At 37.9% G+C, this 72,089-nt stretch overlaps 2 protein-coding genes across 2 annotated transcripts; one reads left to right on the forward strand and one right to left on the reverse strand.

Annotated features, from left to right (window-relative positions):
• Window positions 1-5,765: 5,765 nt before the first annotated feature.
• Window positions 5,766-15,291, forward strand: aagab (alpha and gamma adaptin binding protein). The gene is made up of 10 exons (XM_028448830.1): window positions 5,766-5,959; window positions 7,570-7,760; window positions 8,927-9,023; window positions 9,112-9,201; window positions 10,622-10,705; window positions 10,776-10,855; window positions 12,653-12,752; window positions 12,935-13,039; window positions 13,789-13,838; window positions 13,928-15,291. The coding sequence occupies exons 1-10, from the start codon at window positions 5,866-5,868 to the stop codon at window positions 14,003-14,005; spliced, it is 969 nt and encodes a 322-aa protein (XP_028304631.1). The 5' UTR covers window positions 5,766-5,865; the 3' UTR covers window positions 14,006-15,291.
• A 6,892-nt stretch (window positions 15,292-22,183) lies between these two features.
• On the reverse strand, window positions 22,184-38,699 carry smad3b (SMAD family member 3b). The gene is made up of 9 exons (XM_028448829.1): window positions 38,247-38,699; window positions 31,875-32,068; window positions 31,659-31,793; window positions 26,978-27,052; window positions 26,822-26,872; window positions 24,869-25,081; window positions 24,641-24,778; window positions 23,859-24,003; window positions 22,184-22,437 (listed from the first exon to the last, which is right to left on the reverse strand). The coding sequence occupies exons 1-9, from the start codon at window positions 38,447-38,449 to the stop codon at window positions 22,314-22,316; spliced, it is 1,278 nt and encodes a 425-aa protein (XP_028304630.1). The 5' UTR covers window positions 38,450-38,699; the 3' UTR covers window positions 22,184-22,313.
• Between the last annotated feature and the right edge of the window lie 33,390 nt (window positions 38,700-72,089).

Below are 72,089 nucleotides of genomic sequence, written 5' to 3' on the forward strand. Positions count from 1 at the left end.
TGCACACAGCATTAAGGGTTGCAACACTCAAATAATTCACCATTATTATCATTATTATAATTATTACCCTGTGACAAACAAGCGGGTCAGAAAATAAATGGATGGATTTATATTATTATACTTTATTTGATTGTATATAAATCGCTTATATACAACGTTATACTGTCAGCTAATTTCTTTGTTATAAATCTGTTTAAAGTTTTATATTATTATATTTTATATAGTGCTTTTCATAGACACTCAAGGGGCTTTGCAATATTATTTCACGCCACACACAGTGGTGGTAAACTACTGTTGTAGCCACAGCTCCCCAAAATTCTGACAACCCCAAACAATTTTTTCCAGAATTAGTTTTTGATCATGTTTTTTATACTTTCTTCTTGTCTTTATACTGCAAGTAGATTTATATTTGCGAAAGTGAAGGTATTTTGTGTTGAGATTGTGTGTTGTGCTTTGATTTGAAACTAATAATAATAATATTTATTCAATATTTATTCATGCAGTACCAACCCCAAGGTTGGAAAAACACTGCACTAGAGGAACTGCCACCCTTACATGTTTCTACGTAGTTCATGTGTGATAAAGTGGTTTTCTTTCTTTGTTATATTATTGTAAATATTGGTTGTATCATTGTTATATTTGATACTATGGGTAAATGACACTAGGTCTCTATCATTGGTGCATGCGTTACATACTGACTCAGAGGGCCAATTTAGAGAAATCTGGATGATCCTGTCCAAAAAATATCTCCACAAAACTCTGATATAGCAAATATATCCTGTATGCTACCCATCATAAAGCACTGTAACTGTATAAGAGTAAAAGGCAGAATGAAAAAGCAGATTCTCACCTGTGATTCTTCTGCTGCTGACTGAGATTCCTTCAGGGCCTTCCTGATCCAAAGTCTTTGAGCGTGGATCAGCCATATGAGATGCGATGATGCCTGCAGTAGTGGAAGGTAAAGGTAGGCTGTCCAGGACCAAGTGGTGCCTCCAGCAGAACTGGATCAGTGCCCCTCTCTCCCTCGTAGCGCTGACCTGGGCGTGACACCAAACCTAAAAACCTCCTCCTTGTCCTCAAGCACAGAAAGCTGAACAATGGCTCCCTAAGGTCCCCCACTACAACCACTGTCCCATCCCAACTGGAGCTGAATTCCACCAGTTTTCTGTTCACTTTTGCTAAAGGTGCTAAAGAGACATCAAGGTCCCTGGACCGTTTCTCCGAGGAGTTTAGAACATCAACTACACTCAGTGCTCCAGCAGGAGCTGACGTTTTGCTTAAAGCAGTGGGTCAATCTATCCATTAAGGTTTGCTAATGAATATCTGGTGATGTTTAAAGGAGGACGTAGGAGGACTGGACAGGAAACAAGTGAGAAAAATCAAGCCAAATAAATACGGTAGTATTTTTGAAGTCATTTTTCTATGAGGTGTATTGACTGCTTAATATGATATTCATTTATGCTATACACCTTTTCACTTAAAAGCTGAGTATAGGCCTTCAACAGGTGGCCTTAACACAATCCAAGCCAGTTATTTCTGTAGCTCTGCTGTTGGGATGTTTATTGCCTGTCAATCATGGAAGTTGCCTATTTTTGTGCTATTCTGCTGATGCAGGGGGTTTTAGTGTCAAAATTGGTCAAAATTTAGCCCCAGTATAGTCGTTGAAATTTAGCTGTCATTCGATCATCCAACTTGGTCCAATTTTAGCCCAATTATAGCTGGTGAAATTGGGTTGTTATTGGACCGCCCAACTTAGTCCAGATTTAGCACATTTGGTCCAAGTGCGGCACAAAAATAGTCATTTGGGGTAAGTAGCTCGACATTTTTAGCTCTTTTATTTATAAAATAAGAAGAAAATGTATTGAAACAACTTCAAACATAACAGCCCACAAACCAAAAATACAAATCTGATCCTGGTACAAGTTGACCACAAAGGTTCCCACAATTACGTATTACATTTTGGGAAGGTAAGATATAACCATTTTAATTCATTCATTAACTAACTCACATATTTCATATTGTGTGCGACCAGAAAAAGACGACTTTTCACCTTTCTACCAAATGTTGACGTGACAAAAAGTGTTCAAATGCAATTGTTTGGGTCCCAAATATTTTTTTTTTTTTGCATTTGAACACTTTTTCTTTGATTGAAAATATTTCTATTTGATTGAAGTAAACTTTTTGTTCAAATGAAAAGTCTTTTTTCGATTGATTAATAAAGACACAAATCTACTTCCATCGCAAACCAGCAAATAACAAGCAAAACACTAGCACATTCAGTCACATTTCGCGTTGCCAAATAAGAACCCAAAGACATCCACACACCATAGCCCCAAAAATGATCAATTCATCCTTAAAAGAAATTGCAAAATTCACGTTATCTTTATTATTATTTACATATCGTTTCATATTCAAAATAAAAGGACTGCAAAACTGAATAGAAATAACTGAGGTGACATATGATACAAATAAAAACTTTTACTGCTCAAATATAAAGTTAATGCTCCTCCAGATTTGTCGGCTAATGTCCTTCCTTCATTCTCCTCAGACCACTGAGTCTCTGACAGAGCAGCGCTACGAGCCAGGTGTTGGCACACACTCCCCTCAAAGGCACACATCTGTTTCCAATGGGGCTGTGAAAAGGTGGCACCTTTTGTAAAATTGCTAAAAATGCAAACACACACTTCCTGGCAAATGTACTGTATAGTGGCGAGGAGAGGCTAGTCGGAGTCTCAGCAGGCAGAGAGCCAGTGGTTAGCAGTTGGAGAAGCTACGGCTGTCTTATTGGCATGCTGGAGCAGGTATGGACTCCTGTCTGGAGACAGCTGTGAACCAGTAGCCCATAGCACAGCAATCAGGGGCCTGTTTCTTTAGAGGAATGCTGATGTGCTGCAATCTGCTGCTTTCTGCTTCCTGAAGCCAGCACTTCCATCTCCACTATACATCAGAGTGACAGGATTGGCCTCTATTTCTCATGTCAGATGCAGATTTAAAAAAAAAATAAAAAATAGAAATAAATGAAAGAAAAACATGCCGTAAAAAGAAGTGAGTAAAATATATCTAATGCCGACCTTTGCAGAGAATAATTTGTTTGCCATGACAAAGTGTTGAATGTCAACGTTAAGCCAAGTGACCTTTATGTTACAAAGACTTGGAACATCCATTAAAATAGACCATTGTCATCACTCTTCAGAATAAAGCGTCTGATACTGGAATTACATAAGTATCTATATACTGTAAAACTTTTCAATCCATCTCAGTTTGAGCAAAACTCAGTAATGTTTCATAGTCAAGACTTTCTTATAGTACAGGTTGTGTGCAGTGATACTTTATAGGTTACAAAAAAGTACGCACGCACACTCAGGGGTTGGGGTCAATTATAATTGTAATCGCGTAATTAGTCATTAATTACAATTATGATGTAATCATAATTGAAAATAATCTGTTGCCGTTAAAATCGTAATTGAATTGTAACTGAGTTCAGGTAATTGCCATGAAAATCCTATAAAAATTGTCAATTATGATTTAACGCAAAACTAACTAATCATGTTACAGTTCTATGCAGTTTTACACATGTGTAGTTAATTATTAAAATATGGTTCATATCAAGCTTTCCCACATTTTACCATTTAAAAAAAATACAAAATGGAGGGGTGTACTGACCAAAAAAAAGGCTCAGACACCCACATCAAAAATATTAAAACCTATATTTTAATTGATTAAGAAGCCTAATAAGGTAACCAATAGATAGGAAAGAAATTAGATGGTAGATATTTGTTTATGGTGTATTTTAAAGCTGATTTACAGACCGGTTAGCATTAGCGATGCTAACAGAAAGCTAACACAAGAGGAAGGTTACGTTTTATGAGGTAATTCATCAGTAATTGTGACTTTAGTAATCTCACACACACACACACACACACACACACACACACACACACACACACACACACACACACACACACACACACACACACACACACACACACACACACACACACACACACACACTAATAAAAATAAAAATATACTAAATGAGTAAAATAAAACAAAAAAAACTAAACAATATATATAAAATACTGTAATTAATTGATACGTTTTCATCACTCATTTATCAAATATAACAGAATAAAAATTAGGGTACCATTAAAAAAATATCTAAAATGATCAGAAAACACAGAAGTTAAGGTTGGCAATTAGATCACCCTAAAATGTCATTTTCATTACCGTTAAAATTGAGATTTTTTGATTTTCACAGAAATATAGCACAAATTGCGTACTCTATCAGTTCAAGATAGTACGGGATATAGTATATCATATACCATCAACATATAGTACAATACTATATTGTACATCATCCATAATCATGAAACCGAGCTCAAATCCCGCTCTATCCCAGCCACTGTTGCTGTTCCCTTGGGCAATGGGTATGAATGGGTATGAATTGTGCATGAATGCTGGTGGTGGTGGTAGTCAGAGAGACTATGGGTGCAAATTAGCAGCGACGCTTTTGTCTGTATAGCCCAGGGCAGCTGTGGCTACAATGTAGCTTACCACCACTGGTGTGAATGAATAATAATGGTTTCTGTAAAGAAAGTATTAAGAAAAGCACTTTAACTTTGTACACACATGGTTTCCTTCAGGGATTATTTTGCCATGAACCCAAAATGAAAATGTCCACCTTTGCCTTTGATAAATTTGCTGCTGTATTCCAATAATAATCCAGTGATTATAATATACAAAAGACTTGCCTAAAAGGTGAACACAGGCAACCCATCCAGACAGTCAAAAACTGTTTGCTTCTTAATCCAAATGAACAACACCTGTGCCACCACCATGGCAACCTAAATCACCTTCTTGCTCCGCCCACATCAGGTTCATAATAAATAAGTACAAAATAAAATACAAAAAGATACAAATAATGTTAGAATGTTGAAACATATCTTAAATCTGGGCTGTTGACTGTTCTAGTTGGATGTTAAAAAAAAACAAAAAACTTGTGATGCCATGTTGATGTACCGATTTTTTTGAGGAATCATGATGATGACATGATTTCATTTTAATTTTAGTCTGGTATGAATTGTCAGTCTCTGTTTCTCATTATTTTTGCAGAGTGGCACTTTTTGCACTTTAAGTAGGAGAACATTGTCTTATTTATGTTAATGCATTATGTGTGTGTATACATAGTGTATATTCATAATACATAATGTATACATATGCATTTTCAAACCAGCTGCATGGCTCTTTTTTCAGGGTCGTGGAAGTGTCGGTCTGTCTCCAGCTGTATTCAGGCGAGTTAAAGTCAAATAAACATGGTTATTTTTCAAATTGAAAATGTTTTAATTTCATTTTTTACCTTTCAGTTATATCGTGTGGTACCGATATTGTGAGCCCAGTATCGTATATTGTCTCACTTGCACTGGATGTCCGGAGTTTAATTTCTGTTGTTGGCAGTGGTTTTCTTTGCGCAGGGAAAAACATTGTTTTTATCAACAATGTTGATTAAAAACATCACTTTTCTTGCAACAAACGTTTTTATTAGTCCAACGCAAATTTTCAGCGAATATGATACAATAAAAAATTAAAACCATACATTTATTTATTTTACTTATTTATGAAACAATAATAATAATAATAATAATAATAATAATAATAATAATAATAATAATAATAATAATAAGACATTATTTTAGTTAGTTACTCGTACTTTCACGCTAAACGAAAAATATGTGTTTTCCGGTCGAACCGGAAGTTGTCACGCCTCCGTCAAGAGTGGAGCATAGACTGTAAAAAAGAGTGGAGAGGTTAGCATAGGTTGCTAAGCTAGTTTTTACCTGAGCAGAATCCTTTCCTGACATGTAAAAGATGTCAACAGCAGAGGGAAACACAGACATGGATGTTCCGTGTGTGCTGGTTACCAGCTGTGACGGAAGGTTTCCAGAAGAGGAGCTTATTAGAGGTGAACGAAGCGTTAATGTTCAGCATTTATGTTAACAGAGCTGGATGTTTTAATGTTGATCGGTATTAAACTGGTTTATTGATGTTGTCAGTCTATATATATATTCACAGTGTTGTGAAGATATAGTCTTTCCACTGCTGTAAACTGAAGATAACCTGGATCACACTAATAAACAAACATGATTTAAAAAAAAACAAAACAAAAAACATAACATTGTCATAGGAAATTTTAGCTTTAAAGTAATATTCTTACCTATTTGATGTATAATCTTAAGCAGACAGCTTGGCCCTATAGACATGTTTATGTGATGATTGACATGTTTATGTGATGATAGAAGTTGGTAGTGTTGGGCAATATATCGAGATTCAAGATATATCAAGTTTTCTATTTTGGCGATATTTAACATTACAGTATCGCCTGTATCAATATATATTTTACTTTGTAGCTTATTTTGTTTTAAAATACTAATTTTAGGAGTTGCTGCTTTCACTACTTCTCAGAACATGAAAATCACAGTTAAATAGATTTCTGAGTGCGTTCTAACTCAGACCTTCCCCTAAACAAGCCACACTACACATCTCACTCACACATGCTGTCCCTTATTGGACAAAAAGCCAAATGTGGCACATTGTTCAGCTGTTTGTTAATAAATGTCCCACTCTACATACACTGTGTATTTTTTTTTCTTCATTTTGTGTGTTTTTTGGTAATTTTGGATGTCTTTTTGAGTTGATTTGTGTATTTTATTGGTATGTATGATTTTTGTTGTCCCATGGTGCATTTGTTCTCTTTTTGTGTCCTTTTGTGTATTTCTGTTTATTTGTATGTTTTTGTATGTTGTTTTTTTTTTTTGGTGTATTTTTGTTCTTCTTTTGTGTATTTCTCTATTTGTATGTTTTTGTGTTTTTTTGTGTATTTTATTTTATTTTTTTAATGTATTTTTGTTGTCCTATTGTGCATTTTTTTCTCCTTTTTGTGTATTTTGTTGTCCTATGGTATTTGTGTTGTTTTTTTGTGTATTTCTCTGTTAATTTTTTGTTTGTGCTGTAATTTTTTGTATTTTTTGCTGTCATTTATCTTCTAGATTCCCATGTTTGTAATACACACACAAGTTATATCATTTTTTTTTTTTATCAGTCTTCCTGGTATGACTTTGTTTGAATTAAAATGATCATGATTCATATCATATTATTGTATCGGCATTTTGAAAAAAAAATTCAAAACATGAATTTTGGTCCATATCGCCCAGCCGTAGAAGGTGTGGTTTTTTGTTGCTTTGTTGTTGTTGTTTTACTTATTGCTTTTGTTCCATTACTGACTGATAACAAGGATCCAAATTAGGATTTTGATAAAAGCCTAAACCTGAAAATAAATATACTATTTTGCTACCTAACATTTGTTCCTAAATGTTGATGGATTCCCACCTAAAAAACAGAAATGCAGAATGATTTTATTGAGTTTAACTTGGCCCACATTGAGAATCGTAACATGTTAGTCAGATTAAGTTAGCCAAATAATCTGTCATTACTTTTTTTTGTTTGAACCAGTTTTGTTTGGAGAAAAAAAAACCTTTTCTTTTCAATCTTTTCCCTCTGTTGTTCTTTCCGTAGAGATCCTCGGCACCAAAACTGTACCCGAGCCAATCAGACAAGAAAACACAGTAGCCTGGTATCCATGGACTATCAACAACAAATACTACACAGCTGACGTCAGTCTGTGTGCTGTACCGAGTACCTTTCAAATGTCCTCAGAGATCGCTCAGTCCACGCAGGCTTTCATCGCTTACTTTGACAGCACTACGGTATGTGAGCAGACACGTGCACTCATTTAGCAACCGTGCGTACGTTCAGATCTGAGCGCACGACCATATTCACGCAAAGATTATTTTCTTGACTTTCGCATAACATATCCAACAAGTTTTTTTGTCTTCCTTTTGAATATTTCTTTAAGGTTGCATTATTCAGACTACTGTTTTTCACATCAAAGTGATCAGCCGATGACTCTGAAGAAGACTGGTAGTTGACAGTCGAAAAACATGTCAGGAGATCAAAGTAAATTTCCTGGAAAAACAACAGTTGTCTGAATAAATGAAACCATAACATATTAAAGGTAAGAAATGTTGAGGTTTCAACATGATAGACTTTATTTCTTCTATTTTATGCAATTGTTAGATTTTATAGAAAATCCACCTTGCATTTTTAAAAATATATCTTATGTATATATATATATATATATATATATATATGACCATACACCAGGTCTGCACCACATGAAAACATTTGTCACAAAGTTTCAGTGAAAAGAATACCATCAACTTTTACAATTGTACTACAGTATGTAATAAGTAATGTGATGAATTATATGTGAAATTGGCTGAAGGCATAATAAACACAGAAAAGGGACAACATTTAGTCTTTTTAAGGCTTTTTTTTTAATGGTTTTTGATCATTAGTTTCTTTTAATGTAATATTTATTGCCTAAAGCTTGCGAACTGAGGTCGATATAAGCATCCTATTTCTTTGTCTATCCAGGATTTCAGTTGTGTAGTTGCTCACAGCGCACACAGGGGGGCAGACGTCACCTGTTCCACACAGCGTTTAAATAAACTCCTTTAATTCCAGTTTTCATACGTTCAAAAAGCACATCCTTATTTTGCTCCTCCTCAAATATAGAGATGATGATTTTTATCTCAGAAAAGGTTCGTTTCTTGTTTGACCGCAGTGGGCGGGGCCTCTGAAACAGGAGGGCGTAACAAGCTAATGACTATTGAATTAAGTCGCCGCATCTATCAATTCAGCACCTGATCATTTGTACACTGGGATTGGTCAGATTGACCAATGTTTCATGAATCCCACGGTGGTCATGTCGTACGACACAATGTTCACTAAGATTTGCACCTGTTTTCACGCAAAGCTTGATAAATGAGGACCAATGACATCACTCACACCGTGTGCATCCTATCTGCAGAAGGACGGGCTGGAAAAGCTTCAACCTTGGATATCAGTGGTGGAGGATCTGGCTCCTGAGGTGCTAATCCTGGTTTGTGAAAGAGTGTGTGAAAACGGTAAGTTGTCCAGCACCAAAATGTGTGTGTGTGTGGTGATTTTAAGAAAAACTTTAGCCCCAGTTTTCTGCATGTTTTATTTTACAAGGCGTTACAAGACATGAGGCTCAACAGTGGTGTTTGGCTCACGCCTTTGAGCTGGTGGAGCTGAATCCACTAGAGCAACCAGATGAGGAGGGTGAGTGATGTGTTTTAGCAGATACAACAAAAACATTGGAGCACGGTGAACATTTTAGGACATCCTCAGTTCTCAGAGCGAGGCAGGGTTCTCGCCAGCGCTGTTGTTCTTAGGCACTCCCTACGCTCCGTTTTCAGCCACGTAGGGGTTTTTTTGTTGTTCTTTTTCTTTTTTTAATCGGTACCGTCGTAATAATTGTTGCACACTTGGAAACAAAAGAAACTTCCAGGTGTGCACGAGTTGTTTTAAGTCTCTTTTCTGTATAACTGAGAAACACATACATTAGCCGCACTGACTATTTAATACAGGCCATCTGCTCGGATGCTCCAGTTTATGCCCTAGGACCCCTGCAGCCACTTAGCTGCCCCCGATGCTGCCTGTGTGCACCTTCCAGTATAAAATGTGTGTGTGTGTGTGTGTGTGTGTGTGTGTGTGCTCACACGTCCTCCGTGTGTGTGTTCGTTCCGATATTACTGCAGGTCCCACATAATACTTCATTTAAATTTGGAAAGCGTGTCTTGGAATCTTTTTGATTAAATATTATTTCTTGTCTCTACAGTGTTATTAGTGGAATATATATATATATATATATATATATATATATATATATATATATATATATACACCAAGCATGAGTAACTCTAACTACATTCATCATCACCTTCACCAATTCAACTAATAACTTTTAGCTTTAAAGTAAGGCTGGAACAAAGATTAAAAAAAAACTACTTTAGCTTTACTTCACTAAATTTTGTCACCCTGAGTGTTAAAAATTTCAAAATGTTCCACGCCGGTGTTGCTCCCTCGTGCTCCACGCGATCCTCCTACGCTGTGAAAATATTTGGTTAGAACCCTGGTCATCAATATGTGTTGCTTTGGAAACAAGATTAAAGTTGAAAGCTGTTATTTCTTTTATTTATTTTTGAGGTGAAGATATATCAATGTTTCATTTAACTATGTATTTATTAATCAAACAATACGTTGATTTATCTTAACTTTTAGAAAATAAAAGGAAAGAACGGCTTTTCAACTTACTTCGTCATGTGTACTTTTGGTTCCTTCAAAATAAAATGCCATGTCGTATTGTAAGGCCTGAGGCCTTTGAGTCTGATTACTTTTATTTTGAAGCCTGAGGCTGTGCCATTTGACGGCGCCTGGTTTGATAAATTACATCATGCAATTTGATTGAGGTTTTGCTGAGTCATTATTCCGTTTGATCTGATAAATGACGGAGGTTTTGCTGAGTCATGAGTCCGTTTGGTGTGATAAATGACAGATGTTTTGCTGAGTCATGATTTCGTTTGTTCTGATAAATGACAGAGGTTTTCCTCACTCTGAGACCTGACGATGTCCTAAAACGTTACTTGACGTACGTACTTGAGATTTGTCCTTCATGGTGTTTCTTTGTGTTCTGTTATAGACGACTTCCCAGAATCCACTGGTGTAAAGCGTATCGTGCAGGCGCTCAATGCCAACGTGTGGTCGAGTGTGGAGATGAAAGATGGTGAGATGATGAAGTGATCAATAACATTGATTGTTTAGCTCTAAACACTGTTTGTTTGTGATGTTTCCAGGACACAATCAGGGCTTTGGTTTGATGAGTAGTTTAGTCGCCTCTCGACACAACAACCCTCGAAGCAGCCAAGATTCACCAGTTAGTAACAACTTCACTCACTTTATACCACTGTTTCTTCTTTTATCACGTTTAAATTAGGGCTGGGACTTTAACGCGTTTATCGCGATTAATTAATTACAGAAAAATAACGCACTCCAAACAGCGCGGAACATTTCTCATTGCATGAGTTCCCGGTATACCATAATCAGTGTTGGGGTGAATTACACTTTTCAATTACAATTACGTCTTCAATTATCAATGTTCATTTACAACTATGGTGACCATATTTTTTTCCAATTGCAATTAAAATTACAATTATTATTTTTCCCCTGAAAGTCAATTACAATTACGTTCACAATCAGGGTTGAGGTCAATTTTATTTTTCAATTACAATTGTCTTCAATTATCCATGTTCAACTACAAATCAATTATGATCACGATATGACCAGCATTTTTTCAAATTACTAATACACTATAGTTATTATTTTTCCCCTGAAAGTCAATTACAATTACGTTCTCAATTACTAAAGTTCAATTACAATTTTACTAACTTTTATTGATATAGCGTTGTGATGATTGTATGTGTTTTTTTTATGTGCACGATGTCGTTTTAGCATCTTTATATTTTAGTGCATTTTGTTATAATATCTAATGTAAGAGTTGGAATTTAGCAATAACTATAAACTATTAGTACAAAACATCAGTTACATTCACAGTATTGTATCATCTCTATTGAAAAAAAAAAAAAAAAAAAATCTTTTACATCCCTATTATACTCTAACGACTAACTTCTAACTCTTCTAACCATTACCACCAGTATGAGTGTGACGATTCACTGACAGGTGGTGGGAAAACATAATATGAAACATTATTTCATAATTGTTTAAGCCATAGACCTGTTTTGCATTTAATTAAATTGTAACTGACAGTTTTTAGTTAATTTCCATGGTAATTACAATTCCAAAGTAAATTATCTTACAGTTCAATTACAATTAATCACATTTACGGAGCCTTTAATAAACAACCCCATAAAATGTAACCATTCTCTTGTGTTAGCTTTCTGTTAGCATCTCCTATGATAACGGTTTTGACTCGTTATAAGAGATGTAACGTCTTAAATCAGCTGTAAAATAACACTAAAAAAAAAAAAATATATATCATCCAATTTGTTTTTCATCTCTCGGTTATCGTGTTAAGCTTCCAAATCAATTAAAATATTGGTTTTAATATTTTTGTTGTGGGTGTCTGATGCTTTATTTCTGTCAGTATAACCATAGATTTAATTTTTATTTTTTTAAATGGTAAAACAATGCTGAAGAGAAGTGACTGGTAGTGGGACAACGTGATATGAAAACACATTTTAATATTGATTAACTAATAATGCAATACATAGAACTGTAACACGGTTCCACAGGTTTGTGTCTAAATTGTAATTGCCGATTGACAATTATGTCTATTATCTGAACTCAATTACAATTCAATTACGATTACATCAGCAACATATTTTCTCCAATTATAATTATAATAGTGTGAAAATTGTAATTAATTATCAATTACCTAATGACCATATCATAATGTTCTTTATTCATAGTACACGTGATGGAAATAATAAACACTATTTTGTTGTTTAAGCTCATTTATTGTTTTCACTGATTCTGTCAGATACCAAAATACATTTAAATTGGAAAAACCTAGCTTCTCATGTCAAATATTGTTTTTTAATTAATTGGGATTAATTAAATATAAAGTCCCTAAATAATTAGATACATTTTTTTTAGTGGATTCCCACCACTTGTTTACCGTAAATAAGTGTACTCTACATCTTTCCTGTGGCAGTCCTCCAGTCTACCAGTAGAGGGAGCTCTGGTAAACGAGGAGTCCAACCACACAGAAGTACACAGCCCAGCAGCAGCAGCACAGGAGCAGTCAGTAGTAGGTACGAGTGAAAATACAGTTTATACTTTGAATTATATCATCACTTCATTTAACACAACTGTGTGTGTGTGTGTGTGTGTGTGTGCGTGTGTGTGCGTGTGTGTGCGTGTGTGTGCGTGTGTGTGCGTGTGTGCGTGTGTGCGTGTGTGTGTGTGTGCGTGTGTGTGTGTGTGTGTGTTGTAGATGCAATGACAGATTTAGACATTCAGGAGCTCGCCAACCTCACATCTGGGGATGTGGACGTGGATAACTTTGAACGTCTGTTTACAAAGTTGAAAGAAATGAAAGGTAAATATGTTTCAACTCTTTATTTCCAGAAAAAAAGGTGTATTACAAAGGTGCAATGAAAAATAATAATAAAAAAAAAAAATATATATATGTATATATATATAGGGAAAAATATCTAACATTTTCTCTGCCCCCACCCCCCAAACCCAATCAGTCCTCTTCAAAAACAAACCCTGTATACTAGCACCCAAAATATGTATACACGAGGGTATACAAGCAAAATAGTGAACATAGTGTAGCCACACATACACACGGCAACAGACATGCATGTGTGTCTGCCCAGCCAATAACAATAGTTAGAATAAGATTAAAAATGAATAAATAAGCACTACAAAAAAAGACAGTGGCTATCTGTATGGTTACCGTATCAACATACCAACATTCTATCCGTACGCAGCGCCCCTCATTGGCCAGTTTAGGTCACGTGACAAAGACTAAACCTAACCCTAAAAATTGTTGCGATATAGGGTTATAAACCTAACCCTTAGACGCTACGTACGTGTACTTGGTAAACGTACCAATAGCACCGGGGGTTGTCCGTACAGCAACCGTATGAATAGATACTTTCTTAAAAAAAAAAAATACAAGAAAAGTAAATGTTGACTTTTTTTTTTTATTCATGACTATGTTTTTGGATAGAGATTAGTGGATGGTGAGGAGTATGCTCACTGTTGGGAAAAGTTAGCAACCCTTCAAGATGTCTATCGATCAGTCCGTAATTTGAAGATGTTTTATGTTTCATTTTGCAGACAAAGCTTCTTCATTACCTCACGAGCAGAGAAAAGTTCATGCAGAGAAGGTGGGAAACGTCCTCAGAGCTGAACTATTTATGTCCCATCGTTGGTTTGTTCATAAATTAAAGGCGTACGTTTCCTTTGTGTTTTGTAGGTGGCTAAAGCGTTCTGGATGGCCATCGGTGGTGAAGAAGACGAGGTGGACGGGTTATCATCTGGTGAAGAAAGCTAAATAAAGCTTCCTGAGACCTGGCCTCGTCGCTCCCATCATTCCTTGACCTCCCAACAGATCCACGTTGTTGCTCTCCACAAATGAAAACGCTAAATTATGGGATTTATTATAATTATAAACTTTTGAAGTAAAATTTGAAATATCAGTGTATCATAAGAAAAGCCTTTTTCTGAGTCATAAATCATCAGGTGGATAAACACTGATAATCATTTTGTGGGGTTTTATTGATCCATTTTTTTTGGTACATCTAATTATTTCAAACATATTTTGTGCCTTATTCTTAGAGTTGTAAAAAACTAATGCATATAAATAGGTAACAAAAAAAAAGTTATTTGTATAGGACTTTTCAAAACACGTTACAAAAATCAGGGAAGGCTCTCCAATAAAAGTATGTTTTAAGAGGTTATTTATTAAGCTTCATTATTCAAAGCAAAACATTGTTTCCAGCAAAAAATGCTATATTAAACATAAAAATCACTCATAATGGGGCATATGAAAAAGTCAACCTTGAGGTGGACCCCATAAATAATTAGATTAGAGACAGATTGAATTTAAAACATCAGAACTATCAGGGTAAACATAAGGTTATATAAGTTCTTATTAAACTTTTTTTTTTTTTTTAAACCCAATTCATGAATTCAGACAAAATGTGAGAAATTGCTTCATGTGACTAATGTCCCCCTAAAAAAACTAAAGTTTCCTGCATGATTAAGGTTTTTGTCTCAAAATCCAATATTATAAGTGTACTATTTAAAAATACACATTTTCAACATGATTTTAAGGTATTTTACAGCCAAGTTAAGGCTTAAAACTGTTTCAAATATAGCAGGCATGTTTGAGCCCAAAATGTTACAACTGGTCAATAATGTAAGAAAATGCTAAGCCCCAAAATGGGAAAACTTTGTTTTATATATATATATGTGTAAAATTATATGAAGTTACCAAAAGTGTCATTGTTCTCCAAAAGGCGTTAATAATACACACATTTGTGTATGATACTACACTCTACTTTGAAGCACTACAGATAAATAATCCATAAATCATTGACTCACTATGATCAGAGTTCCTACAGCTTTAGTCAAATTAAATTCAAGACTTTTTATTGCCATTTGAAATTAAATTTAAGATCAACTTCACAGTACACATTATTGGGGGAAAAAAAAACACCACATTAATTACACAGAGTTAGGGTCAACTTTTTTTCTGGTGTTTAGTGCAGAGCTGCAACTGGTGCCCCCCCCCCAAAGTAAACACACAAAATGACAGTAATATACAAAAAAAAAAAAGAATGAAATAATCAAAATCACTCTGAAAATAGCCAGAAATCTATAAAACAACAAAAAAGACTTTGTTGGGCAGACAATTTTTGTTAAATTTACATTTTGTACATGTGTAAAGATTGTGTCCAAATGTAAGACTTTTGAAACATTGATTTAAGACATTACGATTAAGGCCTTTTAAGACTTTATAAGGATCTGCAGGAACCCCTGATGACGTAATAAAATTACACAATTGTGTGTCTGCCACATAATCTAACAACTTGTTACATTTTGGGCAAAATTTTTTTTTTTCCGTTTTGGGCTCAGTTGTAACATTTTGAGTTTTATCACATTTCTTTTTTCATGTGGGGCTCTAATAAGGCATTTCCTCTGAGTGGCATCATGAGCTGCAGCTGTTTTTATGTCGTTAATAAGCAAACATTGCAACATTTTGTAAAACCTCTTTGTAATGCTACAATAAACATCGTCACACAATGAAGTTCCAACACTCCAAGGAAGTCGTATTTCTGTTGCAATTTATTAAAATGTCACTGGTTGAACATTGGAGAACAAATATTAGGCTACATGTAAAATCATGTACGTAAGACTTGCGACAGAAAACACCAACGAAGAAAGGGACAGCAGTAGTGATACAGAGCTACTACCTAATGTACCGTAGCTTTAAACCATGTGACCACATCACATGGTTAACCTGGTGACTCAGTCTACAGTACTGTACACCAGGGATGGGGTCAATTATAATTGCATAAATGTAATTTGTAAATCTGTTGCTGCTGTTAATTGAATTTAGATAATGGACTGTAATTGCCATGGAAACTCTAAAAATTGTCAATTATAATTTAATGCAAAACTGGGGAACCATGTTACAGTTCTACATATATGTAGTTAATTATTAAAATGTGTTTCAAGCAAAAATGTCAATTTTATATCTAAATGTTAAATATTAAATCTAAAAGTCATGGGTGAAACTAAATATTTAGCTAATATGCAAATTCACTGGGAGTACCAAAATAAAAGCTCATTCTGGTAACTTTAGTAATTGAGAATTCTCAGGATAATATATATAGGAATTTAATTGTCATTGGAAAAAAAATGCTGGTCACTGTAATCGTAATTGAACATGGGTAATTGGAAACATAATTGTAACTGAAAAATGTACTTGACCCCAACCCTGCTGTACACGAGTGTGAGATTAACACGTTAACCCAAGGACAGTGAGCATATATTACACATGCCTAATAATACTGTCGCACTGTACATGTGCTTTAACATATTTATCAGACAAGGAAGTCACAGCTAAAGCAGAACAACAGTCACAATTACCCACAGAGACACTTTCACTGGATTAAATCATAATATAACCTACACATCAAAGTCAGGTGGTGCCTTTGATCCACTGCAGGTCAAATATCCCAGTTATTAAACTGGTATAACTGGTGCCAGGATTGAGGTCAATTAAAATTACGCTTTCAAATGTTCATGTTCAATTACAATTCACTTACGATTATGGCAACTGTCATTTTTTACAATTACAAATAAAATATAATTATTTTTTCCCTGAAAGTCAATTACAATTCCGTTCTCAGTTACAATTTCACACACTTGTATTAAATTAGAGGCAAAGTTTGAGATTCTTTTTTTAGTTGAGAACTTCCGTTTTCCTGATCTTTGACTTGTTCAGACATACCATATAGGGGATGGGCCCTCGAGTAATCGGATGGAGAGTCATTTTAATAATAATAATTTTGGATGGCGACCTACTCCGTAGTCCCTGCCAGACACATAGCCATCATTGCACTTCATTTAGGGACGCCTCTGGGTTTTTTTTTGGGAAGGACAGAGAACGATGGGGTGGCTATAAGGGGAGAACACGCAAAGGGAGAGGGCCTTTTATAAATGGGGATGTGATGTGATTTCAGGATATGGGATGCCCGCGGGGGGCTCCGGGGAACAACCCGGCTTGCTCGGGGGACCCACTGGGCCCATACAACAGCTGATCCGGGTGCAGCGATGCCTGGACAGGTTAGATATATACAGACAGGAGGACAACTCCCGACAATTGAGTACAGAGATAGAGATATGGTTGAGGGAAGCCTGTACGGACTGGTCGGTGGTCTGGAGGTGCTTCAACATAGGACCCCGTAATGACGTAAATTGGGAGGCACAGGGGTGGCTGTTGAGACACTACAAAAATAAAAAGAGGGAGTTAATACGAACAGTTAGGAGTCACTCAGACTCCAAGAGAAGGGAAGCATGGGGGGGGTGGTGGAACAATTCTTCCAGAGATTGGGAGGGGAGTGATACTGGGAATGGCAGCTGAAGAGGATAAAAAGGGAGTTACAGGAAACTGACCCGTTAGCTCAGGGGGTGGGTAAGCATCCGAGGCAACGGAGGGTGAGGAGAGGGGAGCTTGGACGGACATGCCCAGTTGAGGCTAGAGGAGGGGGAAGGGACCTTGGAACCAGGCCCCTCGGGAGCGCCACCGGAAGATCAAGGGGGGAACCCTTTGGCAGAGGGAACGAGGCAGGGTCAGCTGTACGGATACTAAAACATTGGGATGGTAGAATGGATTTAACCAGGAATCCAGGGGCGAAATGGGGGGGCCATGGGAGAGTCTTTAATTTGAGCACATCGCCCCAGATCAGGGAGGAACATGAGGATCTGCTCCAGAAGGGGTTTTCATTTGCTCCGACAACTAGACGGGACCGGATTCCCATAAAATGGGAAAAGGGGAGGTGGCAGAGTATCACCGCAAGCTAAAACTGGTGGCATATTTCGGGGGTAGAGCAGGTCCCTCAACCTTGTTCCACGTACGGTCTAGATGGGAACCTGATCCATCGAAATTGCCACCAAAGCTCTTGGAGCTAATAGAAAGGGATAGGGGAGAGGCGTCGGGGACTAGAAGTTCACCGGAAATCCCTAATCTCAAGCCAGAGGAAGATAACGCCTTGTAGGAGCTATTGCAGAATAGACCAATAATGATCAAACCAGCAGATAAGGGGGCAATGGTGGTCATTATGGACGAGGGGAAGCAGAAAGGCAACTGAAGAATAGGGAATACTACTTACCCCTACCACAACCCATAGTTTTGGGAACATCGAGATGGAGTATTCTTAAAGGTACCGACCCCCCTAGGCCCAGACAGTTTTATCTCTTACTGAAAATCCACAAGGACCAGGGCATATGGCTAAGGCCGGGGAAATTCCCACCTGGGAGACCCATTGTTTCGGACTGTGGCAGTGAATCCGCTAGGTCAGCACAGTTAGCAAAGTTTTACCTCAATCTCCTGTCAAAATTGCACCCCACATACATCAGGGATACGGGGGATTTCTTACCAAAGATCCAGGGGGTTTCCCCCTCAGTGAACGCCCTCCTGTTCACCCTGGACGTAGAAAGTTTGTAAACAAACATTGATACAGAGAGGAGGTTAGAGGCAGTGAGATCCGCCCACAGTAGGCACCCGATTGTCTGACGTCCGGATGAGCTACTGATGGAACTTCTGAGACTCAACCTTACTAGGAATGATTTCCAATTTGATACTAGGATGTACCTTCAGGTTAAATGGGTAAGTGATTTTTGCCGTCTTATGCAAACTTGTACATGGCAGAGTGGGAGTCCACGGTTTGGCCAAAATGTGAGAAAACCCCAAACATGATGTTCCGGTATCTGGGGGTATGGGAACACTCCAGGAGAGAGTTTGATCAGTTCCTAGAGACGCTCAATTCGCACCACCCCTCCATTAAATTAGTGCCAACGGCGTATTCACAAGAGTTGAGTTTTCTGGATACGGTCACGTTTAAGGGTCTGGATTTTGCCCATACTAACAGGAACAGAAGTGGAGCGGCTGTGGTTTAGTAATGTGGGTACAATGGCGCCCAGTGAGTTGAAGATGAGATAATAAAGGAAGGATTAATTGAACACGCATAAGTCTCTGTCGGTAAGAACTCGCTTGTCTTCAGGGAGCAGCTGGGCGAGGGACGCAGGGGTTTCCCAACCCTAGAAGCCATCCCTTATGGGAGAATTTAGACTTAATCCTAGGCACGGGTCCCACTCTGAGGCCCAGCCCCGACCCTAGTAATACTCTATAGAGTACTTTAAATTTGACCCTTATCCTAACCCGGTAGGTTGACCCTGACCTTAGGTCACTGGAGGTTTTTCAGGGAGTTGGACCCCTAATCCCAACCCAGCCCCTAGCTCTGCCCTGAACCCTAGGCACAAAAAGTGGGCCTGCTATCGAATCTTCCATCTGAACTCCAACCTTAACCGTAATCCTGGCCCTTGACCCCTCTATTCCATTCTTCAAGGTTGACCGCATCCCAAACCTATATTTACAACACTGCACTGACTGCATTATACAGATACAAATTCACAAAACCTTTTTGATGAGTGACACAAAGAAAAGAGGATCACGAATAACAAGCGTCATCCTGTGCCTACCTTTGATTCCCTATCCAACTGGGGGAGTCCCTGAACTCCCCGGGGTGTCTCATTGAGGAAACACATTCCCCTACCTAACCTTAACCCCATCCCCAACCCTAAACATTAACCCAAACCTTTTATCCGAACTGTTAACCTAACCCTAACCCTTTCCCAACCTCAGTTAGTAGAATCTTAGCCCTGTCCTTAACTCTAACCCCAACCCTGCTATCGGATTTTCCATCGGAGGTCCAACCAGTAAGGAGATTGTAACCATAATCCTAACCCCAGTCCCTTTGATCTCGATTCCTCAGGGTTGGCCCAATCCCTAAATCTAACCATAAACCTTAACCCAAAAACCTAAACACCTAATTTGAATACCCATCCACATTTATACACCTAGCACACACTCCAACCCTAACCCTAGGTCTATAAGATGGTTGGAAAGTCAGTCCTTTATGATGAGGGCTGACTCTGGTCCCACCCTCCTATCGTGTTGGGTACGTAGTTACAGTCACTTCAACCAAAAACCAGAAAATGTGTGGAGAATTTATGATTTTCACAGAATACCAAAAGTCAATAACGAGAGGTTGGTTTTGTCTCCACCTATGGGAGGGATAAAATGACCTGTGGCACTGAATGGGAGGATGTTGGTGGGATGGAACCATTATCCATCTGTCTGGGCTCCGGTACGAGCGAGTCAGCAGTATCACACGTGGGTCTCGGCGAGCTTCCGTTTAAAAGTTGGCAGTTTGTTAAATATCGAAAACTCAACGATATTTTGGGAACCGAACGGGCTAGGGACATCCAGGGGGCACCATCTAAAAGCTACATGAATTGCCACATTCCTGCACCGTGGCTCAAGTTACATCCTCTGATCGAGAGGTTGGGGGTTCGATCCTGGTCTATGTGTCGAAGTCTCCTTGGGCAAAACACTGAACCCAAGTGGTTGACTAGCGCCTTGCATTGCAGCTCTGTCCCATTGGTGTGTGAATGTGAGTGTGAACATGAGCGGATATGTAGAGCACTTTGTGACCTCTGTCTGTGAAAGGTGCTATAGAAATAAACATTACTTACAGTTACATTCACAGCATTGTTACTCTTTGTATCCGTCCCTATTAAAAAAATAAATAAATCTATTATATCCTAATTCTAGCCGCTAACCCTTCTCACCAGTATGAGTGCAGATTCAATCACAGGAAGTGTGAAAATGTGATATAAATACATATTTTAATAATTTTTAACTACATATAACACGTAAGCCATAGGACTGTTTTGAGTTTAATTAAATTGTAATTTCCATGTTACAATTACATTTACAAAGTCAATTATCTGAACGCAATCACAACAGCGAAAGGGTTTTTAAACTTACAATAACGATTATAATCATGCCATAATTGTAATTAATTATCAATTACAATTATAATTGACCCCAACCCTGGCTGGTGCATTGTCCCACGAAGGAACCAATTAACACAGGGTCATTAAAGCTAAACTATTCATGTGTTTAGTCTCGTGCCACAGATAAAGTCAGGTCCACTTTTTTAAGCAACACAAGTCAAATCACAAGCTATAAATACTTATGTACAATCATATTGGGCAATAACAAAAATATATTCCCATGCAAGACAATATGAAAAAATAACTTAGAAAATGTCTCTTTTTTTACTGAGTAAAATAGTTTTAATAAAAGGGCTTTTATAATAAGGGACAATAATGCTGAATATTTTTAAGTCCATCAGAACTTTCCATGGTATGAGCAAAGTAAAGTACCTTGTACTTAAAGCATTACTTAAATATAACTTTTTTTCTGTCAGTCAGCAGATGACTAGGATTCCCAATTCAATGGTGACAAACAATGGTAGAGAATCATCAAAGATGGAAATGTATTCTCAATTTTATCTAATTCACAGAATTAAAAAAGTAGTGAAATGTGTGGATAATGAAAGTGCTGGGGACAGGGGTGTCAAACTCATTTTAGTTCAGGGGCCAAATATGGACCAGTTGGATCATGTGGGGGCCACGGGTTTTAGATGAGAAAACAAACAGTTTCAACATTAATGTGCCAAAGTTTTCACTTCCAGTAACGAATTAGACACAAAGTATGGAACAATATCTAAGCAATAAGTGACAAATACTTAATGTCCTTTGATTTTTTTGACCTATTTTATTTTGGGGAGATTTTGTAGAATAATTTGAGGAAAAATTGCAGGAAGTTTTTTCAACAATAACTTCAAACTGAATTGTTTGGTAATTTAACCAATGATTCATTTTCAGTTTCTACTGTGGGCTGAATCGGATGCTCTGAAGGGCTGGATTTGGGCCCCCAGGCCTTGAGTTTGACGCAAGTGAGCTCGGAGAACAATGGAGATCTGAGAGGAGGTAAAAAAAAAAGATGAGATGGGATGAAGGTGTGCGAGTGTGTGTGTGTAGACCCTGATTAGGAGTGATCAGCGGTCCTAAAATCATGTTGATTGGAGGAAACAATGGGAAAGTGCTTTATACATGTCAGACATAATGAGAAAAAAAAAGATTTTTTTGTTTTGTTCCTGAAGTCTTGTTTTTTTCCTATGTGGTTGTGGTGAAAGAGGTGAAACATGTGGGTGGGGTCCCTAGGACACACTGGAGCAGTGGATGCTGGGAGAGCCCATCTGTGTGAGGACCTTATCCAGCCACTGTAGAGGACCGTTGAGATGAAGCTCTATCCAGCAGGGGGTGCTGGTCACGGTTTGACGCCTGTATACAACACAGAGTAAAGGTTTTATTACACGTAGCAAACCATGGTTCAAAGCATACATGGGCAATTGGTGGCCCAGGGCCCAGATGCGGTCTCCAGACATTTTTGCACCCCCCTGAAGTAAACACACAATGACTCCCAAAAGTACATAATTAAAACCAAAATACACAACATTTTACAAAATGATTTCAAATGCATACAAAATGACAATAAAATAAATAAAAAGACTACAAAAATACACAAAATGACCACAAAGATATGCAGAAATAACAGAAAATAAAAGTACATAAAAAATATACAAAACATTTACAAAATTATTTTGAATGCACTCGACCAGAGCGTGTGTGGAAATAAATAAACTATTGCGAGTGTCGCGATAGTGAGATAAAAGGATCGCTGACACTCGGCATGTCCGGGAGGAGGAAGAAGTTGCGTGTGTGGAGAATGACGGGGGAAAGACTTGGAGGAATGCCAAAATACAGTAAGAAATCCATTCAACTCTGACCCAGATAGCAACATAATGTTGCCATCAAAAGCCCGGTCTCAGTGTTGTTTTTGTAGTGTCATAGAAGGAAACAAATGTTGAGGTGTAACTAAAGCAAAAAAAAAAAATGCTTTTTGTCACAAACTGGCCATTCGTGTGAAACTTGCCTCTATTCAACTGCTGATTACGGAAGAACGAAACAAGCTATAAACCAAAAAAAAAAAAAAAAAAAAAAACCCTTTCTGATGAAAGTAGAGTCTAATCTTTCAGAATCTGATTTCAGATTGTCACAGTACAAAATATTCTGTGGGTCTTGAAAGATTAGTGAAAATCATCTAAAACACCTGGCAATATCGAATTGGCTGCTCTGAAAATTGCTGGCATTGAATGAGTTAACTTAAGAATATTTTTAAACAATTTAAGCCCATTTTTGATTATTTTTACCCTTTTTCTGCAACTACACCAAACTTGCCATATTTGAACCTATTTATCACTTTTTCTTGCCATATTCTTTCTCCTTTTAATGCATTTTGCTACATTACTCCCATTTCTGACACTTCTCCGTCAAATTTTCATGCATTTTCTGCACATTTTTTTCCCCTTTCAAGATATTTTTGGCACTTACTGTATAAACTCTTTCCACCTACTGTCACATATGTTGACCCATTATTGTCACTTTTAACCTAATTTCACCATATTTAAAGCTTATTTTTGGCAATTTAACCACATTTACGATTTGTCATGCCCATTATTTTGCCAAACAAAGACTATTTATTTGTCCGTTTTCATAAAATCTAAAAAAGTAAATATTTTTTTCTTGTGAATATGCAACTATAAGGTGCATAAAAGAGAGTGACGAGGGGGATGTCTTAAAACACGACCGACTGAATTTATAAAATTGTCGCTAACAGCTTGGTTTGCTCAAAGGTCATTTACCTGTACTCTGCTCCCCAACCCTTGACAAAGCTCATGCGTATGGTGCACATCCTGGTGAGCTGGTAGACGGCCTCAAAGCCCTGGTTCACCGACTGAGCCAGGAGAGCAGCAAACTCCTGGTTGTTGAAGATTTTCAGATTGCAGCCTAAAACAAACACACTGTCGATTAAAGAAAATCCCACAGCAGAACCAACATGAATTAAACAACATTTTTGGCCAATTCCATAAACAAAGACCAGCTGTATATTCATCTGTCATTTTCATGCATATAACACTCGAAGTAAAATGACAGAAAACACGGAGCACAATTCAGTTGTAGCCCATCCTATTTCACATATTCAATGATACGCAACAATATTTGCAGGGATCAGTTTTTTCACGCGAATACTGTATAAAATGATTGCAGTCATTTTTAAGCTCAAATTGTTGAAAGAACTCAATTTTTCAAAAAAATGCAATTTGTCCACAAAATTTCCCCAAATTTAATTTTCAAAATTGGTCACAAAATCAAGGACTTCTGGTGAAGATTCTGCAGTGAATGATATCTGTCACTTATTACTAGGATATTGTCAGTGCCTTACATACTTAATATTTGTTTGTGGAAGTGCAAACTAGAATACAATAATGTTAAAATGACTCATTTTCCTGCCTTTATTCTGTGGCCCACTTAATGTCAAACTACTTTGTATTTGAACCATGAACTAAAAAATTTGACACTCCTGCTCTAAAATATTTTTCTAACCTTTTTTTAAGTAGTGATCATGCATCAGCGTCCCACTGACCTGGAGGTATTTTGCACACGGTTGCGGGATGCCAGCCGTATCGCTGGTTGCAGTTGGGGCTTTGTACGAAGATGGCACTGTCGCTCAAACACTCTGCAAACACCTCCCCCCCGATGTAGTACAATCTCACACCTCGACCTGAAAAAGGAAAAGGAAGAACCAGGTGTCACCATGCACATTAAAACCAGCACACGTAGAAAACAGATGATTTGGTCGTTAAATACCAACCGATGTGTCTGCGTGTGAGCTCTACGGCTGAGTTGCGGTTGACGTTGGACAACAGGCCCAAACAGAAGCGCTCAGAGTTGGACGGGTCAGTGAATCCATCCACTGTGAGTGAAGGCTGGGACGCGTGGAACGTCTCTCCTACGCGCTGGTTCAGCTCGTAGTAGGAGATGGAACACCAGAACGCTGACTCACAGTACGTCACGGGCTGCAAGTCTGAGACGACAGCAGGGTTGGGGTCAATTACATTTCTCAGTCACAATTACGTTTTCAATTATGATTACAGTTACCAGTATTTTTTCCAATTACAATTATTTTTCATCCTCAGAAAGTCAATTACAATACGTTCTCAATTTCTAAAGTTCAATTACAAATAAATCACAATTACTGAGCCTGAAATAAATAACCTAATCAAAGTTAACCTCCCTCTTGTGTTAGCATCTCTCATGATAACGGGTCCTAAATCAGCTGTAAAATACACTAAAAACAAATATCTACCATCTAATTTATTTTCTATCTATTTGTTACCTTCTTAGGCTTCCTAATCAGTGAAAATATAGGTATTCATATTTTTGGCATGGGTTCCATACCATTTTTTGTGTCAGTATACCCCTCGATTTCAATTTTTTATTTTTATTTTTTAATGGCAAAATGTGGGAAAGCTTAATATGAAACATTTTAATATACATGTGTAGAACTGTACGTAAAATTGTAACATAGTTCTACAGTTTTGCGTTAAATTACAATTCAAAATGTTTTTGTCGAATTTCCATGGCAATTACAATTACAAAGTCAATTACAATTTAATTACGATTACGGCAGCAATAGATTTTTAAAAACTACAATTATAATTAATTATCTATTACACAATTACAATTGAACCCAATTCTGGACGACAGGAAGTTTACAAGTGGACTCAGGATTAAAGATCTACGACAAGCTGCTGTTATGGTTGCCTTTGATTCTTCTTCAAATGCTCTTTCCCATGACCCTCGTGGCCCCGCCCAGGAATGGCCAAGACGTCACGGACCCATTTACTTTCTTTAAATAATAACCTTCAGGAGTTTATTACATTATCTGGAACAGAAGAGGCCTTCATTCATATCACATTCCCACAATTACAGCCCTGTGGAAGGAGCGTATTTACAGCATATGATATGTAATCTACACAAAATATTACAAACTAAGTGTGGGATTTGTCACGACGATCATTACAAACAACTAAAAGCAATGCCTCTTATTTTCAATTTCAGACAATACTTTGTAAATAAATCTAAACACATTCCAATGCCCCTAAGTCCCCCTGCTTTGCTTTTGTTGGTTTAATGTTTACACCAGTGCTTCTCAAATGGGGGTACGTGTACCCCTCGTGGTACGCAGTGACACTATAGGGGGAACTTGAGAGAGCGAGAAAAATTGACAAATAAAATTTCTGAAAAATTAAAATAGAATTTTGAATATTATTTAAAAATTAATAATCTTAAGCAACTGTATTTCTATACTTTCAATTTGTAAAATATAAATCTAGTTCAACCAAAATGCAGTATATATATATATATACACAGTATATATATCTGAGCTCAAACGTGATAAAAAAAAAAAACTAATTCTAGAAAGAAAAAAAAATGTCTGGAGTCACCAGAAATTCTTGAAATCAAAATGGGGTCACGATCCAAAAAAGGTTGGCAACCACTGCACTAAATATTGTTTATTTCTGCTCATTTACATAATTAGATTCTTTAAAATGTGTGTTATCAATCGTTCAAAGGGGGTACTAGGATTCAGAAACAAAATAAAGAAAGTAAAAAAAAAAAAGTTTGAGAAACACTGGTTTACACAACGAAACAGCATTAGTTAAAAATAGATTGGATTACTTGAAATAAATAAACAACTTCCTGTCAAACTCAAAGAAAGATTATGACAGTGAGTGAAGCTGACCTCTTTGGTTTTACTTACCGAGGTTGCCGTTTGTGGGCGACACGGGATTGGGCGACAGGGAGGGTGACCCTGAAATAGAAATGGTAATAATAATAATAAAGGGCTGGTTCAGGCACATGGTGAGGTGTAATTACAGCAGTGTGGGCTTTGGTTACAGATACAGTTTTGACTCACCTGTGTCCATGCTGTGATTGAGCTGGTGCTCGTTTGCTTCGCCATCTTCACTCAAATAGCCCGGGGGCGGCGTCTCTGCAACACAGGAGTAGAAAGAAGAAGGAATGTTTGAGTGATGTAGGAACTGATTTATACACCATTAAACACACAATAATGCAGCGCTTCTCTATCATTTTTGGGGTATTTCCCACTTTGAACAAAGGTGAACTTTCAAGCCCCACATGCGCTCATTACCCCTCAAATAATCCTGACAAATAACACATTTTGAAATGTATTGAACTAACATGGAACAGGTTAGGGGTGTGTCATCTAAGGGACCTCACGATTCAGGGTGCTACGACTCCATAGATCAACAAATATTACGTGGAGTATCATGTTTTTTCAGGCACATAGTACCATTCTGAGTCATACTCAAATAACTATGCTACCCAATTTTTTTTGGAAAATACAAATACAGTATATAAAAAAAAGAAAACAAAATAAATTTCCCTCTGTAGCACACGGTTCATGACACCTCGATTTCGCCTCTGTCTCTTTAAGAAACTCCAAGCTTGTCTGACACGCCCATCAACACTCCCCCTTCAGTACTCATACAAACACGCATGGTTGTTGTTTACTTCTGTTTTTCTGTGCGCTGTATTTGGCTACTTTCTATATTTTGACATCGCTACAATACATTATAATGATTATCAAAGTGAGGAATGCTAACGTACGGACGGAGATCTCTGTCACCAACACACGCACATACCCGTGCTGCTGGTTCAGTAGTCCAGAATAGGGATCGCATTGTGTGTCTGTGTACTTAATCCACTTTCAAATAAGCTCTTGTTTTAAAGCAGTCATCTGAAAAGGCAGGCAGCTACTACGATGAACAGCGTAAACAGATTCACACACAGTTATCTCTCAGCTGTTTGCTGTGACTGCAGCTAATTTGACGAGGTTGAAAGCGGGGGGAGGGGTACGAGTGTTATTTACATTTTTATTTTATTGCGTACATTAATGAGTACAAACAACATAAGCCATGGGTTTCTTACAAAAGTATTTAAAATAAGTAAATGAAAAGCTAAATATGCGGAGGCGGGTGCTGAACTAAGGAAGAGAACATAGGAGGGGGAGGGGCTCTGCTGTGGAGCGGTAACTCGGCTGGTGACGAAAGGGTCGAGGCGTCTCCAGGAGGTGGGGGCGTTCCTAGGAGGACTCAGGTGTAGCTACACCTAAAATGGACGTTTTTAAAGATTCCTCAAACATAGATGAATGAGCCAAGGCAACACTCCAGGCATGTTTTTAATGAGGGAATGACATAGTAACATGATATAAATGTTGAAAGTCGATTTTACGTAATACCCTTTTTACGCATCTTTCTTTTTTTCCTCACTTTGTGGCTATTTCATACTCTTAAACAAGGTATATGTCAGTATCCGTTAATTAAAGTAACCAAACAAATATATCACTATTATCTTTATGTATATCAAAATACCAAATCGAATGGTAATCATATTACAAAAAAAATAAATATATATAAAAATAAATAAAATATTAGCTTGTTCAAATAATTCAATCTGATCTAACACAAAAGCTTATTTAGTAAAAATAAATAAAGACTTCCAAACAAAACTTAAATGAGCAGCATAAATCCCACAAAAAACTAAACATTTTGCTGTGCACAAACAAAGCAGTTTTTAAAAACACAAAACCTACATTATCAGCTCTCAAACATTTGTGGAATTAGGGTTTTTAAATAAAAGGTGGATGGATAAAAAAAAAATCACGATGAATTAATAATGCCAGGGACTGTAAATATGCAGATAATTAACAATAGTGCTGTTTTCACTTTCAAATTACTGTGTAAGAAAAGGAGCTGCTCAACATGCTCTGTTCTGCTCCACTTCACATGCCGACGTAAATGACTATTTTTGCACTTTAGTTCCACGGTACAGTTTGTTCTCGGTCGCATATCTAATTCAGTCTAATAACATAATGCTCTTAATTTCTGCTCCATTCTCATTATTACTTTGTGTGTGTGTAGGCGTTTTGTTTAGTGTTATTGATCTTTATTGTCAATGAAGAAAGGTTTTTAAGAAGATTAGCATTAAATTGAAAATTTCCTCCTGATTTGTCACTCCCAACCTGTCGTACCTCTGTTCCCCACCAGGGGGCGTGCCACACACTTTGAGAAGTGCAATAAAACTTCATTTTCTCAACGTTTCCACAATATTGCATACAGAGTTGGTATCAATTACATTTCAGTTCCAATTACCCATGTTCAATTACAATTCAATTATAATCGGCAGTGGCTATCCGTACAGTTGCCGTTATAAGTATACCGACATTCTATCCGTACGCAGCGTCCCTCATTGGCCAGTTTAGGTCACGTGACTTAAACCTAACCCTTGGTGTGTGGCGGACTGTGAGCAATCAGTTTTCAGTCCGTGCACAGTCTGACGCGAGTCAAAGAGAGAGTGATAACAGATGGAATAAATAGCTTATAAACCTATAAGAAACATTATCAAAAGTAGAAACAGAAAACAGACCCATTTCATTTGCAATGTGGAGTGTGTCTGCTCTGATCAGCTGGGACCAGGAGGTAGAGCAGAGGCTGTGAGCCTCTTACTGTCCCCACAGCAGTGAGTGTTACAAGTCGGGATGTAACGATTAATCGTAAGGCAGTTAAAAAATCTATTCATAGGTATCACGGTTGATATCGATTTTCTGAAAATTGAATCGCAGTACTTCTTTTAACCACAAGTGTAGGTGGCGGGCGGAGTCTGCTAATACTTTCTTTCTGGCTGCCTTCTACTCTTAAATATGTTAATAATTGATTCATTACCACTTTAGCACCGAAAGAATATCTGTAATATTACTTGAATATCTGTAAAAGTCACGTTTTTCTATTAGCTCTGTCTGCTAGCATAGCTTCTCTTCTTCACTGCAAGATATCTGCATGCCAACCGACCACTGGGTTACCAGCTCCCTCTGCTGGTCCAAACAAATATGATGTAAATTAGTGCAATGACAGTTTTTTTTTTTTTTAAAGTCCAATTGTTAAGGCACAAAATACATTTTCAGTTGCACTTTTAAAAGAAAAAGAACTATTATGCAGTTTTGCATTGTTTATTTTAGAACCAGAATTTAAATTAATAGGCTTCATTTTCATTTGTATTATTCCTTTATTTATTTCATTCAAGATTTATTTTTAGTTAAATTGCATTGTTTTGAATAGTTTATCAAGGAATTCTTTTGACAATGAAAAATAAAAGGAAAATAATACAGTATTTTCTAGTTTTTTTCCCAAAAAAAAAAAATTTGTCTACAGTCCCATTTTGTAAAATAAATCGTGAGAGAATTGTATCGTGAACCCAGTATCGTGAATCGAATCGTATCGGGAGTTGAGTGAATCGTTACATCCCTAGTTACAAGCTTTCAATTCATGCTAAAACATCAGAAAACTCTCCAATGGCACAAGGCAAAGTCCATACATTTGTTACTAGTCTCAATGGAGAAAACAGTGGCAAAGAGTTCCACAGTTGTGTGCGTGCACGCAAGCGTTCCCAAGAAGACCGGCGAGTTTTTCAGGAGGGGAGGGGAGAGTGTGGAGCGCCTCATGATCCTACATATTGCAGCTTTAAATTACAATTATTTTTTATCCTCAGAAAATCAATTACATTCTCAATTACTAAAGTTGAATTACAATTACTGAGCTTGAAATAAATAACCTGATAAAAAGTTAACCTTCCTCTTGCATTAGCATCTCTAATGATAAAAGGTCCTAAATCAGCTGTAAAATACATTAAAAACAAATATCTATCATCTAATTTATTTGCTATCGATTGGTTACCTTGTTAGACTTCCTAATCAATGAAAATATAGGTTTTAATATTTTTAGTGTGGACATCTGAGCCTTTTTTATGCCCAGTATACCCCTACATTTATTTATTTATTTATTTTTTCAATGGTAAAATGTGGGAAAGCTTGATATGAAACATATTTTAATAATTGTTAACTACATAAGTGTGGAACTGTACATAGAACTGTAACATGGTTCCCCAGTTTTGCGTTAAATTATAATAGATTTTATAGAATTTTCATGACAATTACAATTACAAAGTCAATTATCTAAACTCAATTACAACAGCAACAGATTTTTTAAATTACAGTAATAATTATAATTTCACCATCATTTTATTTAATCATCAATTATGAGATTACAATTATAATTGACCCCAACCTTGCTTGCATATTGGTTTTTTTCTTTAATTTTTAAACCATCTCTCCAAACACTCTTAGAAAAGGTTCACAAATCGCACTGCACCATCGATCCATCTATTTTCAAACCCACTTATTCCTGTTTTTACAGGGTCGCGGGGGTCTGCCGGTGCCAATCTCCGGCTCTCATTGGGCGCTGGGCGGGGGTACACCATGGACAGACAACCACTCACTCTCATTCACTCCTATGGGCGATTGTAGAGACTTCAATCAACCGTACAGTCATGTTTTTGGATTGTGAGAGGAAGCCGGAGTACCCGGAGGAAACCCACGCAGCACGGGGAGAACATGCAAACTCCACACAGAAAGGACCCAGGTCTTGAACCCAGAACCTTCTTGCTGTGAGGCGGACGTGCCACCGTGCGCCCTCGCACTGCACCAGCGCATCTTAATTCTTAAGCTTTTGGAATTTTCTTACCAGGAATATAGTTACTCTGGGGCTCGATGCCAGCAGGAAAGTTGGTGTTTTCCGGAACAGATGGACTGTAATCATCCAGTGGTGGGAATTCAGCAGGGATGTCGGTGTGACGCGGCACCAGCACAGGAGGTAAAACTGGGAAAGCACAATGATTAATGTCACTTTAATGAAGACATTCATATGAATGGTGGAGATAGCAGTACTTGCTGCACTGACTTGGAGTTTCCACCCTCTGGTAGTGGTATGGGTTCACACACACTTCATCCTTCTTGGTGTGAAAGGCAAATTCACAGTGGTCCACAGCCCTGAGCTCATGGTGGGACTGCAGGTCTGGCCAGCGCCACAAGCGGCAGTAGATGACGTGGGGCAAACCTTTTTTGTGGGAAACCTGCAGGCGCCCATCTAAAGACCTGGAAGTCAAGAAAAGAGGGCAGATACCCACAGGTTGATCAATTTTTCCCTGCACTGCTGTTTGAGGAGATTCCTTAGATCATTTTCCAACCAGGTGTCAAATTACAATTTTCGGACTTTAGACTTTATCACTTGTATCACGGGTGTCAAACACAAGGCCCGCGGGACAAATCTAGCACACTAGAACAGTGGTTTTCAAACTTTTTTTGCTCAAATACCCCCTTCTTTTTATTTCTGAATCAAGTCCCTCCCTTTGTCCAACTGCATTAGAAAACAACTATAGATCATAATGATGGAATGAACCAGTGATAACACATTTTAAAGAATATCACTTTGTAAATAAGTGGAAAGAAACAGTATTTTTTGGATCGTGACCCCATTTTTATATCAAGAATTTTTGGCAACCCCAAAGACCTTTTTTTTTCTAGAATTAGTTTTTGATCATGTTTGAGCTCAGATATTTTTTTTATTGCAATTCAGTTTAAGTAGATTTATATTTCACAAAGTGAAAGTGCAGAAATACAGTTTTTTAACATTATGTACAGTTTTAATTTTAAAAAAACACTGATTTATTGCCTACTCAATAGATTTCTTTCTATAGTTTATCATTTCCAGTCATCTCACGCCTGTTGTGGAACCAAGACTGACAATTTGTTAATTTTCCTCTCCTGTAACGCCATCGCGTACCCCTAGGATGACACGTACCCCCATTTGAGAAACCCTGCTCCACTCTAGAGCATCCAATTCAGCCAGTAGAATGATTTTTCTCAAATTGAAAATTACAATAAAAACATTCTTGAAAAATCTAACTCATTTTATCTCAGGTATCATTCAGGTTTGATATCAAATCAGATTCATCAAAGCATTTCATAAAGTAAATTATGAGAATTTATAACAATGTTGCCTACGTTGACATTAATTGATGTAAATGACTACATACTAGGGATGTAACGATTCACTCAACTCCCGATACGATTCGATTCACGATACTGGGTTCACGATACGATTCTCTCACGGTTTATTTTACAAAATGGGACTGTAGACAAATTTGTTTTTTGGGAAAAAAACTAGAAAATACTGCATTATTTTCCTTTTATTTTTCATTGTCAAAATAATTCCTTGATAAACTATTCAAAACAATGCAATTTAACTAAAAATAAATCTTGAATGAAATAAATAAAGGAATAATACAAATGAAAATGAAGCCTATTAATTTAAATTCTGGTTCTATAATAAACAATGCAAAACTGCATAATAGTTTTTTTTCTTTTTGAAAGTGCAACTGAAAATGTATTTTGTGCCTTAACAATTGGACTTTAAAAAAAAAAAACATGATTTCACTGATTTACGTCATATTTGTTTGGACCAGCAGAGGGCGCTGGCAACACAGTGGTCGGTTGGCATGCAGATATCTTGCAGTGAAGAAGAGGAGCTATGTTAGCAGACAGAGCTAATAGAAAAACGTGACTTTTACAGATATTCAAGAAATATTACAGATATTCTTTCGGTGCTAAAGGGGTAATGAATCATTTATTAACATATTTAAGAGTAGAAGGCAGCCAGAAAGAAAGTATTAGCAGACTCTGCCCGCCGCCTACACTTGTGGATAAAAAGGTATAACTCTGCTGGTTAAAAAAAGTACTGCGATTCAATTTTCAGAAAATCAATATCAACCGTGATACCTATGAATCGATTTTTAACTGCCTTGCGATTAATCGTTACATCCCTACTACATACAGATAAAAAATAAAATAAAATATCTGCTTTAAAGCAAATCAGTGATACACAAACATTAGAAACATGAAAGTGTAGCAAATGGACATGTTAAGCTCACGCAATGTAATCTTGCGTGATTTCAGCGTAACACTCCCACTTCCTTAAGTCCTTAAAAGCAAATAAAATGTGAAATTAATAACTATTAACCCCACTTTGCATTTTGGCAACTTTAACTCATTGACTGCCAAAGACGTCTAAAGATGCTATTTGTATTTTTTGGCTGGGGTTGCTAGGAGACAGTGTGACGAAGCGCTCCTGTGAATATCTAATTGTACCATGATGTAGTGACCAACTGGTGCCATGTAGGTGGCAGCAGAGCACCTTTGGATGAGAGATCATCCGTGATAGGCAGATCTCAGAGGAAGAGGAAAGGAGATTAAAAGACAGAACATGGTGCTACGAGAGTTGATGCTGAAGTTCCCAGCAGCTCACACTTGACCAGAGCATGTGTGGAACCAAAGTAGATTATTGAGAGTGTTGCGACGGTGAGAGAAAACGATCAAAAAATGAGGCAAGCGGTGAGACTTGGCACGTCCGGGATGAGGAGGAAGTTGCGCGTGTGGAGAATGACGGGGGAGAGACTTGGAGGAATGCCAAAATACAGTAAGAAATCATTCAACTCTGACCTAGTTAGCAAAATAACAATTTTGCCATCAAAAGCCTGGTCTCAGTGTTGTTTTATAGAAGAAAACTAATGTTAAGGTGTCACTAAAGCAAAAAAAAAAAATAATAATAATAATTGCTTCAAAGTCACTAATAGGTTTTTTTCAGAAAAAGAGCTTTTTGTCACAAACTGGCAATTTCAGTGAAACTTGCCGCCATTCAACTGCCGATTACAAAAGAACAAAACAAGCTAGAAACAAAATTATGTTTTCTGATGAAACGAGAGTCTAATCTTTCAGAATCTGGTTTCAGATTGTCATAGTACAAAATATTCTGTGGATCTTAAAAACTTAGCGAAAATCATCTAAAACACCTGCCAATATGGGGTTAGCTACTCTGAAAAGGGCTGGCAGTGAATGAGTTAACAGACAATAAAGTCATCTCAACAGGGAAAGACAATGACACAGAAAGAAAGAGAAAATCTGAGTCCTATAACAACACCTTATGGAGCAAAATATGCACAATGTCATGTGTTGTATAATATATCCTTATGCTATACATGTCAGTGATCTAGCATATTTTCTCCAATGCACAAATAAATATGTAAACATAAACAAAGTATGAATTAATCTATAATTATCAATATACAAAAAAACAACACAAACGTAAATAAATTCATAACTGTTGTTTATTAATACCAAAGCCTTGTTGTTTATTCACTTCCTGTCTTATTGTTTACTGTGATGAGTGAATCTCTGACAAATAAAGCATTGTTGGTGGTTTTTCGAGAACCATTAAATCATCGAATCAACAACATTACATTACAGATATCAAATTAAACATTGTTAATGTCAATGTTTTTAAATCGTCTTGAAGACACGGTGTATATTTCAGTGGACTTTGGATGAATGTAACTCTACCGTCCTCTATTGTCCTGGGTAGAGGGAGCATTTGCAGGGTGAGCTGAGGTTAACATAATGCTTTCTCACTGGTGAGTCACTGTAATGCTGAACAGTAAGTCTAAAACAGCTGACACTCAGCACACAAACCAAATGCTCATATTGAGGCAAATATGCGTTATACTAGAGCTGGGCGATATATCGAATATACTCGATATATCGCAGCTTGTAGTCTGTGCGGTGTTGAAAATGACCATACCGTTAAACTCGCGGTCTTTTTTTTTTTTTTTTTTTGATTTTTTTTTTTTTTTTTTTTGAAATGTCATTGTAACCCACGTCATAAAGAAATGTATTATATTTATATTATTTAATTATATTATATTTAGCAGAAGTAAATTTATTATAACATCTACTCTTCAGTTATTTATATACAATATTATTTCACCGCACTAATAGACTGCACTGACGTCACTCATCCACACGCACACACGCCAGCCAATCACAGACCAGTATCCTAGTATAAACAGGAAGCATGAGATACGGGAGGAGAAGGCTTGAATACGGGAAACGATCAAGCAGCAGCTGAAAACGCAGCATATGAACGGTAGCACGCACACCCGGTGCTCAGCAGACAGCACTTTACTAACTGTGCAGACCAGCGGTTGTGCCTTGCACCTGACAAAAGGAGCGATCGGCAGCAGAACGGAGGACTTTGTATAGGCGACTCAGATTGCATCGGCCAAGTTTTTTAAACCTCCCATGGATCTAAAGATGGTGAACTACCCACGGAGATGACGTAGTGGACGGTGAACTGCAGGTCTACCAGAGCGGTAGGACCGCCGCACCGATCCTCTTACCAGGAACGCATGAACTTCAATCCTACCAGGGTGGTAGGATCAACTTTATTTAATTAGGTTCTCTTCCAGTGGACCAACCCAACGAACTTCAGTCCTACCAGGGTGGTAGGACTGACTTCATTTTTCGTTTGAGTGGAACTATTTTTTTTCCCCAGGCTGTGACGCCTTATGAACTGAGCTAAATCCCAGCGGGTGAACTGGAGTCTGTTTTGAGACCACTTTTGTTTATTATTATTTTCTGTAATATAATAAATCCATGGTACTTATTTTCTATAAACAACAAATTGTCTGTCTATTCTCTGCACATCTTAGTAATCATTCCCAACTCACACTTGAACCTAGAAACTAATCTCAGAGAAAAAATTTATTAACCAACAGTAAATGTACAATTGGCTACATCATCTTAATGACAACATGCACAAAAGGGCACTATTTGTTTTAAAATATTGTAGTGGCATTATGTACAAAAAGTGCACTTTAATTTTGTGTTTTGAAATGCCATGTGAGTTGCATCCTGCACTAATGTCTTGTTTTGAAATGTCTCTGTGACAATTTTGCACAGAACGTGCACTTTCTGTTGACAATTTTATGTTTGAGCCACTCACTGTTTAATAAATACAGTTATGTCAACTTTGACTTAGTTGTGATATCCCCTTTTTTGCATGAAAGTTTAAAATTGGCATATATTAATGCAGTATGATCAAGAATGTTTTAATGTAGACATATAGAATCATCATACTGGTGTGATTTTGTGCATCAAAGTGTTAATTCAAGGGTAATGCAAAATATCGAGATATATATCGTGTATCGTGACATGGCCTCAAAATATCGCGGTATTTATAAAAGGCCATATCGCCCAGCCCTACGTTATACCCATTTTCATTTTTTTGTATATTGCTGTATATTTGTTCATTGGTCATAAGCTATCAAAACACCAAATATTTGTCCTTTTAATTCATTCACACTTTAAGGGCCTGTACTATGAAGCTGGTCTCTGACAGATGGGCGTCACCGTGTCTCATTTGGGGCGTCACAACTTAGCCCTGCTTTCACAGGAGATGCACACAGCAGTCTAAACATCTTAAACATAAGTCAGCGCTTATGTGGACTGCAGTGTTTGTGATGAATATAGTTAAATTAAAACAAAAATATGAAACTAGAATTAAAGAAACATCTTTGTTTGCTGAAAACAAAGGGGTTTTTTTTCTTTTTTTTTTTTTAAGTGAACCTGTACTGTGTTTACAAAAAAAAAAAAAAAAAACTTAAACTACAGCCATGACATTATTTGTTTTCATCTTTGTAAAAGTATTATATATGATTGTTATGTTTATCTATTTTATACGAAATCATATTTGAATACCTATTAACTACATTAGTGTAGAACTGTAACATGGTTCCCCAGTTTTGCGTTAAATAATGTTTCATAGAATTTTCATGGCAAATAAATTTACAAAATCAATTATCTAAACTCAGTTATTATTTAATTATGATTACGTCAACAACAGATTTGTCAATATTACAGTTACAATTATAATTTCACCATAATTGTAATTAATTATGAAATACAATTATAATTGACCCCAACCCTGCAGTACACGCTCAGATAGTGAGGACGTACATTTCGGACCAGATGGACCATGCAGGCCCCGCTAGCCCTATGTTTACCACCCTTCAAATAGCTGAATGCTTTTATTGTCCTTATACACGAGGTAAAACGAAATTTAGAAATTAAGAAACAACTCCTGTGGTGCAAGATATAGAGAAAATAAAAATAGTGTAAAAGTGTATTTGCAAGAGGAGCTAATGTGGCTAATGTGACATTTAAATAGCAAGAGTTTTCCTTACATGCCAAAAATCTAAAACAACCTTTTGAAAACCTCTCCACTGCTGTCACTATATAGTTAATGCATTAGCAGTAGTTATAACTGTCTGCAATGTCAGCTCAGCTAACGTTGGCCGTTTGGCTAGCATTAGCTGTCAGCGTTAGCCTGTTAGCTCCACCGGTACCGATGAGTGTGTGTGTCCGTTTCTCTCGGTCCTACCTGGGGATGGTTAAACATTTAGTGCTGCTGTTTTGTGTGCTGATGGCCTTCTCCAGCTCTCCCAGCTGCTCGCTCCGTTTTAACTTCTTCACCAGACTTTTGACAGCCTTCTCACACCATTTCTCCTCCTGGCCGTTCTGCTCTCCTTTCTTCCATCCCAGGAGCCGCTTCACTATCGGGGGAGTGAACGGTAGTATGGACATCCTTCCTGGTACTAAAGCTAAAGCAGCTGTGTGGATTCCGCTGTCCACAGCAGCAGCAGCAGCACCGGGTCTGGTTCCTGCAGTGGTATCCAGCACCTGGTCCGCTCCCTCCCCGGTGTAGGGGGTCGCAGGTTCACCCCGCTGAGGTTAAGCAGTCTGCCGCGGGAGGGAGCAGCAGCACCCGGTGTCTCTCCTCCTTCTCCTCCTCCTCCTCCTGGTGCTACTGGTGCTCTGTCCTCCTCCACACAGGTTAGCAACACGTGATTTGTGCCAGGACCAGTATGCAAGACAAGATAATTAGGGAACTAGACTTAAATTCACACAAACCAATGTAAAAGGAAAAAAGCTATGACAAAAATATAAACACAACTAACTTGGTAGCTGAGTCTGGAACGATGGAAGGAAGTTATTGAGAAAGGGAGGGACATGATGATGATGATGATGATGATGATGGCAAACATCCTCAGGCTTACATGAGCTGCAGGTACAACAAAATGATGCTGTTATAAACCAAATGACACTGCCTACTACTGAAGGTTAGAATCCTCACCCTGCATTAGGTTCTGGCATCCAGAAGATGATTTTGGACAGGAAGAAAAAGGAGATGTTTTAGAGGGCCTGGTTCCTGAGACTTTTAGATGTGTCCCTGCTCCAACACACCTGGTGGAAACCAATGTGTTGTCATTGAGCTCTGCAGAAGCATGATAAAGAGCCATTGATTTGATTCAGGTGTGTTGGAGCAGGGACACATCTAAGAGTTTCAGGAATCAGGTCTTCGAGGACTGGAGTTGCTTATCCCTGTTTTAGAGCAATGGTCACCAACGTGGTGCCCGTGGGCACTGGGTAGCCCTCATGGACCACAAGAGGTGCCCTCAGGCCTCTTCTAACAGGAGCAGTAACCAATTAGCTCTGACTAAAATCTGATTTACTTGCCAGGCTTCAAACTCACAAAGATATGTACAGGTGACGCATATAGTCAGATCCTTAGTAGAGTTATATACCGCTTCACTTGATTCATTTTTGTATTAAATTAACCATCTTTAAATGTTTATTTTCACTGAAACACTGACAAGTTTAAGTGTTGCAAATAAGATGCCAACTTTTAAAAATGCAAGGTGGATTTTTGTAAAATATTTAGGGGTGTCCCGATCCGATATTGATATCGGTCCAGTATCAGCCAGAAAACGAATATCGGATTTTATCAGACTGCATCTAAAATCTCCGATATAAGCGCTCCGATAAGTTTTTGTTGTTTTTGTCCCCGTCCTCTGTTGTTCCCACTTTATACGGACAGTAAAAAACAACTGAAGTGAACTTGAATTGTTTGCACTTTAAAAGTATAATATAACTTCACTTGATCAAGCCTTTTCTAACATTCAGCACTGCAAAATAAGTAATAAAAGTATGTATGATTTGTGCTGATATCGCATCGGATCTGTATTGCTATCGGCCAATACGCAAGGCTGCAATATCGGTATTGTATCGGAAGTGAAAAAGTTGTATCGGGACATCCCTAAAACTATTACAAAATTGTTAAATTATGCAAATGTTACACGCTTTACGATTAGTTAAAAAGTTTAGTTAGTGGCTAGTAAAATAGGGACAATGATTTCCTATGAAATGTAATGAAAATGAAACCATTTCTTCAATAAAGAAGAAAAAAGCATTACATGTTGAAATATTTCCTACCATTTTAAGTTACTACTAGTTTTCCTTATTATCTTGCCCTTTGATTAAAGTGAAGTTTCAGTTTGTTTTTAAAGAACAAAACCAATATGCCTTTTTTATTTGGCTCTCTATGTCATAATATGAAGCAATTTTTAGGTGTTTTGTACAACCACTAATTATTAATTCATTTGCATAGAATTTGGACCCAAATAATTTGGCAAAATTTGGAACCAAATGCAGGGTTCTAAGATATAAATATATACATTAATTTAATATGTCTATTTGGCTGTAGATCCCATACATCAAAATAACTTGTAATTTGTAAATAAAGAAATCCATAGGTAAGACTAGTGTGTCTTCTTGCAGTTGCCTAAAAGGAGTGAGATGTGTGAATTGGGACTTTAGGTCATTTCTTAACTGGTGGGAAAGTCTGGTACAGAAAGTCTATATAGTGATGAGCACAGATCTCCTCTTCAGATCTTAAATTTTAAATATAATTGTTACCACAGTTTAGAAAACAAAATTTCAAACAGTCTCCTTTAGTTTTTAAGGTTCGTGCTGAGGAATCATGCACTCGCGTTGATTTAGGTTTGCTCCTTAAATCATTTTTGTATAAATATGTGTTTAGTGGTTGTATGATCAATGTCTTCAGTCACCTGTAAAATCATCACAGGGTCTAATTTACCACATAGATAAGCAGAGTTCACATAGAAAGCAAGACGTCAAAGTTTTCGCCTTCAGGTTGCATTTTCCTTTGGTCCATCATGATGCCATGTTTTCTCCTTAGAAATGTCACATTCAAGACCTTACATGTGTTCAGACTGTGGGAGAGTGTACTGTATGCAAACGTTTTCAATTAAAGGTCCAGTATTATGCTGTTTTTCACCCATCTCCATTTGTTCTAAGAACCCCTGCAACATAGTATTTGAGGTTTATTTTCCCAAACTTGCCTGTTTTCCAGAGTTTTAGCCTTTTGAAAAGTGACTTTCTGAGCAGTTCTAAAATCGGGCTATTTGGGGAAGTGGACGTGCACTCAGCTCTTCAAGAACTCAACGTTCTTGAAGCCAAAATACAGCGCTTAGGGGCGCATCCATCTTGCAAATTTGACGTCATTTGGAGTCAGAGTCTGGCGGGAGGAGCCCTAGTAGCATGCCCCACCCATTTTGCGTACTGCCCAATCATCGGCTGTCAATCATCGTTATATATGATGTCAAATCCCGTTTTTCAACCTCAAATAACTTATTTTTTAAAAAAAAAATTATGTGACAAGTTTCCCATTAACATTGAGGAGGCGGGGCTTATGACCTATAGTGCAGCCAGTCTGCAGGGGGAGCTCTAAAAAAAGAAGTTTCACTTCCCCTTGAGCGTGCATCGTCCATTCTTTTTACAGTCTATGGTTCAGGGGTCTTCTTATTCATATTCATGAGTGGGCGTGTCTATAGACACTGACTTCATGTCTTGCTCTTTTAAGAGGGGGATCAGTGATCACCAAAGCAATTTTATTTTGCTATCCACACACTGTTGTTATTGTTTTCAGCCAAAAAACTGCACATTACAGTAAAACACATGGGTATTTAAGTGGCTATTGTTATTGTGAGTCCGTCTCAGCGCTTCAGGGTCCGTGTTTATCTCCACAGCAGCAGCAGTCATTCAAACATTACCGGAGTGTTATGCTGCGTTCACACCGGATGCGTCACAAAATGTACGTGCAACCAGATTACATGCAAAGTCAATGGATAGACACGATCCAGAGGCAAAATCTTTCCTGTGTGGCGGTGTGGTCCGATCCTCGCGTCAAGAGCGTTGGCCGTGCGAGTGCGCTCCTGATTTTTTGTCATATTTGTAGACTGTTTCGCATGACGAAAGCCAATCAGAGTCTTTGCTGACGATGACGTCAGGTCGTCTGTATGGCACAGCCTTTATAACCGGGACCAGACTAGGAAGGATTTGGCATGGAGGAGAATCAGCGAGGAGGTGGTAGTAGCAGGTTAAAGTTCTCTCTGTAGTTTTCATTTTTGAAAGTCGGCACTGAGCTAGGATAGCATTAGCCGCTAATCACACCGGCTTTTTTCACTGGTGGTTTATGTTTATGAGAGGAGAAAAAGGAGCGCAACTCCTCGCTTCAGCAGGCAGTGCAACTCACCGAGTTGGATGTGTCGCTGGTGGGGGGTGTTTCGCTTCAAACATGCATATGAAGCGAAAGGGGACATTTTTTGATCTGGCGGAACGTTTCGTGTGGCAGACGCGTCCGATGCCGCAGTAGACTCATTCGATGTGAATGCAGCATTAAGCTGCTAAGTCACTTTCCTTTCCACCTCTGCTCTTCTAACTACAGGAATAGTGCATTTTTGGTGATAATCATTTGTTTTGTCAAACCGCTGCATCGCATTGTGTCACAAACACGTCAGATCAGTGATACGAGGTGATATAGCAGGTACTAAAAATCTGTCTGCTCCAGCTACAGCGTGGCTGCCCACTGCTCATCAGGGAGGGGTTAAATGAAGGGAACACATTTCGTGTATGTAGCTTTATATATATGACAATAAAGTATAATATATATTCCTTTTTACTTGAACAGCAGGTTACACAGAAGTGTGTGAACACATATCACTGCGCCAATGCGCCAAAGCACAAGAGTGAAGTACACCTCTGCATGAACAAATACGATGTCGGCACGAATCATACATACTTTTATTACTTATTTTGTAGTGTGGAATGTTAGAAAAGACTTTATCAAGTGATTTTATTCAAACAGAGAACATTAGTCAGTAACAGTAGGTATGAGAAAAACTGACCTATTTATTATTAACCAATTGGTTACATACATTTTAACCTTCAACATAATATCTACAGTATTATACAATTGAATTAATATAATATAATATATTGGAGATTTTCGATGCCGTTTTCTGGCTGATATCGGACCAATATCCGATATCAATATCGGATTGGGACACCCCTACTTGTGACGTCACAAATGTAGTAAATTTGAAACGGAGCACTTTTCTCTGTGTTGTAAGACTTGCACAGACCACAAACAAAGGACTTATTTCAAATTTTGTGTGTCGTGTGGACACTCATGTTACCTCATTTGAGTTCAAAAAGACTTCAAAAGTGGATTTTTGATAATATGTCCCCTTTAAACTTTATTTGGTGCAGTGTTGCTTCTATAATGGTTGGTTTTAGAAATGGATAATATAGCTTTAGCGAAGTAGCTGTAAATGAATGCATCTTTAAAAATGTTGGACAGGTTGTGTTGAAAAAGAATCCACATGTAAATACAAAGTCAAAGCGATGGTATACTAACTGTATTACACTTCACTGTGTCTTTTGTGTTTGGCTGTAGGTTGGTTTAGTTAATGCGTGTTAGAGGTGGATTTTTAGCCACCCTAAAGTCTTGTTATACTACATGTCTATCAAACATCGCTCTGAGGAAATGGAAAAAGTGTTGTAATCAGAGATGTGTCAACACTGAAAAGTGATCCAAGTTGTGCATTTACCGTGTCCCTGAATAGAAACCCTCCAGAAGTAATCCCTTTGATCCCCTCATAAAAGTGATTTAATTTCACCTCAGATGCATCTTTGCAGAAACGGTTGAGTGGGGGTGCTTGTGGGGGGGGGGGGTGGGGGTGGGGGGGGGGTGGGTGACGACTTTACATTCAGGGCCATCTGAGAGTTTTATGGTGTTATTGATAAGTGTAGCTCGGACTACTGCCTCCAGTAAACAGCTGTGTTGTAAATATCCTGTCCCCCACCCCCTTTCCCTTCTCTTTATTTATACCCACCATCAATGACTGCTGTCTATTATGAGTAAATATTTGGCACCACCTCCTACTTCCTTCTTCTTAAATAAATATGACAGAGATCTTGGCAGTGTAACGTGAAATATAATATTAAAGGAAACTTTTTCAACCCTCAGTAGACAAGCATGGTTACAATGTTTATATTTGATTGCGTGGCATGTTCATAGTAGTTATCACATGACCATCACATGATCTTATTCCACTCACAATGATCATTTAATTTTTAGAGCTGTTTTAGGTCACCTGTTTAACCCTCAGAGCCTCTTTGTGACCAAAAGTGATATTTTGTTTTTTGTTTTTTATTTGTTTGCCTTTCATTTTAAAGGTTTGATGTATGAAACCTTATCACTATTGTTTTTACATTTTTAATTGCTTAATTCCAAAGTCCTGTGTATTGGAAGTGTATAGAAAAGGAGATATCCATCATACTGACACTTGGTAACCTCGTGACAAAATTTGCCCCATTGACTCCCATTGTCAGCATATATTTTTCTTATACTGTAATCATGATATATCAAAATGCTTTTTTAATAAAAATATATTTCAGGTGTAATGACCCCCTACCAACCAGAGACCACTGCATAAAGTTTTAGGGAAATGTCAGTGAAGGCCTGGACTTCTTATCTTGCAAAATATACAAGGTGTACAAATGTAATTTTTTTCTTTAAAACGGTCCTCATGACAAAATAATAATGCATTAAATTCAATTCTGCTATCAATTAATGACATGGTCAAAGCTGCATTATTTTCATATATTTCACTTTGGCGGGGCCCTCATTCATTTTTGAAAATACTCCCTATTTAGTGTTTTTCCTGCTGAAAAAAAGAGGTTCTCATAATAAAAAGTCCATAGAAACATAAAAAGTATTTGAAATGTGTCATACATTTTATATCTATGGATAGGTCTGAAGTAATTTTAAAAATCTGATGCGGTGGAAGTAAAAAAAAAAGAAAAGAGTTTAAACAACAGTTCACAGAGCCATAACTTCATGATCACTGACAGATAACTTCAATAACAAGAACTTACCATTTTCTCAAATATAAATCAAGTTCAGATAAAATGCAGTATAAAGATATCAGAGCTGGCTCATCTTGTCACTTTGTGCGCTAACCCTAGCAACAACAAACAATATCCAAAAAATTAGTTCTAGAAAGAAAGAAAAATGTCTCTGGAGACGCCAAAATTTGTGATATTAAAATTGGGACACGACCCAAAACAGTTAGGAATCACTGATGCAATGTCACATACAATGTAGCTCTACAGTGAAATTAGTCTCTGAATTGTACCTATTCTGTTGAGGAACAATATATAATAAAAATAATAATAATAACAAGAAATTTTGCATGCATTTCCTGAAGAAAATGCAAGCGAGGATGCGGGTGCTGGCCCGTCGCAAATTTAGAAGATCCATCCATCATTTTACGACCCGCTCGCTCAAAACAACATTATTTTGATAATAGCTAGCATTAACATTAGCATATGTTAACATTAGCAGAAGTTAGCATTAACATTAGCCTAGCAATAACATTACCCTAGCATTAACATTAGCCTAGCAATAACGTTAGCACAAGTTAGCATTAGCATTAACATTAGCCTAGCGGTAGCATTAGCCTAACAATGGCATTAGCTTAGCATTAGCATTAGTCTAGCATTAGCAAAAACTTAACATTAGCTGAACATTAGTAATAAGGTTTTAAAAGGTTAAAAAAAAAGTTGAAATGGGATTAAAAACTTGAAAAAAGTTTTTGTGTTCATTCATGTACCCCCTGTGACAATTTGCTGGACGTGTGGTGTGGGGAGAGCGTGTGCGTGTAGTATGTGCCTGAGAGAGGAAAGAGAGAGAAAGTGGGGGATGTTTAATAAGTCTGTATGAGAATGAGGAGCAGATGGACGGCAGCAGGAGGACAAGGTCTCAGACACAAAGTGGAGAATGGTTTTTGACAAAAGGCACTGCAGCTGGCTGAATAGGAAATGAATAAGAACAATAGCTTGGTGAGAGAGTCCACTTGCAATTTTTCTAGGAAACAAACACGATGTGGTGGGGGATCCATGATCAGCTGGGCTGGTATCACAATAATAGAAGCAACCAGGAGGGCAAACATAAGGCATCCATCATGGAATATATTCCTTACCTACCTTAATTCTTGATACCTAGCACCAGGGTTGGGGTCAATTACATTATTTCATTACAATTCCGTCTTTAATTTCCCATTTTTAATTAGAACTCAATTATGATTACGGTAAGTGTTATTTTTCCCCAGAATATACATAAAACTTAGCCTTCCTATTGTGTTAGCTTTCTGTTAGCATCTCTTATGATAACGGTTCATTTTAACCCATTTCTTCAATCAGTTGTAAAATACACTAAAACATCTCTTCTTTTATCTAATTTGTTTCTCATCACTTGGTTACCTTGTTAGACTTATTTATCCATGAAAATATTGGTATTAATATTTTTTGTGTGGGTGTTGGAGCCTTTTTTCTGTCTGTATACCCCTAGATTTAAACTTTTTAAATGGTGAAACAATCCTGAAGAGAAGTGACAGGTAGTGGGAAAAGTTGATCTGAAACACATTATAATAATTATTAACTATGTATGTGTAAGACATAAAACTGTAACATGGTTCCACAAGTTTGCATTTAATAAAATTGTAAATGACAGTTTTTATAGAATTTCCACGACAATTACATTATCTGAACTCAATTACAATTCAATTATGATTACAACAGCAACAGATTTTTTAGAAGTTGTATCTACTGGGTAGGTTTGCCTTTTTTTTTTTTCTTGGAAGGTTTCTCTTTCTTTTCATGGTGAAATGAAAGTTGCTTTTATCATGCAGCACATTGTATTGCATCTGAATGTAAAAAGTGCTCTATAACAAAGTTGTTATAAAGTTTCATATTCTTTCTAATTGCAAAACACTTGATGTGTTCTGAACCCTAAACTTCTCAACACCTCCCATCTTACAGTCCCTTCACTAAAAACATGTTAACATATATTTTTGCAGTATAAATCATAGCCTCCTGCACAATGTATAATTACGACAAATAATAGGTCACATATACCCTCAACAAACCTGTAATTGCCTGAGCAGCTAATTGTACAGCGTCAGAGATGATGGTCGTCCAGCAAAGTCATGTGTGGGTGGGGTCCAAATCCTCCCACTACAATTTCTGCCTCCTTCTTTAATCTCCCCTCACACTGTAAGATGTAATCTGATTCGTCTATACTCAGAGGGTGGCACCTCCAGTTCTGATCTGATGTACCTTTATATTCTATGACTTCTAGCTTGTGAAAATAAAATAAAGAAAATGCAAAATACTATTTTACCTTCTCTAAGGAACACACATCTTGAAAGCACATTTTTGTAGACGTATCCCAATACAACTTTCTAACTTCCAGTACGATGCCAATATTACAGCCTTGGATATTGTATGTATTGGATATTATTTCTTATTTTGTAGTTTGGAATGTTAGACAAGGTTGGATCAAATTGTGGAGTGTGATAAGTGAGGAGACGAGAGACTGAGATGTGTCCGATCACTTTACTTTCAACTTCAACTTGTATTGCAGCCTCGGTAGTTGGAGAGGTAAGATACGTCACACACGTAAACCCGGAAACAAAACATGGAGAAACTTCACTGGCGAGGGGCAAAGGGCAAGGGGCGGGGCAGGGGCTAAGGCCGGGGGAGGGGCGGCCGGGGGAGGGGCGGCCGCAGGGGGGCGCCCCCGCCATGGGGCTTGGGCCAGTCGAAGTGGTCCGCCAACATCCACATGAGCAGCCTTGAGACGATCTATAGCCACCCGCTCACGTTTGCCCTAATATCCACAACAAAATTCTTAGACCTTCCACCAGGAGGCCGTAGCGGGCTACGATGGCCATCGTGTTGGATGAAAACATACTTCGCAGATGACAAAGCCTTGGGAACGTAGGACTTGGGGAGGCCATGGTGAGACGTTGGAATGTGGACGAAAGCTTCAGCAATGTCCCGGGACCAGGCACGATGGGAGGCCACCGACCACGGAGCCGTGGCATCAGGAAGAAACTACCCCGGAACGTGCAGAGGCTGGCCGTACACCAGTTTTGCTGACGAGGCCTGAAGATCCTCCTTGGGGGCGGAGCAAAGGCTCAGCATGACCCATGAGAGGTGGTCAGCCCAGTCACTGCTTGTAAGGCTGGCTCTGAGCACGGCCTTCATGTCATGATGAAACCTCTCACAAAGTCCGTTGCTCTGCGGGTTATAGGCCGTGATACGGTGGACCTTCACCCCCAGGACCTTGGCGACAGCAGACCAAAGCTCCGATGTGAACTGCGAACCCCGGTCCGAGGAGACGTCAGATGGTGTACCGAAGCGGGCAAGCCAAGCCATAATGAACGCCCGGGCCACCTCGGCTGTCATAGAGGAGGACAGAGAAGTAACTTCTGGTCACCTGGTGGTTCTATCCACCATGGTCAGGAGGTAGGTGTAACCACGGGAGGGTGGAAATGGGCCAACCAGGTCCACATTGACATGATCAAAACGTCTCTCTGGCACTTTGAACGGCACCAAAGGGGCCTCGGCATGACGAGTCACCTTTGAGCTCTGGCACATCACACACGCAGCAGCCCAGGTTCTGACATCCTTCCGCTGGCCCGGCCAGACGAACTTAGCCCCCACCAGCTTGGTAGAAGCCTTCACCCCCGGGTGGCAAAGGCCGTGAATGGCGTCAAAGGCCTTAGGCCTCCAGCCAGCAGGTACCATTGGTCTCGGCTGGCCAGTGGAGACGTCGCAGAGGAGTGTAGCGTTGGCAGCGTCAAACTCCACATCGTCCAAGAGAAGCGCCATGCGTACCGTCCGGTACACTTGCACCCCCACATCCGCGGACTGATCCTCAGCCATAGCGCCGTAGTCGAGGCCTAAGTGGACAGACCCATTGACCTCCCGAGAGAGGCAGTCGGCAACTAAACTGTCCTTGCTGGCCACATGCTGAACATCAGTGGTGTACTCAGAGATGGCAGAGAGGTGGCGGTCCTGTCAACCAGACCACGGCTCCGAAGACTTGGCCATGGCAAATGTGAGTGGCTTGTGGTCGACAAAGGCCGTGAATCTCCGGCCCTCCAAGAGGGAACGGAAATGGTGGGTGGCAAGAAAAAGCCAGAAGCTCCCTGTCAAAGGCGCTGTACTTCTTCTCGCTGTCACGGAGCTTCCTGCTTCCTACGACGTAATCAGAAGCGTCTGTGGTAAGAGTAAAGGGTGCGGCAGCAGGGCAGCGTTGGCCAGTGCTGTTTTGGCAGCATCAAAAGAATCAACCATCATCGGGGACCAATCCAACACGTCCGCCAGTCTCCCCCCACGCAAAGCGTCGTACAAGGGACGCATTAATTGAGCCACATGGGGGAGGAAACGGTTGTAGAAGTTTGCCATGCCCAGGGACTCCTGCAGGGACTTCACAGTGTGTGGGCGGGGGAAACTGGAGACGATGTCCACCTTGGTCGGGAGGGGGAATTCCATAATTGGAATTATGGTGGCAGGTATGCTGCTGATTGGAGCTGGCAGTTTCCTGACTATCGCAAAGTCTGGATTACGTTAGTAGCTGTTTTTGGCTGCCAGTCACTTTCTGATGGATTGGGCAGGACTCTTTACACTCAGACTCATGTGATAAGCAAACTCAAAGTAAGCAGATGCTACTTGGAATGTCAGTGTGGAATAGAATCCAACTTGGAGTTGTTAAACTGCTCGGCTTTCGATAAGGCTACTATATTGGATTACTGAAGTTTGAGCGATGGACCCAAAGGCTCATTCCACTCCCCACAAGCCAGCCGTTCAAGACTGGCTTATCTGACTATTCTCCAGGATGTTGTCGGCTGTGGCCCCGCCCCCCTCCTCCTCTTCCCCATCACCACCTGGAATTTTGTTTTTCTGAATCAGAACTGCTCAAAGTCATTTCACATCATCTGCAACTGGCAGAACTGTACAGAATAAAGCAAATGGATCATGTTTCAACACCATCTTTGCTATGTCTTATTTTTGTAATTGTGTCTTTGGCACTTCTTTGTGTTTGAAGATTTTTTCCTAATCCCACACTCACTGTGCTCATTAAAGGTGCACAGTTTACACAGTTCACATTTATTATGCCTTTTTATATCGGCTGCCTGGGTTGCCTTGCAGGATGGCCGGCCCAAAACTTGTTAAAAGGAGGAGTAATAATACCCTTTTGCACCTTTAATTGATCTAAATTACCTTTACAGTATTGCTTTCTGAGACCAATTTCTGGTGGTCCATGTTTTGGCAACATGTGCTGCTTTAACATAAAGTTGTTTTAACTATAGTGTGTGCGTGTGTGTGTATATATGGCTTTCTGTGATGCTCTGCTCAAAAGTCATAAAGGAGAACTAATTTGATGCACAGAACAGATTTTTAAGACTAACATACAATAGTGCATTGATATATTTTTTTTAATTTTTTGATAATAATAATAATAATTTAAAAAAAAAACGTTTTAATGGCAATGATTATTTCAGACCCACAACAACATCATATCTAGGAGCTTCAGTCAGGAATGCAGAAGTCCCAGAAAGAACATTGGTTTGACTACAAACGAAATAAATAGAATGTCTCTATCTAGTGGATTTAGCTTGTTACTGCAATATATTCGTGAACTTTGGAAAAAAAAAAACAGGAACGTTTAGTTAATTTATTTTAACTGCACAATGTGTCTACGTGGCAAATAAAAAATGCAGGTAAATTGCAATCGCAATACACATTTTTTAATGTTTTAGTTTGCACAAACTTATTGACACTTTTGACTGACTTTTATTGCATATATACTTTATAAATGTCTACCAAATAGATACAAGTCTCTGTAAGTTGGTCCTTGGCAAGAACACAGCCAGTTTTATTATTTTTATTATAAACAGCATCTTTAATACTTTGACTATGCTTAATTTTGTATCTTTGCATTTTTGTTGTTGTTTTGTTACGTCTAAGCTGGAGTATGTTTATAACTCGCTGTGATTATAATTTATTTGTGTATTGATGCCATTGACCCAGTGACTTTTATGCTTTTCCATAAACACAATTTACATGTTTATTGTAAACAATGGCCCATAACAGCATTAAGTTGATTCAAAGGCTTAGCAGAATATCTCCTCATCTCATCTTACATATGGAAGAAATGCTGCACTTGGTCATGACTCATTAACTTCACCTTAAGGCAAAATGGCTTTGTGTTTGGCCTGCTCTGGGTCCTCTGTTTATGGAGGGGCCTTGAATTCAATGAATTCTTGTACGAGAGTCAGAAGTAAAGGATGGAGGAGGTTTGACTTGTGATTTTTCTGAATTTCTTTTGCTGAAAACATTTAAAACATCCTAAACCAGCAGCACTACTCCAACCTTCATAATCAGCAGCACAAAGCTTGCAAAACTCATCATTTTTCCAAAAATCTGGTAAAAAAAAAAAAAAAAAAAAACACTCCGTCACAGCCCTACCAAAACTAATGATTGTGAAATTAGTTTCAGAGCAATCAGGAGCTCCCCCGCTAAGACCCACTGTATCCATATGCATGAAATTGGCTGTGGTAATGCATGCTATGAATCGTGGGTAATGCAGTGAATAATTCTGACTGCATGCAATAATGCTATTTTCTATTAGACTGGGGATTGTTGGGAAACTGAAGCCCTGTGGCAATATGCTTGTAAATGGCCATGTATGGATAATTAAGCATTCCTCTTGAACATTAAAACTTGCTTATTTCAGAGAGCTGCAGGCAGTGAGGGGCTCTTATCGGACTCATCACTATTTTGGGTGTTCCCCTATTATGTCTTCTCATCAGTATTAACATGCGAGCAATTGTGAACTTCTCATCGGCTCCTACTGTACGCTGAAAATGGGTTGTCATTAATGTGGCAATAATAATAAAAGAGGTTTTCTTGAGAAAACTCCTTTCAGTTGGAAACTGCACTCAAAAGATTGAATTAATGAAATCCAATGGAAAGAAAAGTTCAAATTATAAATACAGTGGAAAAAATAGAGGTGATTTTCTTTTTTTAAAGTGCAGTTTATGTTTCTGGCTTTAAATTTACATATTTTTCTTAAAGGATTTTAATGGTTTTCTAGCAGTAATACGTACAATACAAAGTCTCATTATGATTCCACCATCTTTTGTTGCACCACATTTTGTGAAACGTGTGTTCAGACAGGCGAGTTTGAGTTAGCTCCATTTATGATGTCGTAAGAGGAGTAACTCCTCCTACTGCCCCTCCTACAGAGAGGGGAGGTTCACCCTCACTATTTACATTGCAGGTAAACAGACATTGTGAAGCCAGGACAAGCCACGTACAAGGTTATTTTTAGATTTTATCTTTGCTGGTTGTGAGCGTGTGCATGTGCATATGCTTGTGTGTGTGTTGTCTGTAAACCTGATTATATGACTAAAGTTTACTGAACCCTGATTTTTTTGATGAATCCTGCATTATCTGATCCTGGGTGGGTTGGATTTATTTAAGCCTAACCTGAGTTTGGTTAATGCCAAATAAAGTCAAAACCAATGACAGTGCTGCTCTACATGTCACCATAGCAACAGTAACAGGAAAAAAAAACACTCTCTGCGTCATTTACCAAAGTGATTATCCACAACTATTCAGTGCCCCATCTTTACCTAATTCGTCAGTAGATGTGTTAAGTCTTGCTTAATTACCACAAATGATCCTAATATTATACACAACTCAATGTCAATAGGTAGCAGTATGTAAAGCACATGGGTTATTAATTGTTATAAAGAATTCGGCTCCATTCATTAGGTGGGGGTACACCCTGGACAGGCGCCAGTCCAGCACAGAGACGGTCAACCACTCACACTCACATACAGGCAATATAGAGACAACTTAACAGTCATGTTTTTGGATTGTGGGAGGAAGCCGGAGTACCAGGACAAAAAAACCCACGCAGCACAGAGAGAACATGCAAACTCCACACAGAAAGGACCCAAGTGTCCACCCCAGGGCTAAAACCCAGGACCTTCTTGCTGTGAGGCAGACATGCTAACCCTTACACCACTGTGTGCATACCAACACATTTGAAAGTGTATTTCAAAACAGCAATTTTAAAATTATTAGGCCTATATTGTTTTTAAACATTAAAACATTTGACAATATTAACATTTTTGGGGTAAACCCAGATTATTTCTGCTCACGCTCGCATAGATAGTATTCACACACCTTCAGTCGGTATTTTTATGGGCAAGTTCAGCCAGTGTGGACAGTACCCTCATCTGCATAACATTTCATTGTGTGTGCTGAAGTGTGTACATAAATAGAGGAATGAATAAATAGTATTAATGGCATGTAGGCTATTTAGGATTGAGTTTATTTATGGCATATATCTAAAGGTTTATTCATTTATTTATTCTATTATTTTTTTTTTTTATTCTTTAATACACCTCAATTGTCTTTGTAGGTCATTATGTGCAATAGCCCATTCAAACATGAATGTGTTTTAATTTGTGAAGTGATGCTGTAAAAGTAACTCTAACCTAAGTTGGAACATGAAGAACCCAATAAGAAGAAGCAAATATTACTCTGGATTTACACTTTCACTGTCTGATTTGTACTGATTTTGTATGGATTTTTTCTAAATCAGTGGATGAAGAATATGTGATCAATCTGGGGTTGACGTGTGTACACCTAATTATTGTTGTTGTCTTTTATGGGATTTTTAAAAACATTTTATTGAATATAAATGAGCAAATACAATGAAGTGCACCATATGTCATTATTGATTTCTGCTTTTATACCAGGTGATTTCATTATTGAAAATGTACATCTATACAGATATTAGATCAGAGAAATAAGATAACACACAATAACTAAGAATAAAAAGAAAGAGAACTAGGACAATGACACAGCTAAGAAAATAAAAAAAAACTAAGAAAAACTAAAATAAATAAATAACAAACAGAAGGAAAATATTTAGTGGTTTTCAGGTTTCAAGTGTTTACAGAATGAATGGTACAGTTTAACAGCTTTTTTTTTTTTTTTTTGAATGTAAGTTACTAACTAAGTAAGTTAGACTTATTGAGCTCGAACCCATTATTTATTTTTTTTAATTACATATTACTGATTATAAGTTCATGATCGAAAAGCTGTGAGACGAAGTACCTCCTCTACAGCAGCAGGTGGCGTCATCTCACTGACGAACTGTATACATGAATCATAAACTGGAGAATGCCTATTTGTAGTTGTTAAGTGTGCAAGTTTATAATGTGAATAAAGTGATTTCAGTGATAATTCTGGTTTAGGTTTTCTTTGAGTTTTTATTTTGAATCCAAACTCAGTCTTTCTGCAACATTTTTTTGCATAGCAGACTTATCAACCATGTGAGTAAATGGGTATAGAGGGTTTTTACGGCGTGTTATCAACCCGGAAGTTGCCATTTTGGTGATATTGTAGCAGCAAAACAAACGCACACAAGCAAATCCCAAATTTTAAGAGGAAATGGTCGTGTTTTTGGCTTTACCAATCGGCCAGACCGTGAAAAACATTTGGAGTTTTATAGACTGCCAAAAGTTATAACAAATCAGGGAGAACAATGTCAAAAATGATCAGAGGAAAGGAGGCGCTTGTGGTTAGCGAAGCTAAACCAGGATCTATGAGGCAAAAATCTCAACATCTGAATTTGTTCAGCCCATTTCTTGTCAGGTAAGTGAATTGTTGATAGCAGTGGTTCTTAAGTAATTTTCTAGTTTGATTATGATAATATAATACCTATCAAGCTACTGCATGTGGCATTATTGACTTAATATAATCACATTTAATCGAATGCTACAGCAGCAACTCAGTTCTTAAAATGTAGAGCTAAAATGTGCTGTATTTCTCTTTGTATTCCAGGTAAAAGGTCTGAACTTTTACCGTTATTATTTTTATTTTTATTTTATTTATTCAGTTTGTTTCCAAAATGGTTACATTCACTTTTTTTTTTTTTTTCACATTTTTTTTTTTTTTTTGTACATGCCGAAAAAGGAGACGAGAGAAGCAGTTTGCTTATCTGGGTCCCGTCCCCTGTTTTACCATCGCATATTTACATGGGTTTACATGTCTCTCTGGTCAAACATTCTTGAGTTGTTCTGAACAGTCCTTTTTTTGTGTATTCTCATCTGTAGTCAGTGTTGTCTTTTTTTTTTTTTTTTTTTTTTTTATTCCTCCTCCTCTCTATCGTTGTTCGTGTTGGCCTTGTTCCCTGCCAGACATTGTTAGCATTCCTCCAGTTCAAGAATAGTTCCTCTTTCGAAGGTGTTTGGAAGGTTTTTCCCTTTTCATCCATATTGTCACCACTCGGGAATGTCTCTTTTGGACACACAAGTTTGCAGCTTGTTTTGTCTCTACATCAAGGTTAATCCAGCTGTTGTTAGTTCTATTGGCAGTGTTGTATTTTCCACTGTTAGATTTAACTTGTATAAACACATTATTATATCTTAGTTCATAAGCAAGGTAGTAATTTCATTGTACAGGAAAACGTGTTTCTAACTGGACATATGACAATAAACACTTTGAATTTAAATTTAATGTAATCCTTAATCACCCCACCACCTAGCAATTGAAATGAATAAATGACAGACCTTTTTTACTCTTGGTTTCCACATTTATTTCAGTCTCCGTAAAATAATCACAGTCTGAGTTTTGTTTCCAGTGTTTATATAGATCTGGGTCCATATCCATGATTACCATCAGTAATGTTGTTGTTTAGGTGGATCCTTCGTATTTTCCCAAGTCTTCCATCGTTTTGATGAGGATTGGTTTTCCGTTCTCTTCTCCCAGTGGTGTGATGTATATCCTGCAGTTCCTTGTCCACGTCTTTAGAATCTTTCCTCCTTTTTTTATTTTGTGTGCCTTCCATGCGATGCTTGCATTTTTTTTTTGTCAGGCTTTCATTAATAAAAACCTTCGTTTCCTTCAGCTTTCTTCCTTGCTTCAGTAGTTCTCCTTTGAATTTCATATTCGTGAAGGTTATTTTTACAGCTCTGTTATAATTTTTCTTTGGCAGGAGATGGCAGGAGTTGATGTTGTCAGGGTTCAGGACAATGTCCTTCGACTCCAGATAGTCAATGACCTGTTGTTCAATCGATTTTGTTTCTTCGTCACTCGCGTAACTCCTGGGTTTTATCTTTAGGCCTGTGATGATGACATCTTTCTCTCTTTCCTTTTGTTCCAGCTGTTCAACCCTGGCGTTCAACAATTTTATCTCTTCAGCATTTCTTTCATTCTTTTCTTTCAGTACCTTTGCTTCGCTTTGTAGGTTTTCCAGTGAGTTTTCCAGCGTCTTTTCCGACAACTTTATCTCGGCAGATAGGTTTCGTAGACCCTCGCGTATCATCTCCTTGACCTCTTCCAAACCCGAATTAGGTTCTGAAGGGCCTCCCTGCGGTTTTTTCACCATTTTCCTTCAGTCTTGGGCCCAATTTTTCAGGCTGTTCAGCTGTAGCCAGCTGTAGCCAAGGTCGTGTTATCGGAGCGAATGAAAACACGTCTGCTCTCTCCAAAGACCAGAGATTTTTTATTTTTTTTTTAATTGCTTTACTTACTTTGGTCTTCACGACAAATCTGTCATTGATGACTTGCTCCACACACCATCTGGTTATTGGCCTCCAAACTTTTATAAGTATTAAGGTCTTCCGCTGTGTATGAGCTTGGCAAATACTAGGTAGTTGACGATATCAGGAAACATAATAGACGGAAGACTCTCCGGGTCGTCATTGATTCAAGACGAGGGAGCTGACTCGTATGGATCTGCACCATCAATAAAGCGTACCTCTTCCAAGTATCGTGCCCTGTCCTGCGGACCAAGTTCTTCCCTGTATGCCTTTACATCTAGAATGCATTTTGAGGAGCTTTTCCGTGGTTTATCCATTGCAATAATTCACCATTTGTTTTGCTGCTGTTTATCGCCAAAATGGTTGATGATGCGGTTGATGACGCGCCGTGAAAACCCTCTATGCACGATAGTCTACTTTGAGTACTTAAAACCATGAACCAATCAACGTTGGACCGTCTGACAGGCTCTAGTATCTATGACATCAAGTATGAACAATGGATGAATGGAGGGATAAGGACCTTGTAAAGTGCCAGCTAAGCTAATGTATGTAAGCTAACACACATGTTATGAGCAGATTTTGAAACATGCTAGTTTTCCAACTAGAAGTTGTGGTTCTGAGTACCAAAGCTGAAAATTGAGCCACGATCTTTGTGTTGCATGTGCTGTCAGCAAATGGTGAGTTGAGCGTCCATACACTGAAGCAGTGACGCGCAGTCAGGGTAGGCAAGGTAGGCAGTGCCTACCCAAGGGTGAATTTATATTTTGATTATTTGTTTTAATTCTGATACCATTATAAATTATTTATTTTTCCATTTCCGATAGCCTACAGTACCTATACGTTTGAAAGTGTCAGCATTTTGTGCTTTTCATAGCCCAAATGATTAAACATTGCTATTTCCACTGAAGCTGTCAATGTTACACTGCAGTGTAACAATAATCAATCAATGCCTGTGAGTATGGGTGTAAGGATACACTCAACTGACGATTTGATTTGAATCCCAATTAAAAAATGAAATTTAAATCAAAGATTGTGATGATGCACTTTCAATTTTAATACATAGAGATCGTGTTTTGTAGATAAAACAGATTAGTCAAATTACACATTCTTATTATTTCATTTAAATTTTTAAGATTTTTTTTAACCAACATATTTTCTTCTTATAACCTTTTTACAAACCGTTTAGACTGTTTGAACTCATAAACCAAGATAACCTGCGCATTTCTTCATTTATCACCATGAAAAGTTGAACAAAAATATAGTTTAAAAACATATAAAATACAAATATGAGAAAAGTTCAAATCATAAATATAGTGGAAAAAATAGAGCAGATTTTCTTTTTTTAAAGTGCAGCTTATGTTCCTGGCTTTGAATTTACATATTTTTCTGTGAGTGGCTCATTACTGCTCTTCTAGAAGCCTTGATGATGACTAGTTTGTTAGATTCATGTAGTTAAAGTCATAATGAATGCATGAGTTTTATGTCTAGAGCAGTACGAGTTCTCTCATTGGGAGGCTGAAGCCTCTGTAGGCCCTTTGGTGAAGGAATGTGTGAACAAAGTGACAAAACCATTTATTTACAGGCACTTTCACAGTGAGGAAGGACGCAGCTTTGTGTGAATGTTGTCGGGACGGCCCTGCCTGCTTTGATCGGCTGACGTGTGTGCGCCACTGATCCGGAGAAACACCACCCATCTTGTTTGATATTCTGCATGCACAAACGGAGACATTCCAGAAATGATGAATGATGGCCCGTTGGGTTTTTCAGGTTTTTAGTGCTGTGGGCTTCCTCAGATAAAGGTTGTTACTGAGGAATGTTTTCCTCCAGTTGGTGCAAATGACAACATGTGGAGATATAGTTATTGTTAAAGGGGCAGTATTGGGAAAAAAATAACATCATAATGGTTTTTCTACAGTGATATACATTCCTTTATCCTCATTCATAGGGCCAATGTTGAAAAAGTTCTGTTTCCGTCCTCCCTTGTAATTCCACATTTTGTAAAAATCCGCTCCAAACGGGTGAGTTGGATTTTTCTCGTGTTGTGATGTCACAATGCGGAAACTCCTCCTCCTCACAATATTGGCTCCTACTACCCTATAAGAATGTGAGCTCCTCCCTCTCAAACTACCTCACAGGTAAAGCAAACATAGCAACAGCAGATTGATATTACAGTTAATATCTTTATGTTCAGTATATAATCCAGTATATAGATAAGCCTAAGTGCGTTCACAATGAGTTTCACTTTTAGCAGCCGTTATACCACCTTGTATCTCCTTTATGGGATGATCTGACGTGTTTGTGACCCAATGCGATGCAGCGGTCATATAAAATAATGGACTATCGTCTTAAATGGACTATTCCTGTGGTCAGACAAGGAGAAGTAAGACTGTTAATGATTTACTGCTGTGGTTGTCATAAACACATATGCTGGAGCAGTGCCTGAAGCAGTGTGTGTTTGCGCCTCCTCATGAATATGCATGAAGGCCCAAAAAACTGCCTGTTTTTAGAAGCGCTCTGAAAGTGACTTTTCAGAGGCTAAAACAGTCACAACCCGTTGGCATGTAAAGTATAAAGAAACAAAAAACTCCCAGTCTTTAAAAATGTCCATATAAATACGTATAAATTAGGCCATGAGTGGATTAAATCAACTCCAAAAACACAAATCCAGTGCAGAGAGAAACACTGGAGGCAGATTTCATTTAGCTTTGACCCGTATCCCTTTGAGAAGTGAGAAGTGCAAATAGTATTTATTACTGCCAGATTAGTCACTGCGTATTAGGGAGTGATGTTAGTTTTGATTGGATTCCAGCTATGCTCCGGTTTCTTCAACGGTCCCATGAAATGTGTCTTTTTAATAATTCACAACTGGAGTTTTGAGGTGTGCACCAAATTTGAAATGGCACATAGAAGCCCTTTGACTTTTGCTTTTCATTAAACAGGCCTCGCACTGTGTCATAGTTGATGTCATGCTATGGTTTCCTGTCATTTCTCTGGCAAGCTGCTGTGCTCATTTCACCCTTTGAGTAAGACCTCAGCATGACTGATTTTTATTCACTTCATTTGTAGCATTCATCAAAACTCCGTTGAATCACCCAACTGTGTCTGACTTATGTCTAAAAAAAAGTCAAACCACAGCATCAGAAATGACTGGTTCTTCTGGAAGATTGATTTCAGAAACTATGGACCTTGAAAAGGTTCGGCTCTAGAAATCTCACACTGGTTTGAGAAAAATATCTGTGAATACTTGAATTCCAGTTTTACGAAAAGAGACTAAATACCTTAAATAATTATATCTACCATTACAAAAAAATCAATCAGGAGGCTTTTGCATCCTTCAAAATGTTCATATTGCTGCATCACACAATAATACAACAAGACAGAACATTCTAAATAATAAGATAGAATAATATAAGACAGGATAATATTGTATTGATAGCCAGGATTAATAACATATACATAAACACATAGTAAACAACAGTCTCTTGACTTCTGATTATGTTAGTTACTAGAAAAATCACATTGGTTCACATGTATATTTGTGCATTTGTTTTTGGACTTAATTTTTTTATATAACATGTAGCGCTTTATCACAATAGTGTTTTTGGTTTAGCATTGGCTCTCTTTGACTCTTTTCATCCCTTTTGTAGCCTCTTCATATTATTTGCTTTACAGGACTCACTTAGTCACTGTAAACCAAATTGACCTCAAATAAAGGAACCTTGAACCTTGATATTAAGTATTCTGTTTGGCCTCGACTCTGCTCAGTGATGTCATAGAGCTGCTAGTCTTCTTTCAGTTGTACTGTTTCAAGAATCACAATTACACGCAAAGAAAAAAAGTGCAAAACGCTTATCGGGAAGACTTATTTCCAGGTAAATTCAAATTATTGTGTTGGACCTAGAAACAGAAATAAGGGAGCAGAATACAGAAATGTAAGTCATTTCAAATAAAGTCCAAGGTTTTATAAAAACTCAAGGGGCAGCTGAAGACACTAATAGAGAGTAGAGCTGGGTGATGCATCGAGATTCAAGACATATTGATTTTTCTGTTTTGGCAATATATAAAATTACTATACTGCCTATATCAATATATACATTTTTTTGTATTAAAATACAGGTTTCAGGATTCGCTGTTTCTCTACTTCTCAGAATAGTACAGTTAGATGATCACTGACTGCGTCCTAACCCAGACCTACATCTAAACAAGCCACACTACAGAACTCACTCACACATGCTGTCTCCTGTAGTAGTCTGGTCGGTTAGGGGAAGAATTTGTCTACAAGTGCATGACATTTGACATACTTGCAGTTTTTGACCTGCTGAATTCAAATTTGGCGGGAGGCGGAGCCAATTCTCAATGGGGTCGCCATATTGGACAGTTCAATATGGCAGCCACCCACAGACAGGTTTTTCTGTTACTAGCCAACCAAAAGTCACATAATTAAAATTAAGAACACATTTCTAAGGTTCTGGACCTCATGGATTCTAAATATGATGCCTATTTGACAGTAACCTTGACTGGCATGAATCGCCATATTGGAAAATCCATTGTGGCCACCTGTGAATATTTAACATTGAACATTTATGAGCAAAAATGTCTTTATTTTACAACATAGAATTCTGACATCCCAGATCAAGATATCCCTAATTGATTAACCATATCAACAGTTTGTTAATAAATGTGCCTGTGTGGCATTTTGCATCAGCAAATGTAACCCTGAATTGTCTTTCTGATAAGACTTTATTCAAATTAAAATGCTCGAGATTTATATTGCATATCGTCATTCTGAGAAAAATTATCGAGATATGAGTTTTGGTCCATATTGCCCAGCCCTAGAGAGAGAGACAATCAGAATAGACGGATGGAAATGTTTTACTTACACCTGGAAACTGTTCAGATGACATTTCGAATTACTCCTCATTGTTGATGACAATATGACAATTATCTACCACTCACTGAGGAAGTCATCACTAATGGTTACATAGTGGGCTGTAGAGAAAGTATGTGTGTGCGTGTGTGTGTGTGTGGGGGGTCCATACCGTTGCTAGGCAACGGTATGGACAATTTAGCATGATGCGTGCAGGGCTCAGAAGCTGCTCATTGTTCCACAGGCAGGCTGGCCCGTGACGGCCACCTGCTCACACCAATCATCACCAGCACCAGTACAGCCCCCTCCAGCCAGTCATCACTAACACTCCTGCCTTTTTCCCCTTCACAAATCTCTAATTAACAACACTGGCACTACTGCAGGGCTGCTGAAAGAGGCTGGGATGCTGCTCGGGTAATCAGCTTAAATACAAGTTAATTTGCCTCACCGCTTCCAGCAGAGATCACATTCTTTTATCGGTTTATCTACAGTTTGATCTGACTTGTCATGTGTCTCTTGGAAAAACTGTCACCTCCACTTAAAGCTGCATTTTGTAACTTTTTTTTGGCATCATTTGGTCAAAAATCCATAATAATCTTTGAGCATATTGTAATATAAAGTGTTCTGAGTGGATAGTGAATCTCATCTCTTTCTCCTGGCCTTGTAAATGAAGTTTATAAATCTGGATGTCAGCCAATCAGAGATCTTTCTACAAACAAGTATGCTCTATGCACTGTTTTGGGCATTTCTATTGGCTGCTCGACTGAAGTCAGGCGCGTTCAGGTACCATCAGTAGTAAACATGTAATGATGGACATTCCAGCAGAAGTCTCCATCGCGGCATTAGACACAACAGTTCCACGGCAAATCAAGCAGAAAAAGGTAGACTGAGTTATAGAAGCAACATTTTAAACTCACAAACACTGTTGAGAAACAGACCGCTTTCGCTTTGCGTCCTTGTGGACCCTTTGTGACTGCGGAGGGTCCATCTGCGATCTGATGGTTTCAGAGCAGTTGGCACTGCTCTCAACAACATGTTCGTCAGTTTTCATTTCATTTCAGCTCCATTTGCCACAGGTCTGTGATCCTAATTCTGAGGACTTCTGCAACTGGAGACTGACTGCGTAACACAATTCAGCTACTGTATTATTTTGAATAATGTCCTGTTTGAATAGGACTTCCATTTATTTATTTTGATGTGTAACCAGCCAGTGTAAACCCTCATCCGTCCAGCATTTTTCCATCAGGATGCTGGAGCCTATTCCAGCTTGATGAGTATAGGTTGAGTGTCATAGTCACAGAGAGACACACTTCTTATAGTTTATACATGTGTCTTTTACGGTTGAAGGGATACAGAGTACTTGGAAATCCTCCATACACAACAAACAAGAACATGTACACATTGCAAATCTTGGGTTGAGTTGAAGTTTAAATATTGTGGCTGACCAGTGATATAGAATAAGAAAACAGTGGTTGGCAGCACACAAGGACACGGATACTTTCAATTTAAAACAGCTGCCATGGCCTCTGTCTTGACTTCCCGTTGCAGTGAAAAGTGCAGTTTTGAATGAGTGCCAATTATGTTTTCTCTATCTATTTCATGATTCACAGTCTGTATCATGTGATGGAAGTAATGAACACATGTAAAAGCTGAGTCATTCAAATAAATAAAAACTTGTATCGCTCTCACAGGGAATCAATCCCACACTAAGACAATAACTTCTGATGCCAAGGTTCAAACTGCAATTTGCATGACATTTATGATTTAATGGTCACATATTATACAAATGTAACTTTTTAATGGTTTTCTAACAGTAATATGTATCTCCAAAGCCTCATTATGATTCCGCCATCTCTTGTTTGCACCACATTTTGTGAAATGTGTGCTCAGACAGGCGAGTTTGAGTTTGCTCCGTTTATGATGTCACAGGAGGAATAACTCCTCCTACTGCCCCTCCCACAGAGAGGGGAGAGCCACCCTCACTATTTACATTGCAGGTAAACAGACATGGTGAAGAGAGGATGAGCCTCTGTGGGTAGATTATTATCTTTGCTGGTTGTGACACCCACAGACTATAGATATTATAAAACATTCAAATGACAATCTATGTTATGCTAACTAGCTACTCAATACTTGCTATACCTCTCTATTCACAATTCTCTCAATCCAACATACTCACCACATATTGCAGAGTCCACAGGTGCTATTTTTTAAAAATAAAAAAAAAAATTAGAAAAGGGCGGGGCCAAAAGTCAATGAGTCACCAAAAAGTCACAAACCACCATTCTCAGCCAGTAGCAAAATTTCATCATATTAGTTGGTCTTCAACCAATAGAAGGCAGTCAGTCTTACATTATTACAACAAAATTGAAATACCTTCACTAAAATGTCAAGTTGTCAAAAATACTACTTCAAAGCCAAATACATTTGTTCATAACATAGAAAAGTGGTTTTGGGGTTTAGTTACTCTCTAACATCTTGTTTTACATAAATGTTTGCCTTAAATGTGGGGAAAATGAGCTACATGTGAAGAAAGTGCGCTAAATATTGAAAATACATCCACATGGTAAATGATCACCAAATTTTTACATTCAGTACCCCCATAACCCTCAGTTTGCATGTTTTAAAGAAGATTCAACTAATGCTTGTAAAATTGCAACAATGCATTGTTTGCCAGTAGTTAAATGTCTAACCAGCAGAGGGCGCTGTTCATTACATAGGCTGACTACTGTGAACAAAGTTTGTAAAAGTAAACTATTCAAGATCCAATTATAAATCCTGTTTGTCCACTGTAGTGATCACAGTTTGTTTTTTGCTGTTTCTCTGTTTTTTTAGATGTTTTTTTTTTTTTTTTTGAGGGAATGCTTCAAAGTCTTTTCCATGGACTTTTGGACTGGCGAAGGAACTACAACGCCACCTTTTTTTTGCCGGATTATCAGCACTAGCACTACGTTCACCTTTCATTTTGCTCCTTGTAACATCACATCATTATATAAACTGTCTGGTATTGCAACTGCAGTTATGTAGTTGATAAACCAGCACATGTGTTTTTTTAGTGTCAAAAGTTATACGTAATTTATACATAAGTTGGTCACGGTGATAGGTGATGCATTACATTGACCTGGACCAGTAAAGTGTCTGCTTTACAGCCTCAGGGGGTGAAAACAGAGGAAACCACTTGAACACTACCTGGAAACACCTCTGTGATGAGACGCTGTGCAAACACATCATTTCCTGTTCCTACCAGACAGCCTGAGTAGAGGTGAGTAGAGTAGACAGCACATTTCACTTTTCCCTGATAAACATTCATACACTGACCAGAACCTGTTGTTCAAGTTTAAAGAAAAAGATAAATACCTAAAATAAACAGAAATGTCAAGATTAAAGTTGAAATTTTGAGAATAAAGTTGAGATATAATGACAAGATTAAAGTCGAAAGGACGAGATTAAAGTTTAGAAAATGAACTCAATATACAATATCGTGATAAAAGTTGAAGATTTTCTAATAAAGTCAAATCTACCGAAGCTGACGAGGGCCAAAGACTTTAATTTTGTCTTTTTTACTTTAATGTCGGCATTATATCTCAAATTTATTCTTGAAATTTCAACTTTAATCTCAACATTTTGACTTTATTCTTGATTTTTCCAAAATTATTTTCTCCCTCTTCCGTTTCCGTACTTACGAGTAAGAACATTTATGTATTTGTCTTTTATTCGTAATTTATTGTTCTAAAGATGAAGCTCTTTGACAGGTAGAGCAACTCATTACTAATTGTACAGTGGTGAAAAAGAAAGACTCAAGTTAGAAAAAGCAAATCATTTTTAAAAAAATTGTGTTGCTGAAAGATCCTCATAGATCACTGGCCCCAAAAAGGCTGATTCATAAGATTGTTGTTGTCTACATTGATAAACAGCAATGCTCCTCTCATTGTGTTACTAAAATAATATCATTTTGCAGCTAAAGACACTCATTAATACAGAGCTACTCAATCAAGCTAAGATCATCTTAGCCTTACTCACTGTTGCTATCCTGGTCAATTAGACTGTGGATTTTCCATGTTATCCTGTGCTTGAATGGGGTGCCTGATTTTTAATTTCTCCACAATAAAAACATACAGACCAAAGACTGTGGTAGTGTTGTCCGATATATTGAAAATTTGATATCACAATATGGAGATTCGTATCCTGATAATGATATATATCCCGATATAGTATTACTTCTGTAAAATTACATGAAATGAATGGAAAATTGCTATTCATTATATATTTTATTATATCTAAAAATTTACTAAAAAAGAAATAAATAAATGGTACTTCTCATTTAAGAATCTTCTCAATGAAGGAATATTCATGCATTTTGCTGCAAATACTGTGTTCTGATTTGTAAATTTGTCTATGGAAATGCCACCAGGGGGTGTAATTTTTGCTATCGTCTTAAACTGTACCTGTAGTGAAATGTATTTGCAACCTCCATCAAAGATCCTATATGATAGTAGAGGTTTGTTTAGATTCTTTAAAAGTCCTTCGAGAGCAGCAGGAGATAAACACTAACATTTGTGAGACACGTTTGCAGCTATTTTGCTTGAAAGAGTCATATTGGCTGTAGTGACACAGTTTGTAACCAGACTAATTGATGATTCTGAAAAAAGCAGAGTTTTACCTCTGAATATCACACTATCCATTTTCTGCATCTTTGTTGAGCTAAACTTAACAGTTAACACTCGTGTCAGGTCTTAAATGATGTACAATTAGTCTGGATTTGACCAGCCCGTCCCGGTGGTTGACAGTGGGCGTGGCTTCAGTAGCTGATGTTGGAGGACCTACTTGAGTCACATGGACCGGGACCAGCTTGCTCCTCTAACGGTGCTGTGAGCTAGTATCTTTGGGTGATGTAAACATGCTACTGCAGAGTAGCCAATTAGCCTGATTCATCATATTTTAGCGACAGAGTGGGATCAAGACCACACACATTAAATTAGCGATATAAACCATAGAGGGTAATATAAATATATATTGTTACATCAGACAGCACTAGACTGTGGTCTAAGTTTAAACAGTGGCTGCTTAGTGGCAATGGCTTGGATTCAATTCCCCAATCTGATGTTTAAGGCCATTGTTTGATTCATTGATAACGTTTACCCACCCTTACCTTTATGGTCAAGGTAACCATCAGAGTCCAGTAGTGCGTCATCATACCAGTGATCATGCTCGTGCAGGAGGTTTAGCAAACACTTCATTGGGCTGAAGAAAGAGGACCAGTGTAGTATAGAGCTTCTCCTTTAATGTGCATTAGGTCATAGGATAAAATAAACCCATGGGCTGGGGTACTGGTTGAGCTCTAATCCCTGTGCTCGGCTTGTTCCTACGTAACTGCTTATTTGGAGCATGTACACATTTTCTGTCGAGGCCAATTAATTTGTAGTACCCAGTTCCCCAAACAGGCTGTGAACAGGGGAGGTGGAGGGAAGGGGGTGGTGGGAGATGATGAAAGGGGGCTGTCATTTCTCTAGCTGCCCCTGAACTGGAGGGGTGTGCTGTGCCTGGTCTCCAGGGTCCACGTCTCACTTAGCTCTCAATATCCCTGTTTTTCTCTGCAGCTAAGGATGAAATTTCAGTAGTGCTATGAGGGAATGGTTCATGGAGTTTAGCACCTTCTTTAACCTAGGCCAAATAAATACCTTCTCCTAATGCTATAATTTGATGGTCAAGTATTCCTGGCCTTCAGCGCTGAGGAACTTTGTTGTTTTACCTCCAGCTTGGTGAAAAAAATGTCTGTAAGGAGGGAAAAACACTGCAGTTTGTCGCCTTTAGCTCCTTTTTCCCATGAAGTAAACAACAGCATGTAACATTTTATGTTGAGTCTCACACGTGATCTCTTCCATTCAAAATTGCATCCTTTGGCTGGGATTTTGCCAGCCAACAAGTTTAGGCTTTGAAATGGTTCAACCCATGCTAGCTCAAACTGTACAACTGTTTTACAGTATATTTTTTGATACATCTAATTATACTTTTTTTCTAGAATAATTTGAAACATCCATAATTGATAGATTTGTTGTTTTGTTCTTCTTTCATTGATCCTCAATGGCCATTTTGAAATGTTACATTGGTCAAAGGTTCTTTTTTTTAAAACCATGTTGGGCTTTCATTTTAGACATAGACATATACAGTGGATTAGATGAAATAAAGCATTTTGCTCCACATATTTCTAGCATTGCAAAAAAATAAACTACAATTTTACCATTTTAGATTAAATTACACAAGATGTTCCTTCATTTCTCTATAACACATCCTGCAAGTGGGATTGCATGTGCAAAATATAATTAGCCAAATCTCATGGTGGATTGTGAAACGGTGTAAATGAATACATCTATTGTTCAAAGTGTGGCAACACAATGTTCTATTTTTTTTTGTGCACGTAGGAACACATTGTCTTCGTGCTGCTTGGAAGGAATTTCAGCTTGATGTTTTTAAATTGGAAGTTATTTCCCCAACTGTAAGGCTAAAGCCAAGCCATACAAAACTTAGCACCTTGCCTAATACAGTTGAGTTATCATTTCCCTGTGCCTTCCCTTACATAGTACTTTTAAACTAAAGTCCGGTTTAAAAAGAGAACTTAAAGCAGAGGATGGAAGCCCTGAATGACTATTTGAAAGAAAAGTATGACTGTTTAAACACGCTGGAAACAAACCTTTAACCAACAAACATGAGCCAACTGATTGAACCAGACAAATGGCAGATTTAATCTTAAATAAATATCTTACCCAGACACTACGGGACTATAGCCAAGAGTCCCTGGCCCAGTAATTAAAGCTGCAGTATGTATGTTGATTTTTTTGCGTCATTTGGTCAATGAGATGGGATAAATCGCTTGCAAACCTAACAGAAGCATATCCAAGGTGGAGAGAACAGGTACAATTCATTTGCAGTCTGGATGTGGAGTATCAGTTTTGTGGCAGAGGAGGAGATGTGAGCCTCTAGCTACTGTCCTTACAGCAGTGAGTGACACGTGCTTTCATGTCAGAGTCTCTAAAACATCCAAAAAACTCTCCAATAACACAAGATAAAGTCCCTACATTTGTCACTAGTCTCTATGGAGAAAAAAGCCGCCAATAGCTCCACAGTTGGAGCGTTCACGATAGAGGGTAGGGTACGATAGGTTTCTAAACAGGGAGAGGAGGGCGAAGCATGATTGTTTCTATACAAGTCTCACGATTCTATACTGCATTTTTAAGGAAAGATTAGCACAGTTGGTATGTAATCATTAATCTATTTTTAGATGATTAGTTGAAAAAAGGTCAGTTCTTGCACTGGAAAAAACAAGTCATTTTATCAAGCACTTCACTAACCTTGATGTGAGCTAAATTTGTTAATAGCGTGACTAATATTGATTTGTTGTGAAGGTCTTTATAAACCTGCATGACAAAGAAAAAAGGAAATAGATTTCATAATTTTTTAACTGTTTTATAGAAAAATATTGATATTTAAGATGTATTGCTTATTTATGGATGATGGTAGGGATGAATTTGTAATTTTTACTTATTTATTAAAAATATTTAAGAGATTGTAGATCGTTTTTAATTATTTATGGGTTATTGTAGATGTGGTAATTTTATTCCAACTCGTTCATAAAGACCCTGAAACCTAACCCGTCCTCCCTTCTTCTGAATTGTACCTTCCCACAATTTTGAAAATAAATGTATTTTCCACCATAAAAGTGCTTACTGTCTCAAGGTACTGGAGGGTTGGTGGTGGGTAGGCTGGCTTAGTGGCTAATGGATCTTTACTTACTGTATCACTAAAATACAGTATTTGTCTTTCTCTTCCAGTTCTTGGTGTGTTTCAATAAAGTTCAACAGCTTATAGGAGCTCATACCTGTGGCCCGTACCTCCTTTCCTTTCTTATCCCCTAAACCTAACCAATCCCTTATTATTAGCTGCTCCACATCATATTCTATAACTTGTGTTCATGCAGTGGTCAAGGCCTCCAAGTATCACAGAGGCAGCAGGGGTTTAATTCCCAGGGTGTGTTTGTTTTTCCATCTGTAGCATATTTTTGTTTAAAGTAGCATGAAACATTTTTCGGAAAGTGTGTTGCCATGCATGGAACAATAGATTAATTAAAGTGATTAATTGGCACACGCCTACAACCGTGCAGGGAGTAAATGTCAGGCTGAATAGCTGCATCATAATGAGGACTTTAGTGTTGGAATGGCTACATTGAGATGGAAGATGATGTCCTGGACAAATGAAGCACATTATATTATATCTATTTTATTCTATCACATGGAGTGGTGTATATATTTAGATAACATCCAGCACCAGGATGTACTATGAGAGCTAACCTGCCAGAATGTAATGTTTTAGCCAGGGCATCACCAACGCAGTCTAAAAATAGCACTGGTCACTACTGGAATTGTTATTTCACTTTGAATGCAGTAAAGTTCATTTATGGACACAACAAGACACACTGACAGACATAGTGTGTTCATCCTACAATTGATGTATTTCATTTGGACCATTTGTAAATTAATAGACATCATTTAGGGCTAAAAATGTTCTTAGAAGAGCTTTAAAAAATAGTTCTTAATAAGATGAGGTAAAACCATCATTTGTGATGTGAAGTAGTTGCATTGAGCCATTTTCCATCACTTTCCCAGGTTATCCGTGAACAGCTTCAGGCTGGCCCTAGCTCTGTTTACAATCCCTCCACTTCAGCCTGCTACTCCTCAATGAAATGTCTATTTATAGAGGCCACAGAGTCATCTGCCTGTTCTGAATGAGGTCTGGGGGGTTTTTACAAGGTTAGCTGGATTATAGCTGTTGAAGAGGGGCGGCACTGAAGGCAGGTCAAAGGGGCTGGTCAGGGTGGGGAGGGGGCACCATGAGAAGACTGGCTGCCTTCACTGTAAATGATGATTGGTGTCAGCACACTATTTGGTTTAAAGCTGAACACGTAACGAAGTCAAATAAATATTTACTTGAAACCCAAACTGCGCTTTCATCCTTTTACTCATGACAGGAAGTTAGCATAAAGTAACAACTGTTACAAGCAGTCAGCAATGTCATGCATGTTGATGTAATACTTTTGACAACGGTGGCCTTGGGATGGCCTTGTGGCTCCACCCACTGATGCAGCCAATGGCTAGAGAGGAAAAAGCCCTTTATCCAATTAGAAGTCAGCTTGAGCAAAATAAATACTTTGGAGGACCAATTTACTAATGATCCTGTTTACTCTTAAAGTCCCAATACTGTGACATAAGATTGTTTTGATATTATATTTTGTGTTACTTTAAGAAAATATATTCTGCAGCCATAATGGTGGCAAAACAGAAAATCGGACAATCATGAAAAGTTTCCTTTCTACCTTGCCGGTCCTTTTTCTGCTTTTCTGTCTTTGTTTTGATTTCTGTGTGTGTGGTGGTGTTTCTCACCCACTGCTGCCAACTCGCCCTGCTCCATTGTGCTGCTGGCCTCTCTTTGAACCTGTGTGGCTATAAACATGGCTAAGTGCTTTCCATCAGACGTAGAACTTGCAGGAGGACAAAACTGTGACTGGAATGTGCTCGGCTCTGGAGCAATAAGACGTGTGCAGCTCATTTACTATAAAATCACCTACTTTCAGGATGAATGAGCAGATCTGCAAACCTACTTTTGCAACCTGTTTAAAAGTTAGTTAGAAAATAAATGCCAATTCAAGATATCAACACAGTCAGTATTAGTAGCTGCAGGTGTCACAAGGTCACAAAAATATATTTAATATACATTTTCAATTTATCTTTATTAATTTTTTTATTATAATTTTATAATTTCATTAACTGATGGTCACAATTATGGAATACAATAAATAACAATAACAAAACACGCATTGCTGTCTTAAAAAATATTGCACTTCTTGTAGTGTTGACCTTTGACAGCATGTGCAGACAAATAATAATAATAATAATAATAATTTTAATAATTTAAGTACATTATTTTAAAATGTAATTTGATTTAATAACTGTTTAACTTAATTTAATTTAATGTAATAATATGTATTATTTGTTTTTATTTGTATTTATTTTTAAATTAGACCAGATCTTTTACACCAGTGGTTCCCCACCATTTTTGTCTGTCGAACCCGTCATCATGTTTGAATTACCACACTCATACTTGTTAAATGTTATTTACAGTATATCCATAGCAACAGTAGCTGGTAATTTATGTCATTTTTTCCACTGATTTCTAATACCTTGGCAACTCTACCAGTTTAGCTTCGTTAAATCTCATAAAATTAATTGTGATTGTCATTAGAAATGTGTCTCCAGAGAGTTGAAACAAAAATATATTGAGTGCGATGTGTATAAGTACTACTGATTTTAAATGGTCCATTTGGAAACCATATTTAACTTATATGTTTTGGATTGTTGGAGGAAATTATTGTAAGCTAAATGTTTTTCTTTCAAATAATCTTTCAAATAATCAATGTTTTTCTTTGCGATTTCAAATTGTTTGCAAATGGCTGAGAAAAAATTGAGAAGTGTAAAGTGAGGGTAAATAATTGATTTGCTCTAATGTGTAGAAAACCCCTTTTAACCAAACTCCATTAGGTAGTCATCAAATCTAAAACTTGTTCTACAACAACTTAGCAGTAGCAGCAGTGTGTAGCATTAGCATTAGCATAAGCCACTGCCACCCATGAGTTAGTTCACCCTAGACTAAACAGAGATATGATCGTTCTCCTTCTTAATATCAGAAT

This window comes from Gouania willdenowi, chromosome 6, assembly GCF_900634775.1.
Source record: "Gouania willdenowi chromosome 6, fGouWil2.1, whole genome shotgun sequence".
In the NCBI taxonomy this organism is placed as follows: domain Eukaryota; kingdom Metazoa; phylum Chordata; class Actinopteri; order Blenniiformes; family Gobiesocidae; genus Gouania; species Gouania willdenowi.

What these genes read in the sequence shown, in the direction of transcription:
- aagab (XM_028448830.1), top strand. Translation starts at nt 5,866, where the DNA reads ATGTCAACAGCAGAGGGAAACACAGACATGGATGTTCCGTGTGTGCTG. An exon ending in TGAAAGAGTGTGTGAAAACG is followed by an intron (nt 9,024 to 9,111) that starts GTAAGTTGTCCA and finishes TTATTTTACAAG; the next exon opens with GCGTTACAAGACATGAGGCT. An exon ending in GAGTGTGGAGATGAAAGATG is followed by an intron (nt 10,706 to 10,775) that starts GTGAGATGATGA and finishes TGATGTTTCCAG; the next exon opens with GACACAATCAGGGCTTTGGT.
- smad3b (XM_028448829.1), bottom strand. Translation starts at nt 38,449, where the DNA reads ATGTCCATACTACCGTTCACTCCCCCGATAGTGAAGCGGCTCCTGGGA. An exon ending in GCCCACAAACGGCAACCTCG is followed by an intron (nt 25,082 to 26,821) that starts GTAAGTAAAACC and finishes CTGTCGTCTCAG; the next exon opens with ACTTGCAGCCCGTGACGTAC. An exon ending in GGTTGGGGAGCAGAGTACAG is followed by an intron (nt 22,438 to 23,858) that starts GTAAATGACCTT and finishes TGTTGTATACAG; the next exon opens with GCGTCAAACCGTGACCAGCA.